Below are 72,089 nucleotides of genomic sequence, written 5' to 3'. Positions count from 1 at the left end.
CCTAAAGGGCATAGGGAGGACCAGACACTTTTGCAGGGTTAGAAAGATGGGGACAGTTCAATATGGCCCTTGATCAAGCTCTGGTACCTATATGCACCACCCTCTAGGGTTGGAAAGGCTGCTACTATAGAAAGGCAGCCCCCTGGAGGATTTGCTCACTGATTTGTCCCTTTCTGTGTCTGGATAAAAATAGCTTTGGGGCCCCCATGAGATGGCAGGTAATGGTTTTTATCCCTGTGGACTCTCCAAGAATGCTTCAAGATACTCTAGCATTCCCAGTCAGAAGATTTTTAGCATAACCAATGATGCCTGAAATATTAGTAATCTTTATCTTAATCCAGGTATAGTCTCTGTTTCCTGAATAAGTACAGACACGCTTCCTCTGTTGAGACATTTTTGACTAGAAGCCTCTAGTGGCCTCATCATTTTCTCTGTAGCTTCTTAAGAAAAAACAATTGGATGAGTCTTGAGATAAGAAGATGACTTTTCACGACACTTGAAAATACCTCCATACTAAAATAATACAATTATGTTCAAATATTTATTGCTGACTAACTTCTGTCTTCTGAGTAGTCACATATCTGTCACTGAGGTCTATACTTTTGTTTATGACTAGCCAAGGTTTAATCTTTCCTGGGCATTTGTTCTTGGGAAAAAGTAGATTTAGGCATTCCAGGTGCCATATGCAGAATTTACAATGGGCAGACTACAGATGGGTATTCAATTCGAAGCTGGCATTCTAATTATTTCTATTTTGGTGATTGCAGTAGAGGACAATATCCTGAGACATCTGAGAGCATCATTTTAAGAACACACCAGGAGGAAAAATGGCCAAATCTTTCCCAGTACTCTTTTCATTATTGTTCTTTATGCTGATCCAACATTGTAAGTAATTTGGCTGGTTCTGGCAGGAATGTAAAGTGGATTTGTGGGCTCTAACATTCACTGTGATCTGAAATAGAATGCTTTGAAATTCTTATTTAATTTATTTATGTCATTTTACTGTATTTGTATATCTGTAGATCATATGCAAATACTGACATTTCTTTAAGGGACTTGAGTATCTGTGGATTTTGGTGTCAGCAGGGGGTCCTGGAGTCAATTGCATACTGAAACCAAGGGAAAATGGTAGTCATGTCTTCCTCTAATGCCTTCTAAAGTCTAGGCTAAATTACATCTTAGTATGATTTGTAAGACTCAGCTGCTAGAGGCACTTTTGAAAGCCCAGCTGCAACCACAATCTTCGTCCACAAGATGGTAGTAAAGAACAGTTGTTTAAACCAATAAATTTGGCCAGACTTCCTCAAATACCAACAATGTAATTTTGAGCAAGTTGCTAATGTTCTATGAATTGTGGATTTCTCATCACTTAAAATGGCAATGATATTTTACATGATTCTGAGAAGTCAAGCTCCAAAAAAGTTTAAATAAGGAAAACCAGGTGAGTAACTGGACAAATGGGGCAAAATCTTGAGTAAAAACAAGAGGGCCCTTCTTCATTGTCTACTTATGAATCCCCATTTCTGAAACCAAAAGGGGAAAGATTTTGAGAGAAAAAGAGATTTTAGCACTTTATGATGTTATATTCTTTTCTTCTCAGGAAGGTGGAATCTCCTAATATACTCCAAGTTGAGCTCTTATTCAGGTCTCACATTAGATGAGAAAGTTGGGAAATGGAATTTACAGTCCAGAAATAGACCCACACCACATGGTCATTTGATTTATGCCAAATAGTACTGTAAAGAAATTATTGAAGGATGTTCTCTCTATTAAATGTTGCTGAGACTATTACATATACACACAGTACATTAATCTTAGTTTCAATTTGAATTTATATTCAAAGAGTCAATTTGAAAATATTTTGAAAGGAAATATATCTTCATAAACTTAAAACTATGAAAATATTGCTTAATATGGCAAAAAGCATTAAGTATAAAAATATGGTAAACTGTGCAATATAAAAATTAGAAACCTCAGTTCATCAAAATACATCATTAATAGAGTAAAAGGTAACCCACCTAAGATAAAGTATTTCTAATATATATATATCCAACAAGTGGCTCATATTAAAAAATATATGAAGAACTCCTACAGAGTTCTTCATATATTTAAGAATAACATAGTTTGATAAAATGCTGTGCAAAATGTAGAATGAGGGTATCAAAATAGCTACTAAATATATCCATTATCTTCATTTTCCTTTGAATTCCAGTTGTTTTTTGAAATCACCTGTTTGTTTGTTTTTTAATCCTGTGTTATAATTCACCTTGTTTTTATACTAGGGTGAGGTACAGAAGACATATAATTTGGTTTCTTAAATTATATTCACTTTCGGACAGTCTTTGTCCTGTTTCTTTTGTATGACATATTGTTCTCTAATAACCACGTGTAAGTCGCCAGTTCTTTGGTAAAGGCCCTGGACTGCTACTTGGGAGTAATTCTCTGTTGTTTTGGGGTATGTCCTCTGGTCTCTTGGTTATTCCCAATGAGTCACCTCCCTTCATCTCCACCATAAAATATGGCCTGTGTTCACAGTTGAGTAGTCTTCCTTCACATGGATGTTTTCTATCAAATTGCACAAAACACAGGCTCTTTATTTTTCACTATCTGTCCTTTGTACTCAAGGCTTGGTTAATTTGTTCAAAAAAGTTTTGGGCTCTTCATGCATCACTTTGCACTATATTTTACTAGAAGCCCGGTGCATGAAATTCGTGCAAGCAGGGTGTGTGTGTGTGTGTGTGTGTGTGTGTGTGTGTGTCCTCAGCCCAGCCTGCACCCTCTTCAATCTGGGACCCCTCTCACAATCCAGGATACTGGCTCCCAGCCACTTACCTGCCTGCCTGCCTGCCTGATTGCCCTAACCACTCCCCTGCCAGCCTGATTGACATCTAACTGCTCCCCTGCCAGCATGATTGCCTCTAACTGTCCTCCCCTGCAGGCCTGGTTGCTCCTAACTTCCCTCCCCTGCAGGCCAGGAAACTCCTAACTGCTCTCCCTTGCAGGCCTGGTTGCCCCTAACTACTCTCCCCTGTAGCCCTGGTCCCCCCAACTAGGTCTTCCCCTTCAGGGCTGGTCCCTCCCTACTATCCTCCCCTGCTGGTGTGGTCCCTTTCAATTGCCCTCCTCTGCTGGCCTGATCACCCACAACTGTGCTCCCCTGCCAGCCATCTTGTGAGGGCCATCTTGTGTCCACATGGGATGGCCATCTTTGATCACATGGGGGCGTCCATCTTGTGTTTTGGAGTGATGGTCAATTTGCATATTACCTCTTTATTATATAGAATTATTATATAGGATTAGACAAAAGGCACACTTTGAATCTTTTCAAGAGAAGCCCTATTACATGTTCCTATATGGTTAGTGCCATTTAGAGGCTCCATTGTTTCACAGAGAGTTTATGAGATATGTCTATAGGATCCTTGGGAGGTCATTGATTATTGCAAAGGGCCTATGGGGGACCATCTGAAAACAACCTGAGGTTTAAAAGGGTTTGACAGTTCCATACTTGGATATATCTTAACCTTGAGATAATTCTCTGGCATCAACCAGGATTTTATTTTTGTCTCAAGGTTCTCTTCTGGGAGAGACTGGGGATGAGAAATAATTATGGTTTCAAATCCAGGAAGTCCTAGGTTCTTTTCTTTACTCCAAATTCTGCTTGAGAACTGACTAATTACTTCTTTAATTCAGCTCTCTTTTTCCATGTCATATGATGAAATCAATTGATATGTTCAACATTTAATCTGGAAGCCTCCTTAGCAAAAGCTATCAGGTCATTAGATCACCTTTTTTTTTTCCTTCAATATTTTATGTTATTCCAGACCTCAGTTTTGCTTGACTTTTCATCATGAAGTAAGATATGTCTTCCTTTTGCCAGTTTCCCGTAACATTTTTCTCATTTTTATTTAAGCCCTCTCCAACAGCCTCCCTGCGGCTCATCAGGCTTCTGCTAATCATTTCCTTAAGGCGCTTCTAGCTTCTGCCAACCACCTAGTCCCAAAGCCAATGCCACATGTTTAGATTTTTGTTATTTCCAAACATAATTTCCAGACATCAAATCTGGCTCCACTTATTAATGCTGCATTATAAATCAACTTTAAATTAGTGGTATAAAATAACAACTAACATAGTTATTTATCTTCTACTTTTTTTTAATGGCTTTGACGAATATTTGCATGTGTCAAAAAAAATATCTACCCTCAAAGATGATATTGTATTTTAAGTAATAATTAAAAAATTCTATACAGTAGATGTACATTCATAATATACCACATTACCAACATATGCCATGAATGATAAAATGTTGTTTTATTATAAGTCAAAAGAGAGAGAGAAAATGATTCCTTCTTTATCAAACATGGAAAAAATTATAGAATAGGCTTTATTTCACTTGGTCAGGAAATGAGTCAGATTCTGATAAGGCAGAAGTAGCAACAACAGGTTTGAGGCACAGAAAATATTAATGGAAAAAGGCGCACCAAGAGAAAACTTCAGATTGCTCAGGATTCTAGTGGTTTGAGTCTCCGATGATGGGAAAGGAAACAGGGAGATGAAATTGAGACAGAAGATACGCCTGGACACACAACAGCCTTGAATCCCAAGCTAAAGCTCTTTCATTTCATTGGATAAGCTTTGTTAGGCAATGGAGCGGCACTCCCAATTATTTCCTCCCTGGGGAAGCGTGTCCAGACCAGAGCGGAGAGGCTTTGGTGAGATTTGTATAGCTGAAATAATGTTGTTGTATGTAGAACAAAAATTCTTGCAGAGGCTTTCCCCAGAGTTTAGGGCAAATGTAATAATGACTTGTTGGAACTACTAGTAAATTACCTGATCTGGGTAATACTGCTTCCTTGTGATTTTAAAATACTTTGGCCAACTTTCCCCTCATATTGTAGAGTATGTTAGCAAACATTTAAGAGGCTTCCGTTGAAGGTTATAATTAAGCTTCAAAGGGAATAGGCAACGCCAGACATTTAGTTGGACTGAAACTATTTCCTTCTTACCAAAGTACACTTCACCCTAGTTTCTTTCCCATCCCATGTGGAGAGTGTAAATATATGTTTCAATTTAGGATGGCAGCGAACATCAGTGTGCCAGCAGAATTTTTATTGCAGTCTGATTCACTTCACCTTGGGCCATATACACTCTGTGAACAGCATTATGTTTCAGGACCTATTTGGTCCTGACCTGTTTTGGCTTTCCTTTGAAGCCACCCTTACCCGATATCCTATGCTCCAGCCCACTGAGCCATTTGATGTCCATCTAATCAGTATTTTTCACACATTCATGTCTCTCCTCATGGCTTTTAGCTTGCTTTTATCTCTACCTGTGTGGCCTCCTGCTCCTCTTCAACATCCTTCCTCCCATTTCAACCAGTTTTGCCACAGAACTTTAATTTATCCTTCAAAACTCACACTGTACACTGTGTAAGTGTATCTTTTTTTTTTTTTAATTAAACCTCTGATGACACCGCCTAGCACAAGTTGAATATTAAAAATGCGCTCATAGAACTTTGGAATGATAAATTTTCTAGAATGGTATTACATTATATGTGACATATTGTATATATATGACTTGTTAACATGTGAACTCCGTGAGTTCAGCGATAACACAATGATATAGGGACTAAATCACTATGAGAACATGAAGGAAGCAGAGCCAAACAAACTTATTGAAACCATTGAAGAACCTCAACATTCAGAGAGTTGCAACGAAAATTAGGAGGCAGTTTAGATATGACCAAAAAGTTAACAGGTTAAAAAATGTAAATAAATTTAAAAACAGTTTGCGTTGTTTTCATTCAAAAATATTTTATTACCATGGGTTCAGCCCAGGAAAATCAGTAGGAGAATTAAAAAAAAAAAAAAAAAAAAAAAAGGTAAAACCCTGTCTTGCTTTCAAGATCATTATAATCTCACTAGAGGCCTGATGCACGAAATTCATGCAAGAGTAGCCCTTCGTTTCCCTGGCTTCCAGCACTGACTTCCCTCTGGCACTCTGAAGCTGGGCTCCCCTCACAGCTCGTTTCATTGGGAAGGGTATCCAGTCTTATTAACATATTATGCTTTTATTATTCTAGATGTTGTAGATAAAAATATCAATCAGTAAATAAAGATAGAAATTCAGTGCCAACCTCTGTAGACAGACTTATAAAAGTTCTGTAAAGAGAGAGACAAATAGTCATAGGAATAAACACAAGCCATATTTTCTTAAATATTTTATTGACAAACTTAACGCAATCTTTAAGGTGGGAAGTCAGGTCAGGAGTCACAAAGATTTCTACATATTGGGCATGATGACTGGCAAAAATTAAAAAGATGAAACACTTTCTCTGTAAGTGAAGAAAACAAACCACAAAAGGAGAGACTAACAGAGATGTGACTTCATATTTAAACCATGCTATCTGTATCTTCATCTAAATCACTTACAAAAGTACTGACTGGGACAGTATTCTGTTCCTCCTGGTCTTGTTCATTCGTCCATCAGCAGTTTTTTGTTCAGTTGTTCAACCAGTTACAGTCATCTACTCATCATTTTGATCCTTTCACAATTAGAGAATGAGAAACTTTATCTAATGCCTCCCTGATGTTTCAATCCATTACATCTACTATATATCTCAGACCTACCAGTTTAGTGACCTCATCTGACATTTTTAAAATTTTTTACACTTAAGGATAATGGCAACCTATATAATAAAAGGCTAATATGCAAATAGACCAAACAGTGGAATGACCGATCACTATGATGCGCACTTACCACCAGGGGGCAGATGCTCAATTCAGGAATTGCCCCCTGGTGGTTAGTGTGCTCAGCCAGAAGCTGGGCTCATGGCTGGCCAGTGTAGCAGCGGTGGTGTGAGCCTCTCCTGCCTCTGTGACAGTGCTAAGGATGTGCAACCACTGGCTTAGGACATCGGTCAGTCGGACTTCTCTTAAGAGCTCCGGGACTGTGAAAGGCATAGGCTGAGCTGAAGAATCGCCTCCCTAGTGCATAAATATAATGCACCAGGCCTCTAGTGTTTTCATAACTGTTTCTAAATCTACACTTTAATGAACTTTTCTGGGATCTTATTCAAATTAATGCTAAGCTTTGACATAAGATATTTGAGGAGGCTTAATATAAAAGCAGATATACAAAAGTCAGCCTTAAAAATGAATTTAAAAAGAAAAAAATTAGGGAGAAATCTTTAAATGAAACACAAATGTTCTTAATACTATATTATAGCATCAGTTAACTTTCCAAAGTTTTATGTAGCAAACTATATATTATGGCTTAGTTTGATTTTCGCATTGTAGCTAAATGCAAAATTCTTGATTTTAGTCTATTGTATGGCTAGTAATGTTAACAAAATTTAAAAAGCCACTTCATAATTTAATGCTGAACAGTGACTTCCTTGACTAAGGTGGTGCCTGTTCTTTTTTTTTTTATAACACACCTCTCTATCCCATGACCTGTGCTAAATAGTGGCAGGGCTCAAGGACTTAGAAATAAGGACATCAGTGTTTGAGAACTGACATTTCAAAATAGCACATCATACTACATATGAACAATATTGCGAGATATTTATATGAATGAACAAAATGTTAAAACATATAAACAGGTAGGTATACCCCTGGGCCCAGACCTAAGCTTTCTAAAAGCAATAAAGCTGCACCTCAATATGCAAAATGATGTTGTACAACCAACAGAAAAAAATTATAGAATCAAAAAGCACCCTTAAAAATCTCTCAGCTGTGCCAAAAAAAATCTCTTATATCACAAAGTTTATAGAATCAGAATTACCTTTTTAAAATGTAGATGATTGTATGTATCTGACTCCGAATAATATTTGTAAGTAAATGTATTGAGTTTATATGATAAACTGCTCTTGGAAAATATAATATCACAGTATTTTTGTCTTTAATTACATAAAGAAAGTGTGCATAGCTAATTTTTGGAAATTAACTACATGTATGCTGAAACTTCATTCTACTGTCTATAAAATGGCTTGACTTTAACTGCTTTCTTCCACACCCTCTTTTCTTTTCACTTTTTTTTCTTCATAATTTAATTCATTGAAACTTACCTTTAAATGTTATGATTATTAAATCTTTTTTTAAAATTTTCCTGTCAGAGTGCTATAGAAAACAAAATTCAAACTGCTCTCATCTACTTACTCTGTAGCCAAAAGACTAGAATTATACACAACTTTAATAGTAGTCAATATTGCCTGTAACTTCTCAGTAACCTCCTATGATCTCAGCTTCTTATTTAAGGATGATTCCCACAGAAGATTTCTTAGCTGTTTTCTTATGTCTTATAAAAAGAAAGAAAAAACAAACAAAAAGCAAACAAAAAACCAAAAAAAAAACAAAAAAAACCCAGCTATCTTTCACATGGACTTGGAAACCTAACAAAAACTACTGTTCAAAGTACCAGTCTTCTTAAAATATATATTATTGTGATATAATATTCTCTCCCAATACCCACTCAGATTCAATACTTATTTCATCTTCCATTTTTCCAAGCTTTATTATAAAAGGAATAAAAATAGATTAGAATCATTCTATCAAAAACACCTGTTGCCAAAACCGGTTTGGCTCAGTGGATACAGCATCGGCCTGTTGACTGAAGGGTCCTAGGTTCGATTTCGGTCAAGGGCATGTACCTTGGCTGGGGGCACATCCACAGTAGGGGGTGTGATTCTCTCTCATAGATGTTTCTAACTCTCTGTTCCTCTCTCTTCCTCTCTGTAAAAAAAAAAAAAAAAATCAATAAAATATACACCTGTTGAAGAAAAGCTCTTGAAAAATGGGGATGGAAGATGAAGAGAGATAATAACATTTAGGCAAACAGTGATTTTGAGACTTTAGAACAAAGGATGAGAAGTAACTAACAAAAATGACTGGAGGAAAAGAAAGCACCATTCTGATGGAATGCCATGGCTCCATCTTATATTTTGTTTATTATTTGTTAAGTCTTTTGAATTTGTTGCTTTTTTGGGACATGAGGCTATGTTTAGACTGGCCCCAAATATTCTGATCAAAAAGGGGAAGGAAAGGGAGAATGCAAAAGGGAGGAGGAGGCATTGGGAGTGGGATTGGGGAGGAGGAAAGCAGCAGTACCTAAAACCAAGCCTATGGAATATGTCAAATTTTTTATCCTGGCTCTTTATTTTATCTCATTCAACAAGGCCAAAATAATTAAAGATCATGTCAAGTAGACAAAAGTATTATGTGAAAATTCCATAGCTTTTCTTAAACAATTATTTTCTTACCAATTATTCTGTTTTCTAAATATTCCCAGATTACTATTCCCATAAAGTGTTTACGAAGAATTTCAAAACAATTTGTTTTTTAGGTTGTTCATTGGTGTCTTTGAAATTTTCAGTGTCTAACATTTGACCTATAATTTTATGTAGGACTTTAAGGTTACCTATAAGTGAGTGTATGTGTATGTGTGTATGTCATCACAATACTTTAGAATGAAAACACTTAATAGTTGCCAAGCACACTAGTTGCTTCTTATTCCATTCTTTCCTGACTGTACTTCTTTTTCCTCTTTCCTTTAAATTCAGGTCTTTTAAAACTGTCAGAGAAGCAACTTATTTTTAAGACAATCATGCTTCACTTTTTTATTAAACAGTAATGTCTTTTTTTATTGTAAAATAAAATAGATCTCCCCTTCTCAAAGACAGAAATGTCATTCTAAATTTTGAGATAAATAAAATTAAATATTTTAAAAATATGTATTTTCCAGAAAGAAAACAAATGTCCTGAATAAAAGGAAACAATATCTATACTATGTATATATTTTCTCAAAGTGACTAATTTAAAAGGAAAATAGGTATTTAAATATATAATTTCTGAGTTATTTGCACAACATTGCAATAATCACTTGAATTTAAATTGGGCACATTTTTCATATTCTTCCCATATTTTAAATTATTATACTCTTTCCTCAGGATATTTTAAGTAGTTGATTATGATTTGAGACAGATCTTATTATCATAACTATAACCATTCTTTATTTATTTTTTGTTCCCCCCAAGAAATCTATAGCATCCATACTTTGCTCTGACGGCAATTAAACTGGCCATGATAGTTAATGGAATTAATCTAACTTGTAGAAAAACATATTTTCAAGGAGTTAAAACATAAAAAGTTTTATTGTAACCACTTCTTTACTTTGCAGGAAAAAGGGAAATATTAAAAATTCCTCAATTTAGTAACTTTTACAAATTAGTAATTTACTTTTTACAAATTGGAAAAAATAGACATTACCTCCTTTGTTCATTTTGACTTAAAAATTGAAAATCACTGCCATTTGACTACAATCATGTTTTTAAAAATTAACAGACTGATTTATGCTCAGAAAATGTTTTTACTGGTGTGGTTCTGGTGGCAATGTAGAATACCTGTCTTCTTTACATAAATCTTGGGTGATGTGGATTCGGAAAATCCTAGTTACACCCAAGATTCCATTCCTCTGCGGTTACTCACCTGGACCGTAGACATGTAGGGCCTGTATAAAAGAGACATAACATCAAGTGTGGCCCCACCAGTGACTCATCCCTTTAATGTAGTGAAACTATAGAGGGAAGAGCAGGGAGAATGTACTGGTTGCTAGGGAAACCTAGTTTACCTGTGGAAAATGACATCCTGTATTAATAAGATCTAAGGTACGACTCACATAATTATTCTAATTTTAAGATTGATGGAAACAATATCCTTTACATTGGGTACAGGTCATAAAAAATGTCTAAATGTACAGGATTGCTTATGGTTTTAGAAGGTGACTTTATAAAGAAGGTGGAGATCCCAACTCCTTCTCATGTCTCTATATATATGTCTAAGTGTGTGTGTTTTAGTGTTCTGGGAAGTGTCTTGACAGAGAACTTGAGTTGGACAAAGCAGCCTGCATCTGAGTGAGCTAACTGGCACCATGAAAATATCAGGTGTCTTTCTGCTCCTCTCTCTGGCTCTTTTCTGCTTTTTCTCAGGTGAGTTTTTCTTTAAAATTTAAATCCAATACTTATGCTGAATGGACATGACAAATATATCTGCCCACCACATTTTAAATTCTAACAATTTTGATATAAAAGACCAATTCTGAGAGATTATCATAATGATGATAATGATTATAATGATGAAAATGGTAATAGTAATAATGATAAAAATAACTTTTATTTGTTGAGTATATACTATATTCTAGGCATGTACTAAGAGCTTTTATGCATTATCTCCAATACACATAGCAAGCTATTCTTATCTACTATATTCCACATATAAGAAATCTGTGGCACAAAAAAAAAAAAGAAAAGAAAAAGAAAAATAAGAAAATTGCCTAAGGACTTGTAACTCATAAGTAGAATTTGGAATTTAATCAGGTCTTCTAGACATCACAGTTTATGCTTGTTCCACAAAACTAGGTCTGCGGGGATAGCTAGTTGTTTTAAATATTTATTTAAATATTTTCTTCTAAGACAAAGGAAAGCTTCTATGTACTCATTATTTTTATACAGTAATTGGAACTCAATTAAAATTAGAACAAGAGGGAAAAGGAAACTTAATTAGAAAAATCCTTCAGGAAAAGGTATCCAATCTCAGAATACTGAAACATATATGTTGTTGGGAAACCCAACAATTGTTCAAGAAGGGGAATATCTTTGGACACCTTTATGAGCAGTAGTCATATATTCTCTATCAACTTGGATTGTTCAAAAGGCAGCTATACTTGGATCTAATGTTTTTCAGTATAGGGCCATGTGAATGAACAGAACACTGTATCTCTTTCCTAACTTCTTTATTTTTCCACCCAATGATGTAATATTAGTCAAAGAACCCAATAGAGACTCTAGACCCAAGACCTAGACCCCTGTCTTCCATTTATGACTGTCTCAACTGGAGACAGCTCAGCTCTCTGAGATATGCTCTCATTTATAGAATTCTAGAAATGAGACTGGATCCTGGGACCTTACATATCTAATCTATCATTTTCTGTGACAAAAGTCATTGAATTGGGGGGCTATCAGAGGTTTTTCACTGAGATTGAATAGGTAAAGAAGTCATTATTCACTGGAAACTGGTTATATTTAAATGAAAAAATACATTTAGGAATATGAAAAAAAAGTTGGATAAAGGATTACTGTGATCTTATAGAATAAGCTTGACTAATAAGGCTAACCAACCTGAAATGATGTTTCTGTCACCTGGTGAAATGACAAAAAATAAATGTGACTATATAAAAAGTTGCTGGCTAAGATGCTCTCAGAAATTAAGTTATATCCCCATTGCTACTCTTTATGATCTTTTCATCGGATATTGTGCACCAAGGCATTTACCAAAACATGGTCTTTCATGGATAAATCTGTATTTGGGAAAGCCAACGCCTAAGAGCCTTAATGTCGAGTTTCAGTCCTAGCATTTCCATTTTATAGTGTGTGACCTTTCTGAATATTTTATTCATCTGTAAAATACAGCTATAAAAGGAATATCTCTGTGTGTGGAATTAAATGAGAAAATGCATGAACATTGCTTTACATAGCGGATGGGATCTAGTAAGAGTTTAACAAATGTCCATTATATTAACATTAGTAAATTTCAATAATACAACCACTGTATTGAACTCAGGTGTTGCTGATGTTAACCATCCTTCTGTCTTGGTAATTCTACATATAAGAAGACAGTGGGCACAATCTCTCCTCTTCTGATCAAAGATTTGTACAGTGAAGAAATGGCTGAGAATTGTAATAATGAGTTTTCCTGGGCCATAAAACTTACTTTCAGTGGTTACAAAAATATAAACTTCTAGGCCCTATTTGATCTTAAATAATGAAATTTTAAGGTGTCCTAAAAAATCTGTACTTTTTAATAACACTGCTGCAATATTGTTGGTACTCACTATAATAGATTGTCATCAACTTTATTTCAAGATTAAAAGCCCTGTTCTTGCCTCATCTCCATTAATAGAGAACATACTTAAAGGTATTTCCAATTGTCCTCCTTCATGTATGACACTTATACTTTCTGTCATCAAGGAGGCTTTTGGCTAAATGTGCCAGGTGTCACTGGCATTAGAAGTTCCCCAGAAATGACCAGAATTCAGCTCAGAGCAGAATTGAACCTAACATTTTCATTATTTCAGTATTTAAAACCATTGAGCTAATCAACCACAATCCAAAATCACAGACATAGCTATAAAGATGGAGGGAGAGAGAGAAACAAGACTTATGTATAGATTGTTTCCTCTTTCAGTAATTTAGAGAGACGTAGCAAAATAAAAGAGTTTGTCCTTGTCAGTCTATATTTGGGCCAAGTCTTTAAATCTGAGTATAGAGGACAGAAAAGCAATTTTGACCTCAAAGAACAAATAAAGTTAATCTCTTCCTGAATTGCCTATAGGCAATGCAATGAACCTGGAAATGTCAAAGTTTCAGGAGACTTTCCAACCCAAATTCTCTGAAGACCAGAGATGAGGTCATTTCCACAATGGATTAGTAACTGGGCCAGAACTCTAACATGAATCTCCAGATTCTGAAACAATTTTCTTTCACCTCCCCTCCCCAACCTCTAAGAAATCTGATCTCAACCTTGTCCATCCCCTTTCATCACTTCCCAAGTGTCTATGCTCCCTGAGAAGTGAACAGGTATAAAAAAATCAATCATGCCATGCCTTGTTGAGATGACCAAGAATCAAGAATAAGTATCATTCCAGCTTTCAGGGACTCCCAATTTTGCAAATCCCACTTTTTATACATTCAGAAATTATAGTGCTAAGACTTTGTGATTTGTTTTTCAGGTGTCTTCAGTCAAGGAAAAAAGGTCAGTGTATATTTTTATCTATTCTTCAGACCTGGGTGGTGCTTGGTTGGTATTCCCAGCCCAGCCTTTGTCTGTGGGCTAAAGGGCAAAACATTGAACCAGCAGGCCAAATGCAGAAATCAATGGAAATAATAAACATTTTAATCACAATTTCTCTATGAGATAAAGGAGCTTAAATATCCATTCTCAGTTTTTGTTAAAGGAAAGAAACTATAAATGAAAATGGGATGAGTCTATGATAAGACTCATAATCTATCTCCGCTTTCACTGTGAGATCTTGGGCAAGTAACTCAGGTTTTCTGAGCTGCAATTTCCACAACTATAAAAAAAGAAAACAATCTTATTCACTTCAAAAAATTGTAGTCAGACTGAAATTATATATATAAACTATGTGGAAGTATTTGGTTAACTATAAAAGGATTAGTTGTTGATTAACAATTAACAGCTTCTGAAGGATTTAGGTCAGGGGTTATTCTTTCCTTTGTAGAAATAAGGCCACTAAGAGTGAGAAAAAAAGGTTGCTTATTACAAAGTTTGTTTACTGTACTTTATTGAGTATACATAGACTGGTTCACTTAAATGTAAGTACAATTTGGGTTAAAATTTGGAATGGGGACAAATTATCTTCAATGTCTGGCTGCTATTTTTTCCAAATTAATCCATCAACTTTTCCTCAGATTGCTTGTTCTAAGTATCAAAAAATAGAAACAGGTGGCATTTGCTCCAGCAAGTGCTACTCCTGTGTCCATGCAAAAGAACAGTTCTACTTGACCTTGGCACTTATTTTTGTTAGCCTTTGTGTGCCCAAGAACTCATGACATTAAAAGTTTCCAGATAATACTGCCAACTAGTTCAAGTTGGCAAAAGAGTTGAAAACCTCTTCCAACTCTAGTATATTGCATAAGACTTTTTCCTTCCAATTTTAAACTCTCAGAAATTGAAATGTATCTTTCAATAGATGATGCCATACTGTTAACTCTTAATGTATGTACGTGTGCACTTGTGTGTGTGACACATACATATACATGTTTTTGTACCTGTATATAAAATTGTATATCTTAAAATTGATTTCTTATTGTTTTAAACATACACAATAGCACAATACAACCAACCCATTTTGTATCTTACTAGGTAATAAAATATAAAAGCATTACATACAGATTGAAAATATATGAAATTTTATCCGTTTTCCCATCAACACTCAAGTCTCTTCCCTTATTTAGGTTTTGATCTTCAGGATATTTAATGTTTCCCAGATTTTCAGTGTTTTTTAAAGTTCACTTAAAATCTATTTACTGATTATATTCCTTTGGATGGGTCTAAGTCTCTTAGTGGACTTGCTTTTGGATCACTGGAAATGTTTTCTTTTTTAAAAATTTCTTTATTGATTAAGGTATCACATATTTGACCTCATTCCCCCATTCCCATCCTAAACCCCTCCCCATGCATATCCCCACCCCCCTTTTGTCTGTGACCACTGGTTAGGCTCATATGCATGCACACAAGTCCTTTGGTTGATCTCTCCCCCCTCATCCCCACCCTCCCCTACCTTCATGGAAATGTTTTCTAAATATACAGATCCCCAGCACCATGCCAGACTTACTAAATAATCATCACAGATGGGGAAATTTTCAATCTGCATTCTACATAATTATCCAGTGCTGGGGAGGGCTGTTTTTGCTCAAACATCTTAGAGACTGTATACATGAGCTCTAATGTGAATATTTACTGCCTGTGTGATCTAAGAGATGTCTCCTCTCTTGCCACTGCCTTTGTTTACACATCTCCAAAATAAAAATTTAGATTCAATGATATCTAAAGCCCCATCTGACCTTAGCTATCTGAATCAGTAGGAACCAAGCCTGCCTTGCCAAGACCGCTGTCTTTTTTTCCACTCAAGTAGTCAGGGAAGGGAGGGTGCCACCTTTCAGATGACATCAAGGCTTCCATTTCTCTTCTGTATGGCTGGAAAGATGGCGGCTATCCAAACAACAGGCAGGAAAAGTTGAAACTAACCTTAGGAGCATGCCTGCTCAATTCTAATTCTGCTAAGACAAAAGGAAGAAATATTTCCTCCAATACTTAACTCAGTCCACTCATACCAAGAAGCCTCTCCATGCTGAAGCATCGGATGGTAGATTATAGTTAATAGTCTAATTTATAGACTTATAAAAGGAGGATTTTAGAATCCTTCATAATATATAAATGAGTATTAATTGTGAATTAAATTATTATCTAAAGTTTGTCCTGTATGTTTCTAATAACAGGAATTAGAGTTTGAAATTTTTATGAAGATTCAAGAAAAAAAATAATGGCTAAGATTCATCAGTATCATTTGGGAATATATAGGCTCTTAGAGAGGCAAAATCAAGTATATAAAATTTTCTTGAAAATAAACATAGTGAATAGTCAAGAGTAAAATAAAAAGTGATAAAAAGAAGAGAGAAGAAATAGTTGGAGAGTCAGAGTATTGACATATTTAATTTATAGAAATAAGGTGTTTCAAAAAGGAGTAGCATCACAAAAAATCATGAACATTTTACAAATAGCCAATGGATGTATTCTGAATCATTTTGTAGAGCCATTTGGTAGTGTGGACGGGGTATAAAAGCAGGAGAAGTAGAGGCCAAGTCATGGAGGGGTTTAGAAAACTGGTGTGATTAAAAAGGAGCTGATGTAACCACATGGGTAGTAGTAAAGGGAAGAACAGATGAAGTCCTACACCCTAGAGATGTGTGTGTGTTTGCAAATTTTCATTGGCTTTATTTTTAAAACTGAAATGCTAGACTAAAATATCAATGACCCTGACTTATAAGTTAATTTTTTGATCATATACTCACTTTCCAGTAAAGTTAAATGATTTTGTAGTTTCCATTAGAAGACTAATCTGGGTACTAAAAATGTCCCTGTATTTCAGAATATTTTTGAAGGTACAATTCTTTGAAGAGCCACAAGGGGTCAGGCCTGTACTAAACTTTGGCACACAAGTTCATAGAAGCAGTCTAAGGAAGCTGAACTAAGAAAATAAGCCTACTTGCTGGCTTTAACAAGTAGGCTCTGGTTAAAGCCAACACCAACCTAAAAAAACACCAAAACAAAACAAAATTCCTCATTAAGTAGGGTAAGAAATAATGGGCTCCAAAACTTCTAGAATGTGAAACAATGTACATTGTTAGTGCTCATAATATCAATCCTCCACAGGGTGCTTGAAGCTTTATAAAGTGTTTTTCAAAGGACTAATCATTTACAAGAACCCTAGAAGACAGGAATTGCTGGGCTTCAATTAAATATAAAGACATTTCAGCTCAGAGTAGTCAACTATATGCATGAGGTAATGCAGGTAGTAAGAGGAAGAAGCAAAATTCAAACCCAGGTCAGTCTAATACCTTCTGCAGCACAGTTTCCTAACATTATAGAGCATTGGGCATTTCAAATAAATTCAGATGATTTTTGGCTGTCCTCTTGGAGGAAACTTTAAGGAGGAAAGATAATCCTATCACCCCTGGTCTAGACCTGCTTTTTTATGTCCACTAAGAAACTAATTATATGCATTCTATTTAAAGACTAAAATCAAAATATAAAAGAGGACAGGAAATTTAGACAGAGCAAAGGCATGCCATTCTTAGCCTGCTTCTCCCTAAGTTGAGAACTGTGGGCTCTTTCTAGTCCTATTAGATATTCTGATGTTCTCCTGCCTCGTTGTTTGCCTCACAGAAAGGATTTCTGGCTGACTCTGAAAGTCATTCTTTACCTTCTCAAACATCCAGGACTTTTCCTGTCCCATCACCATGCTAAAATTTCTCACACAGTGTGAGTGAAGAAAGGGCACTAGATATAAAAGAATCATTCAGGCAGTAGTGATTTCTCACATCCAATTGAAGAATTAAGGATTTAGCTTAATTTAAGCCACTTTATTGAATGAAACACTGCTAAATCTTATGTTATCAAAGCAGGAAAGGTCCTCAGAGACCATCTAGTCTTCTGATACTGAACACTTGTTCAAAGCTCCTTCCAAAATGGTAAGACCTACAGCTAGAGCAGGTCTACAACATGAACCTAATTTTTTGCATGCCTAGTCCAAGAGTATTTCAAATACTCCACGCTGACTTTCTACATGACCACTTTCTTATATGACCACAGTTGATCCTTATAACAATCATGGGAATGAAGCATGACAACCATAAATTTAAAAAAAGAACATTTTAGTTAAGAAAATTTAGATGCAGCAAGTGAGCACTTTGTCTGAGATGAAACCCAGCCAACGGCAAATGACAAGACAAGTTCTGAAACATGGTTCTTTAGCTACATCAGGGACCCTTGAACAATTTAGAAGCATAAACTATATCTATATTCTAAAGAATTTTTTCATATACCATTTGATTGATATGGAAATTCTTATCCCTACCTACTCTCATTCCCAGGGGGCCATGGAAGGGGGAAAGTGGGTCTGGGCACAGAGGTGGGGTCTAGAAGTTCTCAAAGTAAATGCCCTCCAAGTGCCACTTTCATACCTGCTTTCTAAAGGACAGAAGAGCCTGGATCACAAGATCAGAGGGTGGAATGCGATGGAAAGATGGCTTGAGAAGGCGTCTCTTTAAAGTAAGAGACTTTGGTTTCCTTTCTCACTGATCTGACTGTAGAGACACACATTTCTCTGACTGAGATGCCCTTTCTCAGCTTGCACATTGTCCCCATTTGGCCCATTGTGGTGTCTATCACTCATTGTGCTGTAATTAACGGTATTCTTTCTGCTTTCCTAATGCAAATAAGATGGTGAACTTATGGAGATATTATAATTCATTCATTTTTGTATCACCAGCACCCAGAACCAAGCCTTACAAATATTAATTACCCATTGGCTGTTGGTGGGATAAATCAAAATATCAGTGATAAGTCTATGGTTTACAGTTTATTCTTGACTCACACAGTTGCAAATGTGTGTATTCATGACTTAAATTCAAAATAAATTAGCTTTTGAGAAGAAAAGAGAAAGAAAGAAAGAAAAAAAAATAAGCTCCTATGGTTAATCATGTCCTAAAGATTTCTCAGCTTACTTTTTATTTGGAGACCTAAAGGAAAGATTACTATCCCAAAAGTAGTATAAAAATGGAGTTTTCTTTATGATCAGTGAGGAAAAAGTGAGACTATAGGTAGGACTATAATAAGCCTAAACATCTTCTATCCAACCAACCCTAAGATCTCTGATAAGCATCATCCCACCCAGCCTCAATAGTACAAAATGTGAAATTTCATTTTAAAATGTGTGTTTAATAGTCTGTTGTCTTAACTCTGATATGTGTGATATTTTGTAACTCAACTGTGTGATTCTTTTACTGAGCTTTTCCCCATCCAAACCTTCAGAGAGTATTATCAGTATACTAGGGCCAGTGCACAGATTCATGTACTGGTGGGGTCTCTCTGCCTGGCCTGTGGGGATCAGGCTGAAACTGGCTCTTCAACATCCCCCAAGGGGGTCCCAGACTGAGAGGGCAGTTCTCGGGTGAAACACCCTGGAATCAGGCTCCCTTCTCCCTGGTTCCAGGTGTGTCTCCAGAGAACTGCAGCTCCCAAGTCACTGCAGCTTGGCAGCTCCTGCATTGAGCACTGCCCCCTGGTGGTCAGTGTGCCTCATAGCTACCAGCCAATCAGCTGGTCACTTAGGCTTTTATACATATAGATAACAGTTTGCTAATATCTTAAAGATATGATTACTCTTATTTGTGCCCACACACTTAATTTATAAGGTATTTCAATAAAGCTTACTTTCCCTGATTGTAAGTGAGGTCAAGAGTACATCATGAACTTGGTCTTTATTTCTCTAAATGAGGCTATGTTGGAAATCAATCATAATAGATAGTTGGAATCAGCAATGAGAAGGCATATGTTTAAGCACTGGTTTTTAACGCTTCCTGGTTATATGGCATTGGGAAGCTACTTAATTATCCCGAGGATCAATATTCACTTTTATAAACTGCTTAATATAATTTGTTCCACATGCATCTCAGAGTTATCTCAGCGGAGTTACTTTATATGGTTTAAATATTGTGAAGCAATAGATAAACATAAGACATTATTAATGGGACTAGGAGAGGGGTAAAGTATGGTCCCTCCATTCATGTTAAAGGGCACTTCATTCCACACAGTTGATATTTGGAAAAGTTTGGTTCTACCTGTTGTGTATTGCCTATAACTTGGAATAAAAGGGCTCAAATGTCATTTGCATATAAAATATTGATTCAATTGAAAAGAATTTTAAAACTCCAGGCTATTTTTGAGAGACCACTATAACTGAGGGCAAATATTAGTAGCACAGGTGCTCCTACCATTCCTTCTACAGAGCCCATGACAATAATCATTAATTGTCATGGCACGTGTTCTCACCAAGGCTGGATACAACCTCAGAATCCTAAATAGAGCAACTTAGTCACAAAAGTTCAAATACTATGGAGAGAAAGTAAGTTAATATGAAGACATTAAAATGTTGTTTTCAAGAGAATAAATGGATGTAGCAGCCACAAGGAAAACTAATAAGCCATCACATAACATTTGGAATCTCCTTGCAATGATCATCCATATTTTTATAACAAAACAGGAGTGCTATTAGAGTTAGGTTAATACAGTAATAAAAAATAAAAAAATAAAAAATAAAAGAAAGGGTCACCTAAAGATAAAAAACCACTCTCAATTGAAAATTTAGTGTTGGGACAGAAAGTCATACCTATGGCATTTGCCTTACTTCTTACATTTGTAGGGAGTAATTGCCTCACTTCATTAACTCAATCAACTCACTTCTGAATACTGTGACTACAGAAACGGGTATCCGGTATCTCAAAGAAAAAGTCTCAGTTATGTTTAATACATTCTAGATAAACAGACAAAGAAGGTCATTTTCTATTTCAGGAATCTTTACAGTACAGATATATATATAAATTTATAAACATATTTATATATATATATACTTTCATATAAATATATAAAGTATTTATATATTAATATGACTTTATATAAATAAATATTTATATATTTGTATATAACTTATATAAATATTTATATACATATATATACTATGTGTATACAAAAAAGTATATATACTTTGAATAATTATAAAGGCAGTGTTTATTAAACTTTATTTCAACTTCAAAATTGAGCTATTAGCTGTTAAAGTGTGTATACATTTTCCAGGACATGCTGTTTCTGTCTCTCTCTCTCTCTTGTTTGCTTTCTAAAGCTTCTATTGTGTGGAACAGTCCCTTAGACAGAATGCACTAATGTCCATGTCACTGCTATGCTTACTTTGGTAGGTTGACTGTGCTGAGTTCCAGGATCCCAAGTTCTACTGCACTCGGGAATCTGATCCCTACTGTGGCTCGAATGGCCAGACATATGGCAATAAATGTGCCTTCTGTAAGGCAATGGTGTAAGTATCATACTCAGAAACCTGTCCCTTACAAGCACAAACTTCCTGAATAAGACAATGACACTTTCCTTGAAATAGTCTAGAAATTTCTATTCACACCCACCCATAGAAATAACAGAAATAAGCTTCAGGCAAATGGATTGAAAACAATTCATTCAAAAAGGAATAACAATTTGCATAATAAATTATTTGAAAGCATAATCTTCATTGTAATTATTAAATGTGATTAATCTTAGGGACTTTTAAAAAGTATACATTTTTAAATATTTTGATACATTTTATTTTTTCCCATTTATTTCAAAGATTTTTAATAGTTGTATCCATTATGCTTTGTTATTATTTTCAAAAATAATAAATTTTAGCAATATAGTTATGCTTGAAAATTCATCAAAATTAGAAACATGAAAAACTTGTGGGAAATTTTATTATTAACAATAAAAGTATTACTTTACCCACATTATTTTCAAGCATTTTATTTTATAGCAATTTCTATATTGCTAAAGCAACAATTTCCATTCACTCCTCTCTTTTCCTCTGATGAAAAGGGCCTTTCAACAAAGAATAGAGGAGAGGACCATCCTTTACTATCCAGACTATTCAAATTTTACAGATAGCATACTAGGAAGATTCTATCAAGGATCAATATTTATTGAATGTATGTGTTTAAAGAAATAGAACAGGTACTATAGATTTAACAAATTGATTGTGAACCTCCTGATGTGACATATTTTATAATTAATAAAAACTTATTCACTCAATCAATCTTTTAGTCTGATTTCTCTAAAATCAAGGAATTATAGCCCTATTTAAAAGTAACCTCACTTCACCACTGTCATTCTTTTCTTGTATTAGATTGTCTTCTATCAATGTCTTAATTTTCCTCAATTTTGCTGTAAGACTCCTAAACATGGAGATTATATAGCTCCCTATCAATAACTGCAAAGCCAAGCACACAGAATAAAATGAATAAATATTGAATCAATGCATAATAAACATTTCCACATTTACATATAACACTAGAGGCCTGGTGCATGGATTCATGCACTGGTGGGGTCCCTTGGCCTGTCCTGAGGGAATCAGGATGAAACTGGCTCTTTGACATCTTCCAAAGGGTCCCAGATTGCAAGAGGGTGCAGGCCAAGCTGAAGGACCCCACCAGTGCACCATTGGACTGGGGAGGAACCATGGGAGGGTTCCATGGCATGTCCTGCTCGTCTTGCCCAGTCTCAATCAGCTGGACCCCAGCAGCAAGCTAACCTACCAGTTGGAGCATCTGCGCCCTGGTGATCAGTGCACATCAAAATGACTGGTTGAAAGAATGGTTGAACAAATGGTAGGACACTTAGCATATTAGGCTATTATTATATAGGATACCTGCTAATTAATACCAAATTTTTTCCAGGATAAGGGCAGTAGGATAAGATGAGATTACATATGATAGACACTCATTACTGAGAAGGACTAAATATATGGTTTACTATAAAAGGCCAAATGCCTGAATATTTGGTTTAAGCTCTTCCATTTTCTATTAGGACACAGCTATGACACTATAGTTTCTTTGCCATTATTACTCTTGTCACTTTTACCTTTTCCAGTTGTACATATATTTACTCCCAGAGAAGAAACAATGAAAATCAAAAGATCTAAGCCTTATTAAATTTAAGATTCATGCTTTCTGTAATTAGGACAAATGTCACTGCTAAGTGAATTTAACTTCTGCCACATTGTCAACATGGATACCTTGTAGAATCAAATAATTACATAGATGATGACATAGTTAAGCCTTGTCCAATGTCTGCAATGAATACTAATTATATTGCACTGAGCATATCTTGTCTTTCTCTTTGATAGGAAAAATGGTGGGAAGCTCAAACTAAAGCACATTGGAGCATGCTGAATTGGAGCCAACGTTTTGTGCTCAGCTGCCAGCTCTCTCAGCCTTCTTTTCTTGTGTATGCTTTGATTTTTCTCCAGCAGATAGCTTAAATTTATAAAAACACACCTTCTTCTCTCCCTGGGTCTTGGAGAGTTCAATATATAATATTTTCCTTCATTTGCTTAACAATAAAATAAATTCTGCAGAAGCCTGGCCTGTGTTTTTACTATGAGATCAAGAAAACATGTAGATGCAGTATGGAATAATTAGCCTGACATAAATGTGGATCACCTGTTTTTCTAATCTATATCAACCATGAAGTCATTGTGCATCTTGGGAAAATCCCTTCCCCTCATTCATTCTTGGAATTTTCATGTGAATAATGAAGAATTTTCTTTTATAAAATCTATTCTATAAGGCTGAGGTGAGGTAATATTGGTTCTCTCCAATTTGGGGGAAAGTATTTTATGTAAAAATAAAACACTTATCCTCTCTGGACTATTGTTTTACATCTGTATGAATTGGTGGTTTTGGACTATATACTATGTGAACAGTTATTAGTTTTCCAAGCAATATCATAGAGTCCAGCAGATAGCAAGAAGTAAATAAATAATCAATAAACAAGGAACATCCAGTTCCAGCCAGTTTGTCTCAGTGGATAGAGAGTTGGCCTGGGGCCGAAGGGTCCTAAATTCGATTCAGGTCAAGGGCGCATACCTCATTTGCAGGCTTCTCCCCATCCTGGCCCTCGTGAGGGCATGTGCAGGAGGCAACCAATTGATATGTTTCTCTCACATCTGTATTTCTCTGTCTTTCCCTCTCTCTTCCACTTTCTCTAAAATCAATGGAAAAATATCCTCGGGTGAGGATTAACAAAATAACAAAATAAATAAATAACAAACATCAAATCAATAATGAACACAGGGGAAGTCTGTAAAAGTGTGCACATTTAAAGAAAGCATCTCATTGACCTTAATCATGGAATGAGAGAGCTAGATGAAATATAAGGGATCTTAAGGCCCAGAGAGAGTTTAATTAGTTATGACCAAAGAAAAACACAGGAGATAGTAGAAGAACCAAGGTCACAACACAGCCCTTTCAATAACTCAGTCAGTCTCCTACTGGGTCGGAGGAAGCAGGACAGCATGAGATCAAACCACACTACTCAGAATAGTGAGATATTTAAAACTTAGGAACTCTTTTATTTCTGTGATTTTTCACGTAATATTTTTGGACCACAGTAACTGACACTACAGAAAGCAAAGCTATGGATAGAGGGGGCTACTGTTTACTAAATTTCCTGCTTCCTAGGGAAATTGAGCCTTTTCTCCTTTGTAGTTTCTCCCCCTGAAGTAATTTAGGTATTGCTAATGTAAATATATGTAGTTAGAGAAGTGAGTCATTGCACATCTTTAAAGCATTGCCTTTCTACATGGCCTCCTCCTCCTCTCTCCTGCTAGAACCAGCTACTCCAGGAAAGCCAGGTCCCTGTCGGCTGTCCACACAAGGTACATTTCCACCACTTTGCAAAGGCTGCCTGCAATGCCTCTGTGCCACCTTCTGCCCTCTGCCTATCCTTTCTCCCTCATACAAATCTCTCACCCACATCGTAAGACTCTGCCATTTACTTCATGGCTGATTTCAGGTGCCTTAACTGAGTAAGTGATCAAAATACTGTCTAGGTCTGAGCTATTCTCTGGGAATGAAAGGGAAGCATATAAACAATAAATCACAGAAGATCAGAAATCTAGTATCTCTTAGAAAGAAGCAGCAAGTCAATATAAAAAATCAAGTCAAACTCCAGAAGTTTTGATTCAGAGATGTACACATCTTTCCAAACCTCAGTGAAAACACACTTAAGATTTATGTATATCATAGTTTGCAAACTTTATATCAAAAGAATAGAATGGAAACATAAAATATAGTCTTTAATATGACATGGATGGCAAAGGTTTTAGAGAGAAGGGCTCTGATGTCTGCAATTTACTTTAAATTGCATCAAAGATGGATTAATGAATAGATAGGTAGATACATTAAAAAACAAACAAACAAACAAACAAAAAAAAAACACATGTATAGTAGTCCTAGCTAGGGTGTTCAGTAGTCAGAGCATCACAGGTTTGATTTCCAGTCAAGGGTACATACCTGGGTTGCAGGTTCATTCCCAAACCCAGTTGGGGTGCTTGCAAGAGGCAACCAATTGATGAGTCTCTCACATTGATCTTTCTTTCCTCTTCTCTCTTTCTTCCCATCCCCTATTCTTTCTCCCTCCCACTTTCTCTAAAAATCAATGGAAAATCTAAGTGGTGGGTTTATAGGGGTTTACTATAAAGTAATTTTAGCACTGCTGGATGTTTAAGATTATTTATTAAAATGTTTTTCTAATGCTTTAAAATAAAACAGAGACTCTACCAGGAGGAGCGAATTTTCATAATCCTGTTTTTGTTCCTCATTATTGTGAAATCCTTGTCTGGGGGCTTCTCTGTGTCAATGTGAAGATTTCTTGAAGTGGAATACACAAACATATATACCACACAAACACACTCCCAAATGAAAAGAGGAGCAACGGGAGGGGGTGGAGCTGGGGGAGCCGGGGGGTGGGGGGGAGCGCCAGAGAAAGTAGAAACTAAGACAAAGACTGAAATAAGCCACCACGAATACATTTAGCCAATTTACTGAGTACCTCCCATGTTTCCTGTGATAAGCACACAAACATTATCACATTTAAATTTAGTAATGGCTGTGAAGTTGTAGCCACATTTTATAAAAGAGGAGCCTGAGGTAGAGAGATATAAATTATTTGTCCATGATCTTACAGCCAGTGAGTTGCAGAATCTGGATTTACTCAAGAGCATTAAGCCAATTCTAAATTCCTAAACTTCCTATCACATAATCATAGTAATTTGAATAGCTTGGATGTAAGTGTTGAGTTAGAGGGATTAGGCCTATAAACTTAGATACATCAGAAATAGAAGGATTCATAGGTCAACACTATTTAGGCAAATATATAAAGCAGGTGGCATGTACATATCATAATTCTTAACATGTGAACCATTATGTTAATTTTGTGAGGGGTTACAGTGTTAGCCTGAGTAACCTGGTTCAAAGGGGCTACTAACTCTGAGTTAGGCATTAATTGAAGTGGTCTCTGTCTTTCTCTCACTTTCTTCTTGTCTTTTCCAGAACTGCTATCTGTGACTTTACGCAATTATGGTTCATTTTAGTTCTGCAGTTTGATTTAAGGAAAAGTAAGTAGACTAGATTTCTCCTGCTTTAGTTTGACAAGATTTAGAACTAACCTAAAAAGAGAAGGCTATCATTGTATTGCCCACTTAGCTCACTACAGTTCCCCTTCAGATTTGATAAGATGTTGTATCTAATATATTAAAATAATGCATATAATAGAGTACAATTCTTAAGTTCTGATACGTTGTGTTTCCATTTCCATTTGTTTCAAGTTGGTTTTTTTTTTATTTTTCATTTGATTTCCTCCTTTGGCCCACTGGTGTTTTGGGAACGTGTTGTTTAATTTCCACCTATTTGGAAATGTGTTTAACAGTTTTCCTCCTGGTATTGATTTCGAGTTCTATATTATTGTGATTTGAAAAGATTCTTGGAGTGATTTTAATTTTCTTGAATTTGTTAACTTGTTTTGTGGCCTACCAGATAATCTACTTTGAAGAATGTTCTGTGTGCACTTGACAAGGATGTGTGTTCTATGTTGTTGGATGAAATGTTCTATTCCACCTGGTCTATCTATTAGGTACATCTGACCAAAAATATAGTTCAAATCCAATGTTTTCTTATTAAATTTCTGTCTAGATAATCTATTGTTGAAAGTGGGACACTGAGTCCCCAATTCTTATTGTATTGTGGTCTATTTCCATCTAAAATTTTATTAATATTTGCTTTATATATTCAGATGATCTAATGTTAGGTGCACATCCAGGGCAAGTCCAAAGTACATTTATAGTTGTGAGTATGCAAACCATAAGGTTTCTTCTTGTATTTTATTTATTAATTATTATATTATTTTCTACATTATATATTTTCTACATTATATATTATATATTTTCTAATTATAACCCTACTTTTACTCCACCCTGTATATTTACAATAGGTATCCTTTTTATGGATTGAACTCTTTATCATTATATAATTATCTTCTTTGTCTCTGTTAAGACCTTGTTGAAAGAAATTGAAAATACAAATAAATATAAAGTTATCCTCTGTTTATGAGTTAGAAGAATTAATATTGTTAAACTGTCCATGCAACAGTTGGAATGGCTCAGTGGTTGGGCATCAACCTATGAACCAGGAAGTCATGGTTCAATTCCTAGTCAGGGCACATGCCCTGGTTTTGGGCTCAATTGCCTGAATAGGGTGTGTAGGAGGCAGCCGATCAATGATTCTCTCTTGTCATTGATGTTTCTATTTCTCTCTCCCTTCCTCTTTGAAATCAATGAAATACATTTTGTGTGTGTGTGTTTTTTTTAATGTGGAGTAGAGGGAACCCTTGTACACTGTGTGGGATTATAAATTAGGATAGTTATTATGGAATACAGTATGTACATTCTCCAAAAAGTTAAAAATAGAAATAACATATTGTACAGCAATCCCACTTCTGGATATGTTCTCAAAGAAATAAAACCTGGATCTCAGAAAGATATATGCACTCCCATGTTCATTGCCACATTATTCACAATTGCCAAGATATGGAAACAACGTACGTGTTCATTGACAGATGAATAAAGACATTTTGATATATACTGTTAAAAGATAAGCTGAGGCATATTAAAATTGACAAGAGTTTATTTGGGTGAACATCTATTCAAACATCCAGCTGTGAACTGAAAGTAGTTAGGAGTACAATAGAAGTTAGGTGAAAGGCTTTTTTATAAAGAAGACATGGGAGGGGGACCAAAAGATTATTTTATTGTCTATTTGGTTGTCTTATTTGGGAAAGCATGGTTGGCTGCTCATGATTAGTTTTCTTAGGTTTTATTTTCTCAGATTTGTTTGCATTGACTCTGGCTTGGTTTAAGTTTGCTTACTACACAGGCTACGAAGGCAATAGAGTTGCCTCAGTCCAATGGCCCCTTGTTTAATTATGTTAAGAATATATACAATTGAATATTATTCAGCCATAAAAAAGAAGGACATCTGAGTAATTTTGCCAACACGGCTGAACATGAAGGACATAAAGCTAAATGTTGTAGGTAGCCAGACACAGAAACGCACTTGTACGATCTCACTTACATATGGAATGTAAAACGTTGGACTCATAGAACCAAGAGAAGAATGTCCCTTGCCAGGTGCTTGAGGTGGGAGATTGGAGGGAGAGATGAGAGGATGTTGGTCAAAGGGTACAAACTTCAATTATACGATTACTAGGGGCCCAATGACGACATTCCTGCAAGGAGCCCAGCCCTCACTGCTCTGAATGCCTCAGCCGGCCCTTGCAGCAGCTGGCCTTAACAGCCCCTTGCAGCCCTGGCTTCATCCGGAAGGTCGTCTGGATGGTTGTTCTGCTCTTCAGTCTAATTTGCATATTAGTTTTTTATTATATAGGATAATAAGATGAATATATTTTGTAAATCTATTATATAGCTATATAGCATGGTGACTGTAGTTAATACGGTATTGAAAAGTATGTAAGTAAAAAGTATGTAAGATCACTTGCTGAGAAAGGGAAGCAGGTGAGAGAGGGGACCACACAAATCTCATTCAGGTCAGAGCAACAATGGCACTTAACATGAACTATGTTACTTTTCATGTGAATAGTTGAACTTAATAATTACAGTTCTCGATTTCTCATGGTGTATGAGACTGCTCACCCAATAAAACCAAACTCATTGTTGTGGTAATTTTATTAGATGTACAAGGCTTTCAAAAACAGTTTTATAGACTTAAACAGATGCCATAAAATACTTTCTTACTCACCATTTCAATAGGAACTGAACGCTTCCTACAGGCGTCATAACTAATTATAGGTTCATTTCTGGAACTTACTGAAAACATTTATACTCTTTTATATAAGTGAAACTGGCAGAATCTCATAACGTGTCACTGCATATGATTGCATTCCCACCTCTCTAAGAACACCAAACATTTTGTTCCCCAAATCCTAGAATCTGGGAAGAGCTTTGCTTGTACTTTCTCATAAGCTGTCCTAGTTTGGAGGACACTTGTATAATGCTGCGTAAGAGGAGAAGTTTGGTACTGCAGAAACACACTAAGGGGGAAGCTCTGTTTAATAACAATGTGTAGACTATCAGTCTAATGAGCAAAACGGTGGCAAAAGGGAATAAGCATTTCTTTTTTGCTCCTCTAGCTCACATGTCACCTCCTCAAGGGGGACCTTGGCAACCGTTGTCCTCACCATCAACACTATCTGTACTAGAAATCACTCTGTGCTCTTGGTACATCTAAGGGATGTTGAGCCCTTGGAAGGAAATGGGTTTGGAGTTAGACAAATGTCTTTGGTTTGGCTCCCATGAACAATTTTAGGTTAAATCATACTTGCTAATCCTTAATAATGAACACGTATAATGTGTATAAAATCTCTATGCATACTGTGAAATGCTGTGTCATGTACCTATAAAGAATTATGCTTTTAATAATAGTTTTGAAGGAAAATATCCTCCACTCCTAGGGAAACAGCCCTGAAATACACTCAGTAGCCTTATTGAGGATGAACAGGATCTTCTAAGTATTTTTAGTTTTGTGTTTAGTAGTTTCTGTCATAGTTTTTCTTCTTTAAAATGAATAGACTTTATTTCTAGAGTACTTTTAAATTTATAGCAAATTTGAGTGGGAAATACAGAGGAGTCCTAAATATACCCTCACCTCCTCTCCACCACCAACATCCCCCACCAGATGGATACACTTGTTAAAATTAAAGAAATCAACATTGACACATCATTATTAACCAAAGTCCAGAGTATACACACTTTAATGGCTCAATTTTAAAAATTAAATGTATTTTAATAAATACTACTTTTACAATTACTTAAAGTATGTATACATTTTTGGGAGACACTCTATATATACCTATCTATCTCTTTATCTCAAACTGTTTCCTGTTTCCAAGTAATTTATCAGCATTCAGAGACAGAAAAAAAAAATCATAGAAATAGGAAAATATTCAGTGTCCAATAAGCAAAATTTATAATCTATTTTATTCAAAGAAATGGAAAATAATTTACCCTAAATCTGGAAATATATTAATCATATAAGCAGATCTAGAAATGATATAATTGATAGATGAGGCTATTAAATAAGTTATCTCTTATTTTCAGGAAAGTAGAGGAAAGATAGAGTATGTTAAGAAAAAATCTATATATATATTTCATCATTTATTTTTATATGTGTAAAGCAAAATGAGAAGTAAAATATACCACATAATATCAAAGCAGGTCAGCAATTGAGAAAGAAAAAAAAAAGACTTTAAGGCAGCATTAGAAATGAACAGAAATTAAACTGAGGGGGCAGGGGGAAAGACATGAAAAAATATTAGAGAAAGCATTAGTAAGTTGTGGGACAACTTTATGCACCTTGGGAGAAGGGTGAATTGAGAGAATTAAAGTTTATTGGTTATTTTCAAAGAAATAATAGTTGTATAATATATAAATTTGATAAAAACTATAAGCCAGTGCATCCAGGGATCTAAATGGACCCCAAATACTATATATGTGTATATATATATATATATATATATATATATATATATATATATATATATGACAATCCTTAGCTTAGCCTATACACTCTTTATCTGAAGCCCTGTCTCTGCATTTGAATCTAACCATTGCTCTCATTTCTCAAAATATTCCTTAGTTTTTATTTGTCTCCTTTCATCCTTATTCTTGGAATGCTGGTTGTCACTCATCTACCTCTGACTTCCAAATAATTCTGAGTCAGATTTATTTTGAATCCTGGTCCTGACCACATCCTCTCTGCCATTCCTCCACCCTACTCAAATAAATGAGCTCTCCTCAGTGTTCCCCTGAGTTATACACATATTTGTGTGTTACTTTAATCACATGTTTTCTTCTCCATTCGCCTGTGAACTTCTCTTACTCAACTTTAAATTTCCAGAACCTAATTAAGTTCCTGAATCAGTAGGTTCCACCCAGCAAGTATTTGAGAAAAGAATGAAGAATGTCAGTTCTATGAATCTGTCTTTGTTGTCATTATATAACTTCAGCATCTAGTAATACTTAAAATAATTAGAGGTCAATTCTAATTTTTTTAAGGAAGGAAGGGATTTTTATTGCTTAATATTTGTAAAGTCAAAATGATTTGTGGACTTCTATGTTAAAGGCATTATCCTGTGCAGGGAGACATAAGTAGTGGTGAAGATCTATCAGCTTCTATTTGTATGGATGATTGTGTATGTATATGTGTTTATTTGGTGGTGGAAAATATACAAGTGAATAATTAAGTAACAAAGATCATCTTAGGTGTTGCAAAGCACTGTGAAAACAAAGTCTGTTGACCTAATTTGGGGTGGGAATAGTTTTGAATTGTCGGGGAAATCTTCACTGAGCAGATAATATTTGAATTTCTGTTTCCAGAAAGAAGAAACTAGCCATTTAAGTTTCTAGAGCAGTTTCCCAGTAAACTGTAAGAGCTGGAGTCCCAAGGTGAAGACTTACATGGTACATTTGAGGAAGAGAAAGAAGACGAGTGTGGATGGCATTTCTGCACAGTGACTGAAATCCATCTGTGAGACACTTGTTAAAATAAAAATGTTGCATAGGAGGGAAGGGTTGAAGAAAATAGCGCCCATTCATATTCACCTTGAGTATCTAGAATTTTTAGTTCAATGACCATTAGAGTGTGCTCTTAATTTGTCTAATAAATTCCTCACCTCAAAAACCCTCACATTATTATTTTCCTGGAAGTTGTGACACCAGGCATTATTAATACTGTGCGCAAATTGTGTAGACTGTCCTGCAAGTTACTGCCAGATGAAAACTGTCTGCCCTCAAGACTTTGCTGGAGGGAAGATCCAAAATATACTAACTGAAAGAAAATGACTTGATTGCAATTATCACCGTATGCTGATGAGAGCAAATTCTGGGCATGTTACGTGTAATTCATTGCATTCTACCTAAACATCATAATTGACCATTGTTTCTCTGTTTTAGAAAGGTATGAAATAAGCTTCTTTGGTTTCTGGTGTCTTTAATCGCTGAGGAAATAGATTACAAAATCAGGGTGGAGAATCTGGCTGGCCTCCATTTATAGGTATATAGATGCATGCATATGGATCCACTTATAAATACAGCCGGTAGAACATCCACAGTGATGAACCCTATTAAAATATTCCCCACAGACCTCACAGGCCTCGTCGACATGAAGCCATCAGGCAGCCTTCTTCTTTTGGTTAGCATGGTCTATTTGTTCCTCTTTGCTGGTGAGTACCTTATTTTTAAAACAGAAATATTAGACTTAATGTAAATGAAATTTAATACAGTGCTTAAAATGTAGAACTCTTGCAAGTAGATGGTAAATATTGTTAGTGTTAGTAGAAATAGTGATAAATCATACGATTTTTTTCAAATGCTCTCAAAATTATTTTGTATTATATTATTATACTAGAGGCCCGATGCACAAAATTCATGCAAGAGTAGGCCTTCCTTCCCCCAGCTGCTGGCACCAGCTTCCCTCTGGCAACCAGAACCTGGGCTTCCCTCACAGTCCCAGCTTCATCCGGAAGGACTTCCAGTCTAATTAGCATATTACACTTTTATTATTATAGATTAGCACCTGGTTTGCCAGTTGCCTTTATTATCCTTTAATTGAATGGTACTAGATTTTGGAATGTCAGTCTCTTTCTGGTTAAATATAGGCCTCTTTGACAAAGAAGAGATCCAGAGTTTGCCTTCTTTTCTTCAGGTACAGTCTAGTTTTAAGGTAACATTATAAAGAAGTAAGCAATATATTGGATAAATGTCACATAAAGCATAAATAGCAAATGAAGTAGAGGGAGTTTTGTAATGTGTTCTCTAGCTCAGTTGTGTAGTTAACAAGGTGAGTGTCCTGGATGAGCTTTCTTCTCTTTTCTGGGACTCAGTTCTTCATCCACAAAGCAAGACAAGTGTAACAGAAGATCTCTGAGGACAACTTTTCACTGTAAAATTCTGGAATTCTTATGAGGTGTTGTGATTAATCAATGTCTGTTTTCTCATTGCAGGGGCTGTGAGCCAAGGAGGCTCTCAGGTAAGTGCTTTTTGGTTATGACAATTTCTCTATTACAAGAGGTTGTCTTTTAGCAACGGTGATGTGCTGGGAAGTACTGTGGCTATTTTATTAAGATTTCTGAGTTCATTTGGTTGGTCTTGTGAGAAGGTGGGATGATAATATGACTCACTGATCTGGATAAAGTGTCATTGTTAGTACAGATGCATTTTTAACAGTGGAAAAGGACTTGAAAATGACCTCCTATTTTCTTATTAGTCAGATATCACATTCCACAATAAGGAGTTTATATGTAGTCAAAACTTTGAAAACAGAATAGTGCTTATGCAAGTATGGTGTGAATGTTATTTGTTTTCCAAATCAGGATAATTTTGAGAGTGAAAGTGGTGCTTATATGAATTATAACAAGAAAATAATCATAAACTGAGAATATCCTAGGCAACTCAGAGTATATAGTTACTCTAGATCTGAACACCTTGTTTATAGTCATTACAAAATCTTCATAAAATGCATATTTCTGTCCTCATATATACATGTTAGACCTATCAATTGGAGTGAGATCTCTAGAGGTGTTGATTCCTAGAAATATACATTTAGGAAGCTTCCTGGCATAGCTTTGTAAGTGATGGATTTTTTAGTTCATCAGTTTATTTTGTTCATTAGAGTCCACATATGAGTAAGATCATGCAATACTTGTCTTTCTCTGACTGGCTTATTTTGCTTAGCATAATACTCTCCAGGTTCCTTCATGCTGTCTCAAAGGATAAGAGATCCCTCTTTTTTTATATCTGTGTAGTATTCCATTGTGTAAGTGTACCACAGGTTTTTAATCCATTCGTCTACTGATGGACACTTGGGCTATTTCCAGATCATAGTTATTGTAAATAATGCTTCTATGACAGCATTGTGGAGTTTCTTCAAAAAAAGAAAAAAAGGTTAGCATATTTTTTATTCTTTGAAAGAGCTAATGATATCAATATCATTGATCATGAAATAAAATAAGGAACTTCATTTAAATCACAGGCTTTCTGCAGCAGCTTTGAGAAAACAGTTACAAATGAAAGACCTTGTCCCAAGATCCAAAAACCAGTGTGTGGCACTGATGGGCAAACTTACAATAATCGCTGTGAATTCTGCAAAGCAGCTAAGTAAGCACATGAAAGCAGATATTGGAATAGCACCCTTAGTTTGGGTCAATGGTGTATGAATTGGGGGAATTATTTATTAAGCATCTACTATGATAAATATTTTGTATATAATTATTATTTAAAATAAGGCAATGTTATTACCCCCAAGCAAAGCTAGTTCCCCATTTAGTTCATTCAGTCTGAAATACATTTCCACTGTATCTCATTCTGAACACCGTCTTCTTTCTTTCAGGGGAAAAAATGGAAAGCTTGGTTTCAAGTATGAAGGGAATTGTTGAATCCTCTGATACTCCAATGTTGGAAGTGCCTTCAGTTTGCCTTTTGCTTCAAAGATTTATTTCCTGATACCCAGTCTCCACTGCAATGTAATTCTCTCCAATAATTAATCATAAAAAATCAATTTCAATAAAGTTATCTTGGCAGAACTTCACTGATGGTTTTTTCCCCCCCAGGTAATAATGAAGCCACCTTTGATTTAGTTAGTTAATCTGCTGATAGAAAAGATACAATTTGAAATAAAGAAAGGGCATAGTATATCACCACACTTAGTGCATCCAGAATTCTTCATTCAGTGCTCTGAGTCTCAATTCTTCACAATGACAAAGATGATGTCAAGGATAATAAAGTTACATATAAAAAAATATACATCATCTGACACAAATTAGCATTCTTTAGTACATGGTATGCTTGGGAAGTGTTTTCCCTACTGGTAACATTGAGCTTTTTTTTTAGTGTCTCAACATGTATGCAGAGGTGACTAAGGAGCAAATAAAATTAAATTTTGGTCATTTCTGTTATCAGGGCTGCTGAATAGGTTGCAGGACAGCGGAAGTATTTAGTCTACTTGACTCTTGCTTTATTAGTTTACTACAGTGTACTGCATAAAATATTATCATTTCCTATGTGTGGTAAGTGATGAAAAAGCTTAGAATTATAGGCTTATTGACATGTGGGTGCTTAAAATGTAAAAATGAATTGAGAAACCTGGCATTTTCAGAGTGTATATAGACTATTTGGAAAGTCAAACTAACTAAAATATAGCTTGATATGCTTCTGTTTATAAATATCCCAGTGAATGAATTGTTCCATTTATTAATTGCACAAATGACTATTCAATGCTTATGATATCCAAGATATCATTCCAAGCATAGGTAAATGAGATCTCTGCTTTAAAGAACTTTATGCTTTAGTGAATGCATAAGGATAAATATTTTAAAATATATTTCCAGTTATTAATAGGTTTATAAAAGAAAAAAATTAGCATATAATGAAGGGATTCCACCATCTTTCAGAGCTCTAATCGAATTTGTGCACAAGCGCTCTTTTAATCCATGACGGTCTGTGACCTCCTGCCGCGTTTCCCCGAAAATAAGACATCCTCCGAAAATAAGACCTAGCGCATGGAAAGATAAAACATCCCCTGAAAATAAGACCTAGCACAACTTTGGGAGAAAAAATTAATATAAGACACTGTCTTATTTTCGGGGAAACAGGGTAGCTTTGTAAAATGGCAGCTAAAGCCTCCAACTGTAAAAAATATATATATTTTATTGATTTTTTTACAGAAAGGAAGGGAGAGGGACAGTTAGAATAAGGTGACCAGATTTTAACATTGGTAAAGTGGGACACCATGGGGGGGGGGGAGGTTCTTGATTAAAAATTTGGTCTATATGGAGCAACAAAAATTTTCATAGAACGCAAAAATAGTATTGTAATATATATATATATATATATATATATATATATATATATATATATATTAAATTTCAACATAAGTACAATTTAAAAATATAACAAAAATTAAAAAATTATGTATAGTATTATTTTATTCTTGGGCATATTTCTCATTTGAGTGAATTCTAACAACTGATCAACAATGCGAACTTTGATAAGCAGTTCTCGATAATCAGTTCTCAACAATTATTGTTATTATTAAAGTTTAACATTATAAAATTAACAGAAATAACATAAAACTCACATCCTGGCTAAATAGCCACACAGCCACCGAAAACCGTATATTCCCTTCCCGTTCTCCCACTGTTCCCTAGCTTGTCGTGCATTCTCTCCAAAAATCAGGATTTTTTTAAAACGCCGGGGACAGGGGGCAAATTGTTAAAAATCGGGACTGTCCCGCCAAAACCTGGACGTCTGGTCACCTTAAGTTAGAAACATCGATGAGAGAGAATCATCATCCATCAGCTGCCCCCTGCACACCCCCCACTGGGGATGTGCCCGCAACCAAGGTACATGCCCTTGACCGGAATCCAACCTGGGACCCTTCAGTCCGCAGACCGACGCTCTATCCATCGAGCCACACCGACCAGGGCAAGCCGTCAACTTTTCTAATTCTCCCACCTTGTCTGCTAACCCTGAATCTGGCAGAATCGTGGCCAAGGGCAAATCGAATATATTTCCCCCACCTCCTTCCAATGGACAAATTGAATAAATTGCCCTCCTGTAAACTCAGCTCTCCGGGCTTTCTCACCTGAGCTCCGGACCCTGGTGGTGCACCTGCCCCAATGAGGCCGGCACAGCTGCCCCCAGTGGAGGTCAGCCTGCCGCAGCAGCCCTTCTTTTCGCTTCTTTGCCACAGTGTGCCAGGCAGCATTTTTTTAAAAAACAAACGGCATAAAGAGGCCTGCATTTGGGGCGGGGGAAGGAGGTGGCGGATACTCCCAGCAACTGACACACAACACACAAATGACCCCTCCCGTCCCCACATTAGCGCTCCACGGCCAATTTGGGATTTCCCCCGCAGGCCCCGTTCCTCTGGTCTCCTAGCTGGGCAGCCAAGGGCTGGTGTGCAACCCGCTCAGGTCCGCGGCTGAAACTCAAAACTGGCCTCCGTGCCCCGAGGGCCGCGAGGGCCCGCCGAGGGGCGAGGGGCCCCGTGCGGGCGGTGACCGTGGAATAAGCAAAGGCACTTATTTGGGGGTGAGGCTTGACGTGGGTCCCTCAAGCCATCTGAGGAGAGCTCCGTCCAGACCGCCGGCACCCCAGGGGGTCCTGGCCTCACCTGACCTGTCCGCACATGGGGCTCCTGCCACTCGACGCCTCGCTCTCTCAGGGCTGCGCCTGCGAAATGGGTCCGGCTGCCGGAAGCCGGAACCAGTGGAGGGCAGAACCACTTTCCATGGGCAGCGGGGGGAAGGGCCTTCAACTGCCCACGTCCACCTAAAGGTCAAAGGTCAATGGGTAGCTGGTCAACAGGTGGGTACATCCTCTTTATTTTAAAGTGATACTGTTTTATTTTAAAAGGGTGAAAAGAACTGTTGTCTTCACTCCATCATCCAGAGGCAGCCATTAGTATTTTGGTTTATTATCTTCTATTCATTTTCCAACTTTTCAAAATGTTGACCACTATATACGCCAATGTTATGTGCTTATAAGGCTGGCATCTAAGAAAAGCACTGAAGTCACCCACCAGATTGGCTGTAGTTTAGGAGTTCCAATAGATTCGAGTGAGGACTTGGAAGACTTGGACCTGGATGCAGCACCCATTGCTGGTGGAAATATTAGAGGGCATATCCTCTTTGTGAAAGAATGTGGCTGGGTCTTTAAAAGTTGCACATCAAATTACCATATGAACCATCCTTTCGATTCCTATGCGCTTATACAAGTGAAATAAAAACATATGTCCACTGCAACATTCTATATTATAGCCAAAAGAATGGAAATAATCCCAATGTCTATTAATCAGTGAATAAATAAACAAAATGTGTATCAATCAATCAATCACTGAGTATTATTACTTAAAAAACTAATAAACTATATGGTACAATCTGAAAGAATCTCAAAAACATTATGAAAGTGAAAGAAGCAGACACAAAGGATAAAATAGAGTTTTGTTTTGTTTTTCTTTTCATATTTATATAAGCTGTCCAGAAAAGCCAAAGCAATAAAAATAAAATGGAGATTGGTGGTTGGTTGCCTGATGCTGAGGTTTGGAAGTGGGAAGGGGAGGACAACCGAAAGCTGAAAAGAGGAACCTTTACTAAATGATCTAAATGTTTTAAAATTGAATTGTTGTGATTATAGTGTATCTCTGTATATTTAAGTCATTATATTTTACCTAAAATTGTTGGTTTTGATATGTAAATATCACAACAAAGATGTCTAAAAAGCAATAAAATAAGCTTTTGGCTTATATGGAGTAGGAGAGGCAGATCTCAATCAATAATACATGCACTTATAAGTGATCTATGTTATGAAGAAAAATATATTGGGTATTTAGAAGGCGATATTATATATCAAGGGAGACAGTGGGTGTGGTTAGGAAGTTGTCTCTGAATAAAGTATACTTAAAGTGATAAACAAGACAAAAGGCAGTGGAGGGGGGGTGGCTGGTGTGTTGAGTTTCTAAGAGGATGAAATGTATGAATAATTATTTGGAGGAATCATTGATATTACCAAAATTGAAAAAGGCCAATATGCCTAAATTACAGCTTAAAAGGAGTAGTTTAGTACAAGAAATAATTTAATATACTGAATTTTTTGTAGGTTCCAAGTATATAGGGACTCAGAGTTATAATCAGGAAAGGCAGTAGTGACATTATATAATTTATATTTCAAACAGATCACTCTGCTGCTCTAGGAGGAATGGATTAAAAAGATTAAAAGTACAGATACCTGCCTGACCTATGCCACTCAGTGGTTAGAGAATATGTCCTGACACCAAAGGGACTCAGGTTCAATTCCAGGATGAGGGTACATACCTGGGATTACAGATTCAATCCCCAGCCCTATTTCTGTCACCTCTCTCTCTCCTCTCTCTCTCTCTTTGTCTCTCTCTCTCTCTCTCTCTCTCTCTCTCTCTCTCTCTCTTTCTCTCTCTTTCTTCTCTCTCTACCTTCTTTCCTCCCACTTTCTCTAAAAATAATAAATAGAAAAATATCCTCAGTTGAGCATTAACAACAAAAGTAAAGATGTCCAAACAATTTAGGAAGATAGCACAATGTCTCTGCAAGAGACAATCCTATCTAATAAAGAAGGAATATGCTAATTGACTGTCATGTCCTCACAAGATGCTGGCACCCACAGCCACAAGATGGCAGCACTCAGTCCCTTTAGCCCCCACCTCATCCAGCCACAGTCCCCCAGTTCCCTCAGCCCCACAGTTCCATCAGCCCTGCAGGGGAAGGCAGTTGGGCTTGATAAGGTGGCAGGGGAGGGCAGTTGGAGGCAATCACGCCAGCAGGGGAGAGCAGTTGGGGATGGTCATGCTGGCAGGGGAGCAGTTAGGCATCAATTAGGCCAGGAGGGGAGTGATTAGGGGGCTATCAGGCTGGCAGGCAGAGTGGTTAGGGGCAATCAGGCAAGCAAGTCAGTGGTTAGGAGCTAGCAGTCCCAGATTGTGAGAGGGACTGGCAAAATAGTAGCCTCTGTTCAATCTCTCTGATGTCATTTTTAGTAACCCTTTTTTTTTTTTTTTTTTTTTTTTTTTTTTTTTTTTTTTACCAGCTCTGATCCCACCATTGTATCATCGTATTGTGTCTTTTTCCTTTTCTTGAGACCCAGGTTGCTAATCAACATGATTAATATCCTAGTGAGATCCTTCTGATCATCCGAGTTTTAGGCTTTAACAATCCTATTAGTAATTTGGATAAATACACTAAATTTCTACATTTCAATATCTGTAATCATTTCAAAATATATATGCACTCATGTATCCCTTTAAGAATCTAATGGGACTTTTGGACACCCTTAAGAAAAAAGAACACAGGAAATTTATTTTGCATATATTCCCAAGACCTTCTGAAGCAAATCAATGCATCCTTAATAACATCTTAAATAAATTTGATATCAAGTTTCCAAAGACTACCTTCATTAGAAACACCTAGACTGTGATTTAAAAAACTGTAGTGTGTTTCCAGCAACCTACAACATAAGTATTTCTAAAGTGGGGTTCTTTTTTTTTACATGCAATTCTGATATTTTTTAAATATCTATTAGGGTGTACAAATTGCAGTTATAGGTCCTGAAGTATCAGTCACTTTGGCACTTTGGGAACAGATAAATTATAGACACAAGGTTTGGGGAAGTCTAGAAAATAAACAATCCAAGAAGTCAGAAGCAACTTTGTAAATGACTTTATTTGCAGTGGAACAAACTTGAAAATAATGTAGGATCCATTATATCTGGAGGACTCTTGCTAGACTCAGTTGCACAGATTCAGGTTTCTACCACTCAACCTGAAAAAAAGATAATGAGAGAAATCAAGGACCAAGTAATTGTGGCACCACCATAGACAGAAAATGTGATTTAAAAATTACATAGGCCCTAGATGGTTTGGTTCAGTGGATAGAGCATTGTCCTGTGGACTGAAAGGTCCCAGATTTGATTCCAGTCAAAGGTACATGTTGGACTTGGGGGCTTGATCCCTGGTAGGGGCCTGCAGGAGGCAGCGAATCAATGATTCTCTCTCATCATTGATGTTTATATCTCTCTCTCCCTCTCTCTTCCTCTCTGAAATCAATAAAAATATATTTAAAAATAAAAATCACATGGGGCCCAGCAATCCCTCTCCTGAGTGTTTACCCAAAAGCCCCAAAATCATGTATTTACAAAGATATATGCACCTCTGTGTACATTGAAGCATTATTATTGGTGGCCAAGATATGGAAACAGCCAGTGTCCCATGGTAGAGGACTGGATATAGAAGATGTGGTACATACACACAATTGAATAAATGCTGCATCAACATCAACATGGATGGACCTTAAGAATATCATGCTAAGTGAAATAAGTCAGACAGAAAAACCTAAGAACCATGTGATTTCACTCATATGTGAAATATAAAACTGAAACTCCTGTACAGAAACAGCAGTTGATGGTAGCCAGAGGGAAGGGGGTCCTAACATATGGCAACAGGAGATTACTACTTCATGCCAGCCAACTCATAAATACTGAGAGTCAGATTTCATTTTAAAGGGAGTTGAGGAATGGTCAGTTATGAGATTAAAAAAAAATGAAGTTTCATTAATAAAATGAGATGAAAGTAGTGTTCTAGAAAACCCTTTTGGATGTATTAAGTGAAGTGTACAGAGTCACTGTTAAATCAAGAGGCTGGTAGTTGGGAGAGAAACTGGCAAGCACAATAGGACTCAGAAGGCAGTACAGGTGTCATGGATATGCACTTGTTTGCACAATGGCTCCCAGACATCAGGCATTTGTCTACTTATCTGACAAATAGTTTAAGAGAACCCAGTTTATGCCTATGTTATTCTGAGATTTGGGGATACAGGTTTGGGAAAAATGGTACTTTCTTTATGAAGTGCATGCTAACTGAATAGAGAGACAATCCATTACAAAGCAATAAGGTACACACCATAATAAAGGATATCATTAGTATTAGGAATACATTTGTAGAAAATCAAAGGATTTTGTACAATCTATGTATATAAAAGCCTAATATGCAAAGTATCCACTAGGGCAGGTCGCAACCTACGGCTCCAGAGCCACATGCTGCTCTTTTGAAGCTTTACCGCGGCTCCGACAACTTGCAAGCCTGTGTGAAAATGAAGGTAACGTCTTACAGCCCTGATGTGCTGACACTGTGCACTTTGGTTCAGGAGCAAAAATCCCATTAACCAGGTAAATTAAATATTTTAATTAAGTATTAATTTGCAAAAATATATTTTACATTGTTAAGTGAAAAAGTCCTTTTTTTCTTCAGATTGACAGCTAACTGCACGATCCGGTATAGAGCATTAAGGTAAGAAATAATATATACAGTGTTATATTTGTTTTAAATGTCGCAATGGTTTTGCGGCTCCCAGGCTTTTTTTTCCTTCGGAAACGGGTCCAAGTGGCTCTTTATGTCTTAAAGGTTGCAGACCCCTGCACTAGGGAGTTTGACCAACTGGGAGTTTGATCACTCACTATGACATGCACTGACCATTAGGGGAAAGCACAGAATGAAGTAAGGCCCAGACTGGCAGCCAGCAGCCAGGAAGAGGCCCTGGCTGGCAGACAGCAGCCGGAAGCAAATAGGGATCCTACCCATGCACTAATTTCATGCACTGTGCATCTAGTATAATAAGTGAGAAAGAGTGGCAGGAGATGTTTGATAATGTCAATGGGGTTCAATGTTGAAAACTCTTTAATGCCTTGCTCACAGGTTTGGATTTTATCTTATGGCACCACTGAAAAACTTTCATCAAATCAGATTTGTGATTTAGAAATGCCACCTGAGTGGGGTATAGATTATGGATAGGATGGAAATGAGCATGAAAGTTAAATCAGGTGGAAACAGGGCTCAATTAATGAGGGTTTGAGCTAGTCCAGTATAGATAGGAATGTCTGAGTGAAAAAGAGCAGTAGGAAATAAGGGATGGATGTAAAACCATGATACTAATGATCATATATGTATATAAAAATAACCACCTCCAAATCCTCTCTTCTTTTGTTGAATCACTGTCATTGCAAAGTGTATGTCTTTAGTAAAGTGTATTCTGTTAACAATTTTCAAAACTTGGAAAATATTAATAGAATTGCTGAGATAAGTTGACTAAATAAGAAAAAAAAAAAAAAGAAATTAACACTTACCTGACTCTCCATATTGCCATCCAATTATTTACCTAAATTTTTTATTCCTTCTTGACTGTAAAAAGGTGGATTTTCTTGTTGGCCAGATGATTCTGGCTTCCCATGCTGGCTAGATGATCCTAGATTCCCGTGCTGGCTGGATGATCCTAGATTCCCGTGCTGGCTGGATGATCCTAGATTCCCGTGCTGGCTAGATGATCCTAGATTCCCCTGCTGGCTGGATGATCCTGGCTTCCCCTGATGGCTGGATGATCCTTTTCCTGGTTGGCTAGATGATCCTAGATTCCCGTGCTGGCTGGATGATCCTAGATTCCCCTGCTGGCTAGATGATCCTAGATTCCCATGCTGGCTGGATGATCCTGGTTTTCCTTGCTGGCTAGATGATCCTGAAACCCCTTGCTTGCCAGAAGACCCCGGCTTCCTTTGCTGGAGAGATGATCCTGGTTTTCCGTGCTCACTAGACATTTCTGAACCAGCGTTTTGGTTAGGTTCTCCTGAACTCCCTTGCACACTCAGAGCGTAATTTAAATTTTTTATTTTCCCTTCCTGATTATGTTCCCCCAGTTGGTCAGAATCCTCTGATTTTTCAGGAAAAATAGAGAGGTCTGAATATCTGAGGCTATCACCTTCCAAATTAGATTCTTTTTGTCCCCCCTGAGGGTGAGCTTTATTGTTTTTCTCTAAGATAAGTGCAGGTTCTTGGCCCTCTTCTATTTTAACATGTGTTTTCGAAGGCTGTGTTGAAGACACTGGAGATTAAGAAAAAGGGGGAGGGTCACAAAAAATAAAAATAAAGTTACTTAACCTCAAGAATTTAAAATCAACATCATTCATCCCAAGATATAGTATGTATTTAATGCATCTTGGATTTTTTTTTAACCAAACCTCAAGACAGAATCTTCTCCCCATTACTTTTGATAACTTAGAATATTTTGTGTCCTCCATCTTTTTCTTCACTATATTACATGGTGTCTCAAAAGCATGGGTTCAAGAGAGCTTGCCTCATTTCTAAATCAGAGCTTGAGTTATTTGCACTGGGCCTTAATACTACCACAAATTCCTTTTAATGATTCCCTGATTAATTAAAAAGACAAAAATACTGACCAATGCCTTCGTTTGTTCCATATCACAGAACCCTTTCTCATATTCCCAACATTATTTTATAAAAATGTCATCAACTACTCAAATGTAAAAGCTGTCAGGCATGAGTCCTGCTTTCATATCCTCTTCTTTATCTCTATATTTGTTTTCTGTAAATATATTCTCTCCCACTAACCCCATTCCAAAGGCAGTGGTTTTCCTTACTGAGAATACATATATTTTTTTTCAATCAGCTTTATGCTCACAATTTCCCATAAAAGCTTTAGTATTAATCAATCACTCACACTCTCTCTGGTGGTTGTTTCTTTCTCTTGTGGTCAAACCACTTGAGAAAATGGTAGGTATTATGTGACTATTTATTAAAACCTATGATTCAGAATTTACTCACTCTATCTTATTTACTTGCTTCACAAATTTATTTTGGAAGCTCACCCAATCTGTATGTATGTGATAAGTAGATAGATAGATACACAGAGAGATAGATAGATAGATAGATAGATAGATAGATAGATAGATTTATTATACTAGCTATAATATATATATTAGAACTATTCAGATTCTATTCCAAAATGAATAGAGTTTAGAACACAATATATAAGCAAATGCAATGACTTTAGAGTTGTTAATTACAATGGTATTCCATTAGGTCTTATGCTTTTCTTATACTCAATTTGGTAAAAGGGTTTATTTTTGGCTTTCTCGCTTTTCTATTTGATGACTGTCTTTATTCCCCTACTTTCTTAATTTAGGGTTTCCACAAAAGTTTTATTAAGGTTCACTTTTTATTTTTCTTAATGAGCTTCCTTGGTATTTTTTTAAAATTATTTTTCCTTCTGGAGGAGGTGACATATAAGAAATACAGGTTATATAGCAAGAAAAACTGATAACAAAAGACTTATTTTTAGCAGAGCAATGAGTGTATACCTGAGTTTTAAGAGCCAAACATTGTTTATTAGCAGGCACTAACTTCAAGTAGAAATCAAATAGAATAAAAATGTAGATAAAATGGGGGGAAAAAAGATTGGTTGATCTATTTTTTGTTGTTGTAGATTGTTTGGCTTTTTGAAATAATGCAAGGCCATATACTAGTAAGCAAATTGCATCAAATCATAAGGATATAAAACGGTAAGTAGTTTAAAGTAACGTTCCCTTTATCTTCGGTTCTAATACCTCCAATTCTCTACATAGAACACAAACATACCTACAAGGGTTTTCTGTATTATTACAGATATCTCTGTATTTACAAACATATTTGAATATATTTTTCAACATAATTGGTGGCACATTGTACACACTACTGTACTCATTTTATCCCTTGAAATATGCAGTTAGGATACCTCTATACAAATATAGAGAGATCACCTTAATTATTGTCCCAATGACTGCATATGATCTCATTTAAGTTTATAATAATTTACTTAACCAGTCTTTTAGCAATGAGTCTTTAGTTTATTTTCTTCTTTAACTATTACAAACCATGATTTAATGACATTTCTAGTAATATATAAAATTTTTACATAAATTTGTAGGATAAAAATCAGTGGTGAAATATTTTAGTAAAAAAAGATAACTAAGGTATTAAAATATGGTTTAACCACCCATTTTTAAGTTTAAATTTTGTAAAATAATTATCTTTAGTTTTTGTTCCATATTTTTCTCTTCTGATTTTACAAACTCTAAATTCATGCTTGGTATTGCTGTATATTGTAATAGGCATTCCTGGTGCTCACTCTTCTTTATCCTTCAAAACCATATAACCATTACATATGGTATTACTATAATGTACGTTCTTCCAGCCACAAATCCTTGCTGAATATATACTAAATGTTATCTAGCAAGACACTGCAATACACAAGGAATATGGTACCTGCCATCATATTTAGTAAGAAATTTTTATCTGTATGCTTTTGTCCCTTGAGAAACACACACACACACACACACACACACACACACACACACACACATTTCCTCCTCCTTTTTCCCATCTTATCACTTAGTTCTATATTCTTATTTCTTAACTCTGTTACTTTGACAGTTAGCTAAATGGCATCTCTGGACAATTTTTCACCCATCCAATTTATTTTCAATATTATTACAGACAGATATCTCTTAACAGAATGGGTCTGATCACCCCTGTTATCAACAATCTGAAAACAACTGCAATGCTTAAAATGAGAAGAGAACCATGATTTCTTGTGTCTCAACAATAAGCAAATGAAGGTCATATAGGCACTTTACTTTCATTTATTTCCTTTCACTAACTATTAGAAAAAAAATGATCAAGTAGAAGGTCATAATTTGGAGATAAATTGAAATAGGTTTAATTTATCCTAATTTATTTTCTTGAGAAATATGTTATCTGTGTCATTTATAATCTTGAGAAATTTTCATTGCTTGCTGGAAATTTACATCTCTGAAAACAGACAACCTAATGGTATTGAGGTAAGGAATAGAGAGAAGTATGTTGAGTGATAGGCACCTGAGAAAAATGCAAGTAATGGTGTCTAATGCTAGTGTACACATGATTCCTATAACAGCCTGTTGGAATGTCTAATTATTTTCATTCTGCAAATGAGAAAACTGAGGCTAAAATAGGTTAAGTAAATTACTCTGAAGAACAAAAGTAGAGAAGTGAAAAGCCAGGATTTGAGCCCTTTCCTATTTGACCATCTAGACATGCATCATTACACAAAATATTATTCTTTGTGGAACATACATTTGAGCATTCACAAATTCACCTAATCCTCTTAGACTAATTTTTTCTTTTTAGTCTGATGTCTTACTTTTTTCGTTTCCTTGCTTCTGTTTCTCTTTAGCCACATCAAACTATCCACTGTTGTCTCACCCGATCACTATTTTTATAACCCTGATCTATATGTTATCTGAAATTACCTTAGTCCATTTCAATGTCTGGTAGATGCTCCCACTTTTTAGGATTTTCTGACAACATATTATTAAATCATTGAACATTTCTAACTCTTTACTTTGAGAGTTGGAAGAAAAGTCATTGTATGCAACTTTCCTTACCTGAGAACATGGCCAAGAACATGAAGGGAAGGAAAAGAAAAGCCTTCATGTTACAGCCAGTTGTTTCAGACTCAGTTGGATTGGTTGGAGATAAAAGTAACTCTTCAGTAGAAACTTTCTGAATAAAGCATGTTGATCACCACCATGTTATATATTTGAAAACTCCCCCACCCTAATTTCTAAACATGGTCATTGTGAGGTAATAAAATTACTGAGTAACTTTGGTATAATGTAAGGTGTTACTTCTTGAGTGATTGTCATTTTTAAAATTAGCTTCACACCTCAACTCCCATAAATATCCAAATTTTAATAGGCTTCTATAAGACATTTTTCTCACAGAAAGAAATGAAATAAAAATGGAAAAACCCATCTGGGAAACTCAGTGTTCACTTTTTTATTGTTAAGAGAGGATTTATCATTAGTCAGTAGTCTTATTGACCCTAAAAGTTTATATGTCTATAATAGACATTCCCAGGACCTTTTTTTGCAAGTAAGTTAGGTACCAATTATTTACCTCAAATTATATTTTAAAAGCAAGTAAAACCACATTAATTATTTGCAATTAGTAAGGGATGAATACACCCAGTGGGAACTAATGATGGGTAATTTAGTTTTATGAGGTAAAAGGAGACAATAGATCTCATGTTTGAGAATAACATTACATTCTGGGCCTTCTTGCCTCAAGATATTATGCCAAACAGAAGCTCATGTGAAAATCACTTTGGGATACTAAGTCATAAATTTAATATCATAAAGCCTTAGAATAATGTGTTTAACAATGGCTGCCCTCTATAAGAAAAATGTGAATTAATTGAAGCATGTTCTAAAGAAAATGACCTTGTAAAGTGAGGTTTGGAGACCAGAGAGCATAAAGTTTGTTGATAGCAGTAAGAAATATAAGCATGAATAAAGACAGACTTAGGATTGACATTGCATTCATCATCTGAAGGGCATTAAATGGGGAAGAGTGATAGGATTTGTAGCTCTGGATGACAGAGCTTATTCTAATATAAGTGCAGGATAAATATTTTTGAATTCTATAGAATTCAAATTTCAGTTTTGGGAAGAAAAGTTAAAAAAAAAAGGGGGGGGGCGGTTCCTCCAATCACTTCCAATTCTAACGTCCTCAGATTTAGGGATTCTGAATTATGTTTGGTTTTCACATTAGCTTATTTAGAAGGGCAAAGTGAGGAAAAGAGACTAGAGAAATTGAGAAATCAAAGACAGAGAGAGACATCCATTGGCTGCTTCCTAAATGCCCTCTTCTGGGGATTGAGCCCACAACCTAGGCATGTTCCCTGACTGGGAAATAAACCAGGGAATTCTCATGGGTCAAAGATTAACCATCTAGCTACACCAGCCAAGATGTTTGGTAAAATTTGTTGTTAAAATTTACAATATGAAATGATTTAAGATTTATCTTTTTCAATTTACTAATTAATCAGTGTTAACTTACTGGTGGACGGACCAGTTTGTTTTTTTGTTTTTCTGTGGTTTTTGTTTTTTTGTGTGGTTTTTTTTTTTTTTTTTTTTTTTTGAGGAAGAGGAGGTGCAAGAGCAGTTTCTGCAACCAGCACACAAAAAGAATATATAAAAACAAGAAGAGGGGAAAACAATCAGAATCTCTGGTGGGAAGAACCTGTAGTTTTTAGTAGCAAAATACTACAAAATTGCCTACTTAGTGCCTTCGATATTAAGGTGAGGCTTTTGCGATAGTAACAAAACAGTAAGTTCACAAATTAGCTTCAAATTGGAAATATACTTCCAAACTACTCTCCTCTGCGAAAAATAATTTTAAGTATTGTACAGCAATCACCAAACTCTGTTGTGAAGATGCCATAGTTCTTTTTATTTTTGTTTTAATTTATGAGATATCAAAGTCAGAGAAGACAGTGCTTTGTTTAATACCCCTAATATGCCTTGCATAATGTCAGTTAACATGAAGAAATTATTTATTTCTTAATGAAATAATACTCATTCTAATATCAGGGATCTATTCGATGATTCAGAACTATTTTACTAAAATTCATCAGTCTCCTTGAACTAAAGGAAGTACAATTTCCAGGAGAGGGATTTAAGGAGTTCTCACCTCACAGAAAGTTTTTACTTTAGTGGTCTGACAACTGGAAAACAACAAATCAAATTGTATAGGAATGTCAGGTCTAGGGGACCTCATTTCTACCTACACTCTGAACTAAGCAAACATTGAATCTGATCTCCAAAGAAAATAGTAATTAGGTAAAAGTCTTTAGTCATAAATGAAGAAAAAGCTCAGTTCTACTGCTCATTCTAAGTCAACTCTCTGCTTCCATCTCCTAAGGTGGGAAATGAGGAAAAGCAATCCACTGAAGTCATTCTTTAAGGGGATTTGTAACATACCCACTTTCATTTTGCCAGTTTAAGTATTAGAAGCCTAATGAAGGAAGCTGCTCCATTTCTAGACAATAACAGTTGTCTCCTGCATTTTCTAAGATGTGTGAATTGCTTTATCCGGAACTGGAAGTGTACTCACCAGAATAAAGAGGAAATGCCAAGGCAATAATGAAAATAACTTTGATCCATGATGAGAAGAAAGACATTTTATCAAGTCTGTAGAAGAAACACAAAAACAATGTTTACATTCTGACACAGAGACAAATTTCCTCTTTCTGAAGGAAAGTTTCTTAAGGCGAAGGACCTGCTACTCCCCTAAATTTCCTAATTATGATTGACTTTTCTCTTTATTTCTTACACAAAACTACCAGGTGACATACATGTGAACAGAAGGCCTCTTAGAGATTTGAGAGAACATCAAGACACATTCTCAGCACATTTCAGAAGGAGCAGTTCATTCCCAAACCTTGGCTCAGCCCACAGCAGCCTAAAACCACTACAGGAAATATACACTAGAATCTCCGTTTTTCCTCAGAATATAGAAACATTTCAGGAAGGACTGACCTGGAGCGGGCCTTACAGCAAGGATGCACATCATGGCCATCCCATAGATTCCCCACCCAACTTCCCTGAAACAGGAGGCAGTGGAGCCTGAGGCCTACAGAGCTCTAGAGTCTGTGCCTATTTTGTTTCTCTTAATTCATCAACAACTTTCACTCAGCTGAGGAGTCTCCTTTATTGGTTTTCTGTTGAGGAGCTTGATGGGGTTAGAACAGATGGCTCAAAATAACATAAGGCAGAGGTATTCTGGGTTCTACCCAGAGGCTGTAAAGCAATAGCTTGTGAGACATGCCATATCAATAATTTTCAATATGTCTTCCCACAGTAGGAGCTTTGGGATGATTTTATGATATACTCAAAAGTATGCGGTGGGCATAAAATAATAAACAGTGCTTTGAAACCCTAAAATTGAGATAAGATGTGAAAGCTTTTAAAGCCACTGAATTGTTAAGAAAGGAGAATCAAAGCAAGAAAGGAAAAATAAGTTTAGGAAACTGGTATTATATACATGTCTAGGCCCTTAGTATTTTGCAACACTAGAAGAATGTTAGGCTCAATTAGAGATATGGTTTATTAAACTTTTTATTTTGAGATAAATGGGGATTCTCATAAAGCTGTAAGTACTAATGCAGAGAGTTATCAATTTGCCCCAGTGGGGACAGCTTATAAACCAGTATTACAAATTCACTACCAGGAATATTTAATAAGCTCCTGGATGGATATCAGTCAGCCAGGTTTGGAACCTAGGTTAGAGAACAATATGAAATATTAAGATCATGAGTGAAAGAATGCTTAGGAGTGAAATGGAGACTATAAGGTATAATGCCTTATATTTATATCATTGGTCTGAAGAATAAGTGAAGAAAGCAAGATCAAGTCAGTTTAGGGAACCTGACATAAAATAGTCTTAGTAACCAGGCTGACAAAATTAGTTCAAACCAAATCTCCTGAAGCATGAGCAATGAATTTTAACTAGCCTGAGGACTAATAAATGGAGGTATTTCGTGTTCATGAATAGGAAGACTCAGTATTGTTAAGATATCAGTTACTCCCAATTTGACCTATAGATTCAATACAGCCCCAATCAAAATTCCAGCAAATTATTTTTGAATGCCTTTAAATTAATTCTAAATTTTATGTGGAAGGCAAAAGACCAGAATAGCCAACAGAACATTGAAAGAAAGAACACAGTTGGAGATTTGATGTTACTCGAATTCAGGACTTACTATAACTGAGTCAATCATCAAGATAGTGCATTATTGGCAAAAGAAGAGACAAGTAGATCAATGGACCGGGTAAAAGATCCCAAAAGCAGACCCTCATAAATATGGTTAACTGGTTTTTTACAAAGGTGCAAACAATACAATGAAGCAAAGACCCTTTTCTCAAAAACAGATCCTAAACAACTGTATAGTCACATTGTATAAAATAAATGCAAACGCAGACTTTAAACCCATCAGAGAAATTAAGTCAAAATATAATGTAAACTATAAAATTCCTGAGAGATAAAAATCAGAGAAACCTAGATGACTTTGGGAATAGTCCTCTGTTTAAATGCAGTGCCAATTGAATGATCCACAGAAGAAATAACTGATAAGCGAAACTTAATTAAAATTAAAAACCCCAGTTGTGCAAAGGTCGAGATAGACAAGTCATAGACTAGGAGGAAATATTTTCAAAAGACACATCTATTAAAGGACTGTTAAAATTCAAAAATACAGAAACAACTTGCTTTGAAAATGGGCAAAGTCTTTAACAGTCACCTCACAAAAAAAAAAAAAAAAAAAAAAAAAAAAAGGTATGAAGATATCAAGCATGTGAAAATATAATCCACTCATAATCCACAAGGAAAGGAAACTTTAAAATAAAAGGCACCACACACCTATCGAATGGCCAAAATATAGGTCATTCACAATACAAATGCTTGCAAGGATATCGAGCAACAGAATCTCTCTTTCACTGTGGGTGGGAATGTATAATACTACAACCACTTTAGAAATCAGTTTTTAAAAAAACTAAACTTATTTACATGCAAACCAGTAATGTTGCTCTTTAACATAAACCTAAAGGAGTTGAGATTATATGACACTCACCCTCCACCCCCCCAAAAAAAGCAAAAGCTTGCACTCTGATGTTTAAAGAAGCTTTATTCATAATTGCCAAAAATTGGGAGCAGTCAAAATGTCCATCATAGATGAATGGATAAATAAACTATGGTAAATTCAGCCAATGGACTGTTATTCATATCTAAAAATAAATGAGCTTTCAAGCCATGAACATTATTATATGTTACTAAATGAATTTAGCCAATCTGAAAATGCTACCAATATATATTTCAACTATATGATATTCTGGAAAAGGGAAAACTATGGAGGCAGTACAAAATCAGTGGTTGTCAGGCATTGGGACAAGGAGTGATGAGTAAGTGGAACACAGAGGAATCTAGGCAAATAAAAATATATATCATATGATGAATTTATATTATTGTATATTTGTTCAAACTCATAGAATATCCAACACAAAGAGTAAACTGTAATGTAAACTATAGACTTTGTGTAAATATGTTGGGTTGTGTGTTTGCATCATTCTCAAGAAATGTACCATTCTGTTGGCGGTGTTGATATTGGAAGAGACTATGAATGTGTAGGGTCAAAGGGGATAGAGGATGTAGGAAATCTCTGTACATTTTCTCAATTTTGCTGTGAACCTAAAATTGCTATTCAAAGAAATTTCTTAATAAAATACATATTCACAAGGTTGTTTATTTTATGATGCATAATGTAATTGCAAAAGTTGGAAATATGTATATACTAGGATATAAGGATTGAATTATTTCTTTCACAGCTATACAGTAGACTACTATCCAGGTTTTTAAGAAGAGTAATATAGGAATGAATAAGTATGCTTCTGGATTGCTGGAATTCCTAGGTATTCTCTGGAGAGGCTAATAACTTAGGATTTTACTTTTTAACTCATCATTACTTTTCCATAAAGCAATTTATTTTATAATGATTGACAAAAAATGTTTTCAATTTCCACATAATTGAGAGGTATTTTACCAGCATCATAAAAACAAGTATTTTAGGCAAGTTAGTTTCTACACAAATAAAAGACATTTATTTGTGTAGAGACTATATTATTTTATAGTATCTCCAATGCTATTTCCACATCTGTTGTGAAAAGTCATAGATGCAGATATTTTAAAGAGGACACAACATGGCATAAGTGAGATTTCTCTGGCATTGATGGTGGATAGGAAAGTCCATTTGCCAAAACTGTAAACAATGCTGATTTCTCCAATAGATCTAACTTTGTCTCAAAGAGCATTGTATTATTTAAACCCAACAATACCTTCATTTAAAGATATTATTTTGATATATACATTTTTAGATGAAGAAACCGAAGACCAAGAAAGATAATAATTTGCTAACATCATTCTAATATAAATGGAATTAATTGTGACAGATTATTTTAATGCCATTTCCAATGTCCATGCTATTGCCTTGCCATAAACAACTCTCAATTTCAAGGCAGGTGAATTGCCCCAAGGGATAGCAAAGACAGTTTGCCTAAGGTAAGGCTTTGATGTTGGGACTGATAACTAAAAATATCAGACCTGAAAGAGAGTAGTCTAGCCATTTCCACTGTAAAATACGACCTCTAAATCCTAGATGATGATTCTTCAAGTACCTTAGGATGAATTTCCCTGCCTCAATACCCAGTGGACATTCAAATCTATTCTACAGTTTTTAAACCTTTTGCAATTTGATATTTAAAAAATCCATCAATGTACTGTTAAAGATTCATGGGCACTGTTGCACATGAATTGGTTTATCAATTCATGTGCAACAGTAGTTTATCAATTGGTTTATCAATTCAGGGATTCTAAACCATATGGAACAACCAATTTTGTTCCTAGATGGTAGGACATCTTTCCTGAATTTTCCAGGAATTGAGAAATACTCTATCCAGGATTGGAAAATGTACTCATCAGAAGAAAATTTTAAATGCCAATACATGATGATAAAAAAGCTGGCAATGGTATTCAATGACAAGTAAGCGATGAAGACTCCTTAGAAATTTGTAAATAAACCAGAATGTATATGACAAAGTCCCATAAAGAGTTTAGTGAACACAACCAGAGAGGCCACTTCCTGGATCCTCCAAGGTGAGAAAGAAGAGACTCAACTCCTCAGTTGTTAATCTCCTTTACTATTTCTTTTCTTTTTTTTCTTTTTTACCCAAGGACATTTTTTCTGTTTATTTTCAGTGAGTGTGGAAGGGAGAAAAGGAGGGAGGTCAGAAAAGATGGAGTGATGGAGGGAGGGAGGGAGGGAAAAGGTAGGGAGAGAAGGGAGCGAGGGAGAGGGAGAGAGGAAGAGAGAGAGAGGCAGGTAAAGGGGGTAGGAGAGAGAGAAACATCTAAGCAAGAGAGACACATTTATTGTTTGCCTCCTGGAGGTGCACAGAACAGGGGCAGCAAAGAACCTGCAACCAAGGAACTCGCACTTGACCAGGAATGGAAGCAGAGAGACCCTTCTAGGAGGTAGAGGTGGCTGACTTGCCAATCATTGAGTCATGATGGCCAGGACTAAACCCCCTTTCTTTTCATTAGGGAAGACTGTTCCTTTTTTCCTCCTGCATTCAAATCAATTAAAAATAACATGTAAAACAATACATATGGAATAAAGCTCAAGAATCTCATGTAGCATTTAAGAATATATGCAGTTTTAAATGTTCAATTTATCCTTCAGAGAACAAGGAACAGTTATTCCTAGGACCTGGATGGAGCAGTACTGACAGAAATACTGTACAAAAGAAAACACAATAATGTATGTCCCAAGTTACCCACCTCAAGAAGGCACAATAAAAGGGAGACTGCGTAGCCTCAGCCCACTCCTCTATGTTGTAGCCTCAGCCCACTCCTCTATGTTGAGCAGTGTATTTTAAATACTGCTCTGTAGGAAGACAAATGTCAAGATAGATTAGACACAGAGGGACCATATGTCCTGCCAATGACTGGGAAGTTGCCACACACATAGGTCATCAAAGCTATTCCATCAAAGCAGGAAGTTTAGAGGACAATTTTATCTGATGGGCCTAATGAATAGGGAAGGGAGAAAATGATAAACATGTCTATAGATCCTAAAATAGGTAAGACATGAAGTCTTGCTAAGCAAGGGAGCTGTGTAGGATCAGGAGATAACTCAGGAAAAGAATTTCACAATCTATAATTTGAAAATATGTCTGGAACCTCTGTAGTTTGAAAACATAAATAGCTATGTGAAACACATGGAGAACATTGTACAGTTACCTGAGCCCCAAGTTGGCAATTCAGTTTTCTATATGAGATCCTAGTAACAGGTTTTTGTTTTAAAGTTTCTAAGATAGCAATAACATGCAGAGTGACTGAGCTAGAGCCACAGAGCAATCTCTGGGGCACTATTCCATCATGCTTCCTACTTCCCTAAACCAGAGCTTCCATAGTTAGTGAAGTATATACCAACCAGTCTGTGGCTAGCTTTATTCACACACTTAAATTACACTCATTTTGGAAATTCAGTTAGTGTCAGGTTTCTGTTTTCCAGTCTCAAAGGAAGGAAAATAAACTCTAAAATGATCATGAGAGCATAGTCTTAAGAATCTAGAGCTAGCCTTGCCCGGTTTTTCTCAGTGGTACAGCATCAGCCCATGCAATCAAGTGTTCAGGTTTGATCCACCATCCAGCCCAGATACCTGTGTTGCAGATTCCATCCCCAGCCACTAGCAGGGAATCTAAGGGAGTCAACCAATTCATGTGTGTCTCTCTCATCTATGTTTATCTCTGTCTTCCAAACCCCTCCCACTGCCTCAAAAAAAAAAAAATCTAGGGGAGAAATATCTTCCACTGAGTATTAATAACAACAACAGAAACTAGAGTCAGCCAACTGTGCCCCTGGTCTCAGTTATATGGTTTATTATGTGAGGTACTTTTAAAAATTGCACATATTATCTGATTATAAGTTAAAACATTTGTTAAAAAAAAATGAATTAAAATAGCTCCTTCCATTGTTAAATATGTCACATACAAAGTGCCTAAAGGTGCCTGTACCATATTAGCTTAGAATAAAGACAGAAGCATTTTCAAGTAGTTAATGAAAACCTGTTATATGAAAGGGCTGTTTCATTTATTAACCAAATATTAGTGAATTGAATGCAGCAATATTTTTGAAAGACTGGTATCAAGTAGTATTTTCTGGAACTCAAAGTTGATTCAGCATTTGAAAACTAAAAAATGTAATTAATTACATTAACAGATAATGTCTATAATTCAGCAAAAGTATTTTGAGAAACATCCATGTTGTTGTGTGTATCAGTACATTTACATTGTTTCCATTTTGCAGATATATAAAACAAAGCTATCACAAATATTCATATACATGTCTTTCATAAACATATGCATATGTTTCACTTGGGTAAATAGCTAGCAGTAGAAGGTCTGGAACACCTGGTAGTTCAAAAGGTTAAAAGTTTCTTAATTTTTAAAGAGACTGCCCAATTCTTTAAAGAGACTGCCCAATTCGTGCTTTACATTCCAATGACTTGTGCCTGAGAGTTCCAGTTGCTCCACACCCTCACCAACACTTGGTGTGATCAATTTTTATAATGTTAGCCATTCTGTTAGGTATATATTAGTATATTCTTGTGGTTTTAATTTACATTTCCTTAACAATTTTGGCCTTTGGAGGGGGGTATTTTTAGTGAAATACCATTGATATAAACATTGTGTGATTTTAATTCTATTACATGTTAATAGGATACATTTGTATACTACATAAGATTAACACCAGAGCATTAGATAAACTCCTACCACATCACAGAATCACTTCTTTTTTATGAGAACCTTTAAGATCTAGTCTCTTAGCATCTTATAAATATTATCTATAATAATAAAAGTGTAATATGTTAATTAGACAAGATGTCTTTCTGGATGATCTTCTGAATGATCTTCTGTAGTAAAGCCAGGGCTATAAGGGGAGCCTGTGTCCTAAGTGCTTTAGGGAAGCTGTTGCTAATAGCTGTGGCAAGGAAGGCCTACTCTTGCATGAATTTTGAGCATTAGGCTTCTAGTCGACTATAATCACAATGTTCTACAGACCTGCAAAACTTATTCATCTTTTAACTCCAAGTTTGTACCTTTTGATCAACATATCCTTATTTTCCTGAGTCTCCAGGCTCTGATAATCACCATTCTAGTTTCTGTTTCTATCAATTAAGCATTCTAAGAGTCCATGTATGTTAGATACTACTAGAGGCCTGGTGCACAAAATTTGTGCATTCAGAGGGGGATACGCTAGTCTGGGCTGTGCCCTCTTACAGTGTGGGTGCTACACAATTGATCACTCCAAAGAGGTAGGCCTGATCTGTGGGACCCCAGGCCTCATTGCACAGAGTCATGGACCCTTCCTCCATAAGGCACATCTGCAGGACTCCCATGCTTCTCAGCACAGAGCTGTAGGTGCTACCTCTGCCTGTGCACAGGTCAAGCTCTCACCCACCTGCATGCACATGCAGGCCTGCCCACTCGTGCATGCTCACTGTGCACACAGCCTCCAAGTGATTTCCAATCGCAGTGTGAGGGCATCATGGCGTGAGGGCGTGATGACCACTTAGGCTTTTATTATATTAATAGCATATGGTATTTGTTGGTCTCGTCTGACGTCATTCATGTCTTTCAAGAACCATGTGTTTTCACAATTAGAAGGATTTTCTTCTTTCTCATGGTTGAGTAACATACCATTGTTTATATAACATCTTCTTATGTATTTGTTGAAGGACACAAGTTACTTTTGTCTTTATTTTTTTAGTATTTTCTTTATTTTTTTATTTTGCCTTTTCCCCAAACTTTTTAAACTCCTAATTTTATTTTATTTTATTTTTTACAATATGCAAACTAAATCTATTACCAGATTGTAGATACAAAATAATTATTCATTTATAGGCAATAAATATTAATATTTTAAGAAAAATTATTTTAAGCATGTTACATGCAATAAACAATATTTCAAGAAAAATATTTAAAATATAATAATGTTACATGCAATAAATATTAATATTTCAAGAAAAATGTTTTAAATATAATAATACTAGACGACTGGTGCATAAAATACATGCACAAGTAGGGTCCCTAGTCTTGGGTGGCAATCAGTGCCAATCTGTGGGGCAATGGGCAGGGTGATTGGGGCCCTACTGGCACCCACTTTGGCTGGCCTGGGGCCTGCAGGCTGGAAGCAGCTCCTTCATTAAGCATCTGTTCCCTGGTGATCAGTGCACAACAAAGTGACCGGTCATTCCACTGGACTTTCCACCATTCTGTTGATTTGCATATTAGGATTTTATGATATAGGATAGGATTACAGTCAATAATCATAAATATTTTAAGAGGAAAAGATTTCAAATATTATATCATCAAAAGTATATTAACATAATATAATATCACAAAGTTTTAGGAAAAATTAAAAATCTGCAAATAAAAGGATTACTTCTATTAATTCTGAAATGTATTTTTTATAATGATATTCCTTTATTTTTTTAATTTAATAAAACTTTATAGTTCAGGTTATTACAATTGCTCCTCTTCCCCCCCCCCATAACTCCCCTCTACCTGGTTCCCACCCCACACTTTGCCCTTACCTTCCGCCACTGTCCTTATCCATAGGTGTACGATTTCTGTCCACTATCTTCTGGCACCCCCAAACGCTTTCCCCCTGTGAATTTTCTGTCCACTCCCTTTCTATGCCCCTGATTCTATTATATTCACCAGATTATTCTGTTCATCAGATTGTTTATTCACTTGATTTTTGGATTCACTTGTTGATAGATATGTATTTGATGTTCAGAATTTTTATCTTTACCTTTTTATTCTTCTTCCTCTTCTTAAAGAATACCTTTTAGCTTTTCATATAATACTGGTTTGGCAGTGATAAACGCCTTTAGCTTTTGCTTATCTGTGAAGCTCTTTATCTGACCTTCAATTCTGAAGGATAGCTTTGCTAGGTAGAGTAATCTTGGTTGTAGGTTCTTGCTATTCATCACTTTGAATATTTCTTGCCACTCCTATCTGGCCTGCATTGTTTCTGATCATACGTCAGCTAACAGTCTATGGGTGCTCCCTTGTATGTAACTAACTGTTTTTCTCTTGCCACTTTTAATATTCTCTTTTGGTCTTTTGCTCTTGACATTTTAATTATGATGTGGCTTGGTGTGGTCCTTTTTGGATTCCTTTTGTTTGGTATTCTTTGCGCTTCCTGGACTTGTGAATCTATTTCTTTCACCAGGTGTGGGAAATTTTCAGTCATTTATTTCTTCAAATAGGTTTTCAGTATCTTGCTCTCTTCTTCTGGAATGCCCATTATTCTGAGGTTGGTACATTTGAAGTTTTCCAAGAGACTTCTTATACTATTTTCAAATGTTTGGATTCTTTTTTTCTTTTCCAGTTGAGTGTTTTTTTGCTTCTTTGTATTTTAAACCTTTGACTTGATTCTTGCATTCCTCTAGTCTGCTATTGGGTCTCTGTATAATATACTTTATTTCAGTCAGTATATGTTCAATTTCTAGTTGGTCCTTTTTCATATCCTTGAGAGTCTTGCTAAATTTATTGGCCTTTTCTAGGAAATTCTTGAAAAACCTTATAACCGTGGTTTTTAACTCTATATCTCAGTCATTTGTTTTCCTCCGTTTCTTTCGTTTGTGATCTGTCTCTTTGTCTCCACATTTTCACTGCTTACCTGAGTTGGTAGGGTAGCTTCATGTGCTAGGTGTCCTATATGGCCCAGTGGCTCAGCCTCTTCCATTTACCTGAGATGGACACTTTTGATGCAAACCTGTGTGTACAGCCTTGTTGTAGTTAAGTCTTGATGGTTGTTGGTATCACTGGGAGGAATTGACCTCTAGGCCAATTGGCTGTGAGGATCAGCTTTGTCTACACCAGGAGAACTTTTGTGATGGAGACAGCTGGATGAGACAAGACTTACAAAATTGCAAAAGCTTCTGTGCTCAGCTTGGATCTGGTAGTCTCAGGGCTGAGCAGACAGTCTTGGCTTCCCATTAGCCCTGCGCTACGATGACCGTGGGTCTCAGTGTCCCTCCGTAATCACTGCAAGCACCTCTAAGAGTAAGCCACCCTCAAGTTTTGCCCGCTGCCAGAGAGTCCAATTTCTCCCCCAATTAATCTGGATTCCCAGATTCTCACTCAGGAATGGAGTACAACATAGTGGGTTGCTTCCGTTTCCCACCACAGACTTCTGTCTTTTGTGGCTCCCCTTAGGTTCCACCTGATAATCCAGATACCCCCGTATAAGCCTGGGTGCCCAGGGTCTTGCCCAGAGCTGGGGTTCAGTGCAGTTAGAACTAGCTTCAGTATAGTTGGAGAGCTTCCATTTCCCACCTTCTAGAGAAAGCCAGCAGCATACAGCAGTCAGTCCTCTCTTTGCTCACTTGCGTGTGTGCCTCTAGACCTCTGACTTTTGTGGCTCCCCTAAATTTCTGCCTGACAATCCAGATTCCCCCTATATAAGCCTGGGTCCTCAGGGTCTCACCCAGAACTGGGGTTCAGTGTAGTTGGAACTGGGGTTCAGCACAGTCGAGAACTTTTGTCTCCTTCCCACAAAATGAAGCCAGCCAGGCACTCAGCCACCCACATGCATGTCTCCATATCTCAGCCTTTTCCAGCTCCTCAGATTCTCCATGTGCTTTCCTCTTTCCTTGTAGTTGTAGAATTTCCACTCAGCCAGTATTCCTGTGGTTCTGGATGATGTTTGTTTTGTCCTTTAGTTATAGTTTTAGAATTGTTGTGAGAGGCAGCAGTTTAGATGTTTGTTTCCATCTTGGTTTCTTAAATTTTTTTTTTTTAAATATGGCTCTATTTTTGTTCACCAGTTTATGTTGTTCTTTATGGTTGTTCATAGTGTTTTCTTACAATCCTTTGTATTTCTGTGGTGTCAGTGGTTATTTCTCCATTTTCATTGCTGATTTTATTTATTGGGTCCTTTCTTTGTTTCTTGAGGAGTCTGTCTAATAGTTTATAATTTTTTTATCCTTTCAGAAATTCAGATTTTTGTGGTCTCTATATTATTTATTTCTATAATCATCTTTATTATTTACTCCCTTCAACTTACTCTTGGTTTTTTTTTGTTGTCCTCTTTCTCATCCATTACATTGTATGGTTAAATAGTTTATTGCTGATTTTTCTTGTTTTTGAGGTATGCCTGTAGTGCTTTGACTATACCTCTTAGGACTGCTTTTGCTTATAGAGGTTTGGGGTATTGTGTGTTCATTTTCATTTGTTTCCAGGAGTTTTTGAGTTCTTTCTTGATCTTATTGGTAACTCATTAATTGTTTTTTTTTAAATATATTTTATTGATTTTGTACAGAGAGAAAGAGAGAGAGATAGAGAGTTAGAAACATCTATGAGAGAGAGTCATCGAACAGCTGCCTCTTGCACACCCCCTACTGGGGATATGCCCCCAACCAAGGTACATGCCCTTGACCGGAACCGAACCCGGGACCCTTCAGTCCCCAAGCCAACGCTCTATCCATTGAGCCAAACCGGTTTCAGCTCATTAATTGTTTAATAACATGTGCCTGACTGTTTTTTGGTTGTTGTTAGTTTAGTTGATTTCTAATTTCATTCCACTGTGATCTGAGAAGATGCTTGATTTCAGTCTTATTGAACTTTTAGAGATGGTTTGTGTCTGTCCTATCATCCTACCTAATAAAATAGTAATACGCAAATTAACCATCACTTCTTTCCAAAAGCCATGCCCACCAGCCAATCTAAATGAATATGCAAATTAACCCCAACCAAGATGGCTGCAGTGTCTCTGGCAATGAAAGAAGCCAAGCTTTCCACCTTCCCTAGCAGGCCTAAGTCTCCACTCCAGGCTACAGAGTTTCAATTATAGAAGGTAAACAAATCCAACAGAAACTGCTGCCACCACAGAGTGAGTAGAAGGCTTGGCTCCACTCCAAGCTACAAAGTTTCAATTGTAGAAGGTAAATATATCCCAGATACCAGGGTCTCCCCTTCAGTCACTGGAGACGGCCAACCTGCAAACCACCACACGCCCCTCACTCAGGCTGCCCCATGCTCCAAGGGAACCCACACACTGATCTGGGACACCCTTCAGGGCAAACCAGCTGGCCCCCACCCGTGTACCAAGCCTCTATCCTATCTAGTAAAAGAGCAATATGCAGATTGACCATCATTCCAACACACTATATGGCTGCCCCCATGTGGTCAAAGGTCCTGACCTCATGTGGATACAAGATGGCCACCACAAGATGGCCAGCAGGGAGGGCAGTTGGTAGGGACCAGGGAGGGCAGTTGTGGGTGATCAGGCAAGTAGGGGAGGGCAGTTGGGAGGCACCAGGCCTGCAAGGGAGGGCAGTTGAGGGCAATCAGCCCTACAGGGGAGTGCAGTTAGGGGTGACCAGGCTTGCAGAGGAGGGAAGTTGGGGGCAAATAGGCTGGCAGGGGAGCAGTTAGACATCAATCAGGCTGGCATGGGAGTGGTTAGGGAGTGATCAGGCTGGCAGGCAGAAGCGGTTAGGGGCAATCAGGAAGGCAGGCAGGCAAGCAGTTGGGAACCAGCAGTCCTGCATTATGAGAGTGATGTCCAACTGCCCATTTAGGTCAGATCCCAAATAGGAAGTTGGAAATCCCTCAAGGGATTTCAGATTGGAGAGGGTGCAGGCTGGGCTGAGGGACAACAAACTAGAGCCTCTAGTTTGGTCTATATTTGTGAATGATCCATTCACATGATTTTTCACATGCTCATCAACACTTGAGAAGAATGTATATTCTGCTGCATTGGGGTAAAATTATATCTAATGAAAGAATAATATGCAAATTGACCTTTACTCCAACACTCAAGATGGCTGCCCCTATGTGGTCAAAGTTGGCTGCCCCCATGTGGACACAAGATGGTTGCCATAAGATGGCTATCAGGAGAGGGCAGTTGTGGGTGATCAAGCCTGCAGTGGAGGGCAGTTAGGGATGACCGGGTCTGCAGGGGAGGGCAGTTGGGAGGGACCAAGCCTCCAAGAGAGGGCAGTTGGGGGCAATCCTGCCTACAGGAGAGGGCAGTTAGGGGTTACCTGGCTGGCAGAAAAAGGCAGTTGGGGGTGACCAGGACAGTAGGGGAGGACACTTGGGGGGGTTCAGACCTGAGGCGAGAGCAGTTGGAAGGGACAAGGCCTACACTGGAGGGTAGTTGGGGGAGGGGGACCAGGCCTGGCAGGGAAGAGCCTTTGGGAAGGACCAGGCCTGTAGGGGAGGACCTTTGGGAGTGACCAGGCCTGTAGGGGAGGCCAGTTGGGGGTAACCAGGCCTGCACGAGAGGGTAGTTATGGGCAACCAGTGTAGAAGGGGAAAGAAGTTAGGGGCAACCAGACCTGCAGGGGAGAACAGCTGGGCCACCAGTCCTGAAAGGGAGAATAGTTAGGGGCAACCAGGCTGGCAAGGGAGGGCAGTTAGAGACAATGGGGTGAGCAGGGATGCAGTTAGGCATTGATCAAGCAGGTAGGGGAGTAGTTAGGAGGTTATCAGGGTGGAAGGTGAAAGCAGTTAGGGGTAATCAAGCAGACAGGCAGGTGAGTGGTTCGGAGCCAGCAATCCAGGATTGTGAGGGATGTCTGACTACCTGTTTAGGTCTGATCCTGCAATCCCAGTAGGATCAGGCCTAAATGGGCAGTTGGATAGTCCTCTAGAGGTCCCAAATTAAAGAGGGTGCAAGCTGGGCTGAGGGAAACTCTCACACAGACCCCCATGCTCGAATTTTGTCTCTAGTATTCTATAAATGCCAATTAAATCCATATGTTCCAGCGTGTCCATTAAATCCATATGTTCCAGCATGTCCATTAGATCCATCTGTTCAAGTGTGTCCATTAGATCCATCTGTTCCAGCGTGTCAATCTGTTTCTGTTTTACATTTTTGTCTGGAAGATCTATGCAGTGAAGTCAAAGGGGTGTTAAAGTATCCTACAGACTTTGTTGTCAATATCTCTGTTAAAATCCTCTAGAAGTTTTTTCATATCTCTAGGTGCTTCTAAATTGTGTGCATATATGTTTACCAGGGTAATATCCTCTTGTTAGATCGATCCCTTCAGTAATTATGGTAGTGACCTTTATTGTCTCTTGTGATGGCCTTCATTTTAAAGTCTATTTTGTTGAAAATGAGTATTGCTACTCCAGCTTTTTTTCCTTTCCATTTGCATGGAAATTTTTTTGACTCCTTCACTCTCATCCTCTGCCTGCCTATGTTTTGAGGTAGGACTATAGTAGAATGCATATGGGTAGCGCTTATATCCATTCAGCTACCCTACACCTTTTGATTGGAACTTCTAAGCCATTTAGGGTTATTATTGATAGGTACTTATTTATTGCCATTTTCATTCTCTATGGCTAGGTTTTTCTCTCTGTTTCTTTTCATTACAGAAATCCCTTTAGCATTTCTTGTAATGTTGGATTGGTGGTGATGTACTCCTTTAGCCTTTTTTCTATAGGAAAATCTTTATTTTGAATTATAGCCTTGCTAGGTATAGGAATCTTGGTCTCAGATCCTTGCTTTCCATTACCTTGAGTTCTCTATGCCATTCCCTGCTGGCCTGTAGAGTTTTTGATGAGAAATCAGGTGTCAGCTACTTTGAAGATTATGTGAACTACTTTGAAGATAACAGTTTCTTCCTGTTGCCTTTAAGATTCTCTCTGTCTTTGATTTTTGGCATTTTAATTATGATGTGTCTGAGCATGTTCCTGTTTGGGTACTCCTTGCTTGGGGTTCTCTGTGTCTCTTGAACTTGTGTGACTTTTTCCTCTAACAGGTTAGGGAAATTTTGTGCCATTCTTTCTTCAAACATGTTCTGTATTCCTCTTCTGGCACACCTACTATTCTAATGTTATTACATTTCACATTGTCCCACAACTCTGTTAAGCTATCCTCCTGTTTTTTAATTGTTGTTTTCTGTTTGGTTCTCTGAGTCAGTGATATTTTGAATTCTGTCTTCTTTTTTTTTTTTTTAATATATTTTCTTGATTTTTTACAGAGAGGAAGGGAGAGAGATAGAGAGCTAGAAACGTCGATGAGAGAGAATCATCAACCAGCTACCTCTTGCACACCCCCTACCGGGGATGTGCCCGCAACCAAGGTACATGCCCCTGAAGAGAATTGAACCTGGGACCTTTCAGTCTGCTGAGCCAAACCGGTTTCGGCGAATTCTGTCTTCTTATTTAGTAATTAAATCCTCAGATTTCCCTAATCTGTGGTAATCTTTCTGATGTTCTTTTTTTGTGTGTGTAATGTCTTTATCTCAAACTGTTCTTTTATCATAGCTACTGTCTTTTTTCATGCTGTCTTGGCTATTACGAAAAATACTGCGTTAGTCATGGGAGAGTAGATATCTTTTCAATATTCTATTTTCACTTCCTTTGAATATATTCCAAGAAGGGGATTTTTCTCTGAGCTAGATGGCATTTCTATTTTTAATGGTTTGAAGAAGTTCCATTCTGTTCTCCATGGTGAATATACCAATTCACACTCCTACCCATGGTGTGTAAGGATTACCTTTTGTTCACATCCTCGTCAACATTTGTTTGTCTTCTTAATGATGGCCATTCTAAAAGGTGTATGGTGATATCTCATTATGGCTCTGATTGGCAATTTCCTGAGTACATTCTCATGTACTTGTTGGCTGTTTGCATGTATTCTTCAGATCAAGGCTACAGATCACCTGCCAGTGTTTTTTATTCATTTCATGGAAAGGGAGAGATGGATAGATATATCAGTGATGAGAGACTGTCATTGATTTCCCTGCCTCCTACATGCCCTTTACGAGGGATCAAACTCTGAACCTGGTCTTTTATGAAGCATTCTAGATTACTTGCTTCAACAAAAGTTAACAATTGGGGAAATAAATCGATTAGCACAAAGTAATGTTATATCTGGGCTTTAGCATATGTTTACCACAATTTAGAGGTCCAGAATCAGTTCTATTACTCTACAAGCCTCAACCAGCCCTGGTTACCTGAGCTTTAGGAAGCCTTGGGAAGCTGGACCACTGAAATCTAAGGCTTGCCTATGCCTAGGGCATCAGCTGGGCAGACAACATCTGAGGCATCAGTTGGGCAACCAACTTCTGAAGTTTACCTGCATCTAGAGCCAGCCTTGGGCTTCTTAGGGGCTGAGAAGACTGGAGGACTCTGGAGGCAGGCAAGTGGAGCAGCCGGGCCCTCCTTTTGGTAGGCCCAGTCTTGCCACATGCCTGGAGACCTGGCAAGGCTGAGGGGACTGGGCAATGTGAGGAATTCTCCCTAGATGGCCCTCAGCCTAAGGAGACTCTCCAAATTAGCCAAAAAGGTGACCTAAGCATTAACAGGTGGTGGCCATTTGCTCAGGAATGTAGAGAGGGTGGGTTGGATTTTTGTGAAATTGCAGTGCCTTGCAGATTAGTTAAGCTTTCAATGCTGCCAGGAACAACAGCAAAGGGTAGGCACTTTCAAAAACTGAAAAACCTTTTAAGCAAACACACATGAAGATCATATTGAGAAACTGAAGGCAGAGCCCTGGGAAGAACACAGGAATCATTAAATGGCCATCATTCATCTTGATATACATATGCAAACAGTACATAAACAACTTCATCTCATGGCACATTAAATGCAAAATGGTTCTGTTGTGGTTTTTCTTTTGGAATCCTTAAGGTATAATTAGATCAAGCTTTGGGAAAGCTTTGGCTTCCTGCATTAGACCCCACTGACAGCTCCACCCAATGGGCCCACAAGAGGTAGCCTGCCTGACCCCACTTATGCAGGAATTCATGTACTGGGCCTGTAGTATCTAATAAGGGCCTAGAATCTAGATTACATCAAGGACACTAACAAACTTTGTCTTCACTGATTTGTGAGTGACAAAGAAAATAATGTAATTTTCCTCCAAGCCTCAGACATATGCAGTATATTTGAATAGTCTTTGAATTTCATTCAATGATAGGTAAGGCTTATGTTTTAGAATACAAATCCATATTGTCTAATCTTCATGATTGTAAGATTGACCCTGAGTACTTGTTAGAATTCAAGTCCTAAATACCTCTTCTAGAAGCTTTGACTCTTTCTGATAAAAAAGGATCCTAAGTATCTGTAATTTTAATGAACACCCAGCTAATGTATTATTTTTTTACCTTTGAAAGTAGTTATTTGTAGTTTTTGGATTATTTATATTTATGGATTAAAGCACATGATTAATTTTGGTAACTATACCAAAATTAATCATGTGCTTTAATCCATAAATCAACCAAAGGTTGTAATTTAAATAAAGATAATACCATTTAGCATTGTATTGATTGAAATATTTATTATTCTAAATTGCATTAGGTTTTATATTATCAAACACATGATTAAGGTAGTTTTTCATCTGCTATTTAATAGAATGGAGAATGAGAATCAATCAAAGGTTCTTAGAGTTCAGAGACAATTTTCAACACTTCATATTCCATCTTGTATAGCATCTGTCTGGTCACCATCCAAGACTTGCCTGCACCTTGGGCCAGCCCTGGGCACCTGGGAGGCTGAGAGGACTGGGGGTCTCTGGAGGTAAGTGTGCAGAGGGCCAGGCCCGCATGAAGGCAGGACAGGCCTTGCCACACACCTTCCACCCCAGCAGGGCTGAGGAGACTGGGCACCTCTATCTTGTAGCTTTGAGTTCCACCATCTTTGAAGGCATGGCAGTCAATTAGCTTTTTCCCTCCTTATTGTCTGTGGACACCCCCATATTAGAAGGCAGGGCAGTCAATTAGCATACTCCCTCCTTATTAGCTATGTGTGCCACCATCTTTGCGATGGCACGAGGGTTAATTAGCATATTCCCTCTTTATTAGATAGGATTGGGCTGATTTATAAAAGTGAGTGCCTCTAAAATCTTTCTGGGGTGTTAACCAACTACATTAAACTATTTCAAGAGTGTAATACCAAATTAAAACAATAATAATATTGTTTTCTAATAAAGAGTGATTTTTTAAAAGTAATTTAAAAAACTTACTGTGAGTTGGACAGCAAGACAATCTATGAGGATAGTACTGAGTGTATTAGAATACTTTTAATTGAGTTCTATCTCAGAATCAAGAAATACTGGGAATTTGTGAAAGAATTTGTGCAGTGACAGAACTGAGGTGTGATGATATTAGCCAATTTGACTTAGACAAATGTCAACTATCTCGGATGTTGACTCATCGTTACCAGGAGAAAAATTAGCGATCAGCTCTAACTGTCTGCTAAATACCACTTGCATTCAGAGAGAATAAGACAGAGGCAAGGGAAGGAACAGATATTGGATACAATATCTTGGTACTCTTCTTAGCTCTAAGCTCTACTGAATCAGAAGCTAAACTGGAGAAGTATAGGAGTCAGAATTATTAGTGAGACTGCTTGTGATTCTTAAGTAATTGGTAAAATGCTGATTTCCAAGGTCTAAAAAAAAAAAGGTAAGATTAAAGGGTTGTGCCTTCAGAGTTAGTTGTTTTGCCCCCATAGGTAAAATATGGCCATACTAACATGGTTGCATTTTTCAACAACACATTCTAGATTATTTTTTAGGGAAGATTCATAATACTACGAATAAATTGAATAAGCACAAAGTAATTCTATATCTAGGCCTCAGGGTAAATTTGCCACAATTTTAGATTATTTCTTCTATCTGAAATATCTCCTCAAATATCTAGAGTGTCCAGCATCGACAGACATGGGTATCATTCTTGCAAGACATTTTGTTCTGTCCAAAATGACCACTGAGACATTTGATCCATGCCAAAAAATTATTGGTATTTTGTTGTGTCCAAAATATCCATGGAGACATCTGGTCCATAGTTAATATAAATCCTAATCTTTTGCAAGATGTGAGCCATGACCTATCTACTTACCCCATGAGTCATTGCCTGCCAGGTTCCCAAGACAAGGAGTTACTATTGGCAATACAGCCACAACACAATCATTGGACCATAAAATATGATAGAATCTTTATGTCTAAATCGGTAACCCAGTGTACAAATAAACATTATTGGCTATTTAAATGCAAGGATAATTTCTTAGGTGGATGTTGTTATTTTTATGTGTTTTTATTGATAGAAAGATAAACATGTAACCTGGGTAAATGCCATGATTGAGAATTGATCCAGTGACCTTTCCCAATGGAATGAGATAGAATGTCATTCAACCAACAGAGCCACACTAGTCGGAAAAGTGTTTATGTTTTTAACAGGATCAAGTTTCAAAGGCTTTTGGACTGAACCAAATGTCTCCTTGAACATTTTGGACAGGACCAATTGTCTGCTTATCATAATAAGCGATAAAAATTATTAAGAAATATGTTTATAAGTGCTTGAGGGGTTGGCTTAGACACCAAATTTATTCTTGTCATCACCATGAGGTACCATGTCATTTACTCTAAAGAAAAAAGTCTTTATAATTTGAGTAAATATCACAAGCCATTTGCCAAAAGCTGGGCTCAATCTATCACTCACATGTATGTTACAGAGAGCATCTCCTGTGAGGGAGTAAGGGCCTTTTGTGATGTTTAAGTGCTGAGTTTTCTCTGTCTAAAATAATATGTCCAGCCCTCACCGGTTTGGCTCAGTGGATAGAGCATCAGCCTGTGGACTGAAGGGTCCCAGGTTTGATTCCAGTCAAGGGCATGTGCCTTGGTTACCTGCACATCCCCAGTGGGGGGTGTGCAGGAGGCAGCTGGTTGAAGTTTCTCTCTCATCAATGTTTCTAGCTCTCTCTGTAAAAATCAATAAAATATATTAAAAATAAATGAATAAATATATATATATATATATATATATATATATATATATATATATATATAAAATAATATGTCCACTTTTGTAACTATTTTCTCTCTTTTTCGCATCCAGTGTGGCTAGAGAGTGGGTCCAGTTCTTGAGTAGAAGCAGCTGGGGATTGAGAAATAAAAGAGACAAGTCACAGAGATAGAAAGAAAAGCTGGGGCCAGTGGACTGCTGCCCTCTTCTGATGGAGAGACAGTGACCCAGAGCTGATGCAGCATGTTTATTTTATACCCCCAAATACCAGGAAGTTTGAAAAATAGGTCAAGACAAAAGGAGATTATTTGCATTCTTGAGTAGGCCCTGAGCATTCCTGGTATTAGGCTGGATTTATATATCAAAACCCACTTCCCCAAACCATGGGCTGAAATGAGTCAAGCTGACAACACCCTTGCCCTTTTGGCAAGGTGTGTACCCAGGGCGAGGCTTTGCCAATGCCACTGTGTTCAGTTGACAATAATTAAAGAATGCTCATGTGCCTTCCCAGGGGGCCCACTACACACCTTTAAGGAAGATCTGAAATGGAGAAGTGTGTACTTCTTTGCCCTTCCTCCATCCTACTCTCTGGAATCTGGAAGAATAAAAATTTGGTCTTTACATGTTAATTTTGAGACACCTCAATATTATCTCAATATCTTCAAATACCTCAAATATTTATTTGTCTGCATTCCCACAGAACTAAATTCAGTAATAAAGATTTTTTAGTAAAGTCATTTACTTGGGAGACAAATACAGGACACATCACTAGGATATTGGGGTCATGAGGCAGGAAAATGAAGGAAATAAATGAACAGTGTGCTGTCTAGCTGATTAGTTACCACTGTGTGTAAGTGGAGTTCACTCCTTAGTGAGACTTTGAAGGTAGTGTGTAACTGAGGGGGCAGGGCCAGGTGAGCAGCTGGAGGCAGTCAGGAGAACAAGGGGGCGGGTCCAGAGGACCAGCCTGAAGTGGTGAGGTAAGCAGGAGAAGGCTGGTGGGCAGGGACACGGGTGACCTGCAGGCCACCCTGCCGGCAGCAGGGTCCCAGGGAGGGGTTGGGGGCTTGGCAGGGAGGCCAGGTGATCAGCAGATAGCCGTCAAGAGAAGAGTGGGTTGGGGTGAGGGGCAACAACTGGAAGTGGTCCAGTGGGTAGGGCCCTGGAGCACTGTGAATGTGGACCAGGGTCGCAAGTGGATGCAAAAGCCCCACCTTCCTTAGCTCCAGACTGGAAGCCAGCAAGAGGTTCCCTTGTCCTCAGGGCAGGGCATTCCCCGCGAATGGGGCAGAAAGCCGACCCTCAGGGCCCAGCAACCCGACCAGTAAATACCTCTGGAGGGGCCCGGGCAGTGCCCCCAGAATGGAAAGTGATTTTCTCGGGCTTGACACAGCTCTCTCCCTGATGTCAAAGACCATAGACAGGGCTGTGGATGTCCCAGGACACTCTTGTAAGCTGCCCCTTGGTGGGAGCTATGGGGGCTGGGCCCCCCCTGAGGCTCTGGATGCCCATGGCTGTCCTGAAAGGGGTCTGGCTGGTCTGCCCACGCTTGGGGACCTGGGAGGCACCCTGTGAACAGAGGGCCATGTGCGTTTGATAGATTTAGGCACCTGACATGGCTCCCAGAGGTGGGGGCTATTACTCTGTGTTTGAGGAGCAGGGCAGCATAGCTGGTGCTGCTCGCTCATTGGTCGAATGAACAAGGGAGCGGGGCTTCCAGAACAAGGAGGCGGGCCCAGGCCCACAGCTGAACCGGGTCAAGTCAACGAGGGGGCGGGGCCAGGTGAGCAGCTGGAGGCAGTCAGGAGAACAAGGGCGCGCCGCCAGGGGACCAGCCTGAAGTGGTGAGGTAAGCAGGAGAAAGGCTGGTGGGCAGGGACACGGGTGACCCGCGGGCCGCCTTGCTGGCAGCAGGATCCTAGGGAGGGGTTGGGGGCTTGGCAGGGAGGCCAGGTGATCGGCAGATAGCCGTCAAGGGAAGAGTGGGTTGTGGCGAGGGGCAACAACTGGAAGTGGTCCAGTGGGTAAGGCCCTGGGGCACTGTGAATGTGGACCAGGGTCGCAAGTGGATGCAAAAGCCCCACCTTCCTTAGCTCCAGACTGGAAGCCAGCAAGAGGTTCCCTTGTCCTCAGGGCAGGGCGTTCCCCGCGAATGAGGCAGAAAGCCAGTCCTCAGC

The 72,089-nt window shown here is 37.3% G+C and overlaps 2 protein-coding genes across 2 annotated transcripts; one reads left to right on the top strand and one right to left on the bottom strand.

Moving 5' to 3' along the window:
* Positions 1-10,923: 10,923 nt before the first annotated feature.
* On the top strand, positions 10,924-23,189 carry SPINK6 (serine peptidase inhibitor Kazal type 6; the record flags this gene model as incomplete). The annotated part of the gene is made up of 5 exons (XM_084883245.1): positions 10,924-10,981; positions 13,780-13,802; positions 18,327-18,401; positions 21,104-21,219; positions 23,071-23,189. The coding sequence occupies 5 exons, from the start codon at positions 10,924-10,926 to the stop codon at positions 23,114-23,116; spliced, it is 318 nt and encodes a 105-aa protein (XP_084739371.1). The 3' UTR covers positions 23,117-23,189.
* Positions 23,190-40,526: 17,337 nt separating this feature from the next.
* MARCOL (MARCO like) lies at positions 40,527-49,710 on the bottom strand. The gene is made up of 3 exons (XM_084886511.1): positions 49,640-49,710; positions 43,000-43,748; positions 40,527-40,643 (listed from the first exon to the last, which is right to left on the bottom strand). The coding sequence occupies exons 1-2, from the start codon at positions 49,704-49,706 to the stop codon at positions 43,024-43,026; spliced, it is 792 nt and encodes a 263-aa protein (XP_084742637.1). The 5' UTR covers positions 49,707-49,710; the 3' UTR covers positions 40,527-40,643; positions 43,000-43,023.
* Between the last annotated feature and the right edge of the window lie 22,379 nt (positions 49,711-72,089).

This window comes from Pipistrellus hanaki, assembly GCF_964339955.1.
Source record: "Pipistrellus hanaki genome assembly, chromosome: 5".
Lineage (NCBI taxonomy): Eukaryota > Metazoa > Chordata > Mammalia > Chiroptera > Vespertilionidae > Pipistrellus > Pipistrellus hanaki.
The sequence above is the reverse complement of the archived record's forward strand: the minus strand, read 5'-3'. Positions and strand labels throughout refer to the sequence as shown.

Bases quoted from the DNA above. Each gene is read 5' to 3' on its own strand.
- MARCOL (XM_084886511.1), bottom strand. From the start codon at position 49,706: ATGTCTTTCTTCTCATCATGGATCAAAGTTATTTTCATTATTGCCTTG. The intron at 43,749-49,639 runs GTGAGTACACTT...CTTAATCTCCAG, and splicing joins GGCATTTCCTCTTTATTCTG to TGTCTTCAACACAGCCTTCG.